The sequence below is a fragment of the Lycium barbarum genome, chromosome 4, assembly GCF_019175385.1.
Source record: "Lycium barbarum isolate Lr01 chromosome 4, ASM1917538v2, whole genome shotgun sequence".
NCBI classification, from domain to species: domain Eukaryota; kingdom Viridiplantae; phylum Streptophyta; class Magnoliopsida; order Solanales; family Solanaceae; genus Lycium; species Lycium barbarum.
The window spans coordinates 2,828,788-2,900,876 of NC_083340.1; the positions used below are offsets into that span (position 1 = coordinate 2,828,788).

Sequence of the window (72,089 nt, forward strand, 5' to 3'; positions counted from 1 at the left end):
CCTGATTATTTAAATGAGCTTGAAATACGACGCTCATCAATAGCTCGTTATTTTGCTCAAACACAAGAAAACATTGCTTCAGAGTATTTCTCAGATATTTTGGTAATTCTTTCTGCTTCAGGAGTAAAGTTTCACAGTTTTACTGCTTCGGGAGTAAAGTTTCAAGTTTACCACTTCGGGAATAAAGTTTCAAGTTTTACCACTTCGGGAATAAAACATATAATATTCAGAATATTTCTTCTGAATTATTCTACCTCTTCTGGAGATGGATCATGATATTTTCACAATCAAATGCATGTTTATATTTATAGGCTTTACTACATACTATCACATTCACTTCAGAGAATGGATCTGTATTTGCAACATTTATCAAAAGTTTTCACTCTTCAGGAATAAAATATAATTATCCGAACGTGCCTTAAACATATCAAATCGTGATAGCTTATAACATCTTTTAAGATATTACTACTTCAGAAGCAAATTGAGGTATACATATTTAGTCCAACAACAAGCCCATAAAACTATTACCACTTCTGGTGGTTATAGACATAAATAAGTTTAGACACAACGAGGCATAGAAAATATTGTCACTTCTGATGACCATGTATTTCTTGCAAACTCTCATTTAGCCATTAAAGGATATGAGATTAGCATCATAATCCCTCTTAACAATATTGTTCTTCGGGAACACATTTGAGGCATAAATAGTCGAGAATTAATAAGGTTTCTCAGATTAAATAAACTCAACGAGTTGTACAACAAACTCACGATAGCCTGTATACTTCGTGTGGGACATTCTTATCATTAGCCATATATAGATCTCCATAATTATTCATTTCCACATACAATATCTTTCACTTAACAAAAGTGCTTCCCCGTTATAAGTGATTAGAAATGGTCATTCACAATATTTCAATAACCAAGATAAGTATAAAATAAATAATACCTGCAGAGTGTTGTTTAGAGGCAGATCCAAGAAGACCGCTAGCTAGGCTTCAAAACTAGCAAATATAATATTTCTAGGAAAGTTGCCAACGGTTAGATATATAGAAGTTCCGAACTATTTTGCTTCGATTTTTCTGAAGTATTTGCCCAATATGACAGAGTCTCGTGCTGATAACGTGTTATAAAATAAAAACTATGAAGTAAATACACATAAGAAATATGTAGAGAGAATATGTAGAGAGATATCAGATTATATTACTTCTGCTCTTTCAACATTGCATCAGTGCATCCTATTTATAGAAGCAACAGGACATGGGATATTTTGAGATATTTTGGGATATTTTGAGATATTTCTAACTTAATGGATATCCACTAATTTGGGATATTTATAACAGTATAGGTATTTTTGTTTCCTTATTGCTTAGTTTTGGGTCCTAAATCTACCATCTAATTGGGCCACAGGCTAGACTTTGTACATGTGGGATTAATGGACAAGCCCAAAGAGAAGGACTAAGCTAAGCTGGATTTGCAGGTGAGATAATGTAGTTTTCTTATGTAGCTTACTTTACTTGAACAATCTCTTTATAGATTTACATGCATTAATATAGTATGATATTTAGGGCTAGATAGCTTTTATTCTTCTTTTGAAAAATGGAACTAAAGGGAAATTGTGAAAAAAGTTCTGTATGATAAAACACAATATAACAAGCTTGATGAAAAAAAATTCCTAACAATAAGTTGTTAGTTACGTTTTCATAGGACCACTATAATTCGTTCAGTTTTTTTCTTATACCATTTTTAAATAAAAAAAAAGTCTATTCACGCCGAGTGCGAAAAATATTATTGACGAGTGATGACACCTCCTTCCACTGAAAAAGATTGAATAAAGGTACCTCCTCCTATGCAAACGCAAAAGAAAAAAAAGGAGGAGGAAAAAGACACTCATATTTGATTAATTAGGTTTAGCACTAAAGACGGATTTAAAATTTGAAGTTTATGAGTTCTTGTAACAACTTTGAGTTATAATATACAATAAAAACCGAGTTCACAATTAAAAATTTATAGATATTTAATAGATTTCTTGATACAAGTACCAAATTTGATTAAAAGTTATTACGTTCACGTGAATCTATTGTTTTAGTGCAAGATGAAATATGAAGTAGAGGAAAAATATGTTAAAAGAATAACAATGAATTTTTTTTTATGAAAAAGCCCAGTTTGCTCTCTATATTATAAACATGAGATTCTGGATGTAATTAAAGAGTAAATATATATATATATATATATATATATATATATATATATATATATAAATCAAGCTGAGATATACACAAAAGAAAGCAAATAAATCAACTGCAGAGAAGATCTTGGATTGCTTGGCTTGTCAAATTTAGATTCATGGTACAATTGATCACTGAAGTTTTATGCCTACTAATAATCTTCATAGCCTTAACTTTTCTCCTAAACTCGCCAAAACTTGTCAATTTCACCATTCTTGAATTTATATCACTGCTTAAATTCCCATTACTATGATTCAATTGATCATTAGCTCTGACTTGTAATGAAATTCCAATTCTCTTGGACTTTCTAGATTCCACACATTATTATCGTATAGAAAAACACTCATGCTACTATCTTGAAAATTAATTCGACCAAAGTTATCGTTGTCTGCGATGATTTCAGCTCCCATGGTCATGCTAAACGAAGACGAGTTAGTAGAATTTGTAAACACACTTTATCGTTATCGTGTAGAAAAACACTCATGGTCATTATTTCCCTGGATTCAATAGTATAATACGTAGTATATGATTCGATCAGTTTTCTCTCTCATATATATACCATTTTTTACATAAATGAAAAAAGACTATCCACGTCGAGTGCCAGAAATATCATTCAGGACTCCTGTCTCCTCCTTCCACTGAAAAAGATTGAATAAAGCTAGTACCCACTCCTATGCAAACTCAAAAGGCGACAAAGAAAAAAAAAAGTAAAAAGACACTCATGTTTGATTACTTAGGTTTAGTACTAAAGACGAATCTAGAATTTGAAGTTTATGGGTTACGTATAATAACTTTGAGTTAATATACAATATGCACTGAGTTCATAATTAAAAATTTATAGATTTGTTAATACAAGTACAAAATTTGACTAAAAGTTACTAGATTTACGTGATTCTATTGTTTTAGTGCAGGATGGAATATGAAGTTGAGGAAAAATTATTAAAAGAATTTCAATGAAAAAAATTATGAAAAAGCCTTCAGTGTGCTCTCTATATTATAAACATGAAATCCTGCAATTAAAGAGTCAGAAAAAGAAAATATAAATCAAGCTGAGATATACACAAAAGAAAGCAAATAAATCAACTGCAGAGGAGATCTTGGATTGCTTGGCTTGTCAAATTTAGATTCATGGTACAATTCATCACTGAAATTTTATGCCTACTAATAATCTTCATAGCCTTCACTTTTCCCCTAAACTCACCAAAACTTGTCAATTTCACCGTTCTTGAATTTATATCACTGCTCAAATTCCAATTACTATGATTCAATTGATCATTAGCTCTCACTTTCAATGATATTCCCATTCTCTTGGACTTCCTAGCATCGACCCGACCAACGTTAATGTTCGCAAAACCAATCGTAATATTATCGTACAAAAAAACACTCATGCTACTATCTTCAAAATTAATTCGACCAAAGTTTTCATTGTCTACGACGATTTCAGCTCCCATGATCATGCTAAACGAAGACGAATTGGTAGAATTTGTAAATCGAAGATTTTGCACGTTGATGAGGTCGAGCTCGAAAGATGGAGATTTGAAACGCAAAAATATCATCGAGAAAATTAGCATGACTATGCTTATTAAGACGATAGTAGACAGGAAGTGCACGAAACACTTGCTGCTTCTTTGATTCTTCTTGTTGTTGTAAAAATTGATAGGTTTACTGAGATTCATCTCTTGATCGCTGTTGAGATATTTTCTTGGTGGTGCAAGAGGGATGATTTTGCTATTTTCCGCCATGAATTGGCTTTGAAAAAGGCTAAGAAGAACCAAATTTAATTGTGTTTCTTTTGCTCTTGTTTAATGTGTTATGGACATATATATAAGGGAGTCTAGAGATGGAAGGTGAACAGGCGGCTGCGGCCTTTGGACAATTGGATTATTTTGGATACGGGACATGAAATTATATTTAGTGCTAAAAGCCTTTAAAAATTAAATCCATCAATTTTAAATCTTAGAATCTTCTTTAATTTATTTATGGGTTAATAGTATTTTGGTCCCTCAATTATTGGTAAATTTTAATTTTAGTTCTTGTGATATTTGACTGAGCACGTTTAATCTTTAATTACTTAAACTTTCAACTTTTGATCCCTTCACTTGTGAATATTCATAATTTTCTATAATTATTAATTGTTCCACTATTTAATTACTCATGTGTAGTGTTATACTTGGACTACTACTACTCCATATATTTGAGGGTAATAAACTACTAAAAATAATCCGAATATAATATTTTCTATTTAAAGGGAAAACAATTACATATTTTAATTAAGTGAATGTTAAATGTGTTGAGTCATATATTATAAGGATCAAAAATTATAATTTATCAATAATTGAAATCCAAAAAACTATACTCTATTATATATCAGGAGAAATGAAGATACATAAAGGCAGTTAAAAGGTAGTTAGTGGATGACTTAGCCAAGTCAAGTTGGGGTGTCTTTATATGCATTAAAAATTTGCAACTTCCAATTGAATCAATTTGAAGCCGCCATGAATATTATTCTACTCCGTGTCAATTTGGAGCATAAGAACCATCGTTTCATTGACAACAACCCTTTCTTGGACCCAAAATGTTAAGAAGAAACAAAAATAATATCGTAGCTCTTACGATTGAATTTGTCAAAACTTTTTAGAGAAAATTAACCATTTGGTTTCTTCTCTTTTCTTGGTGGACATATTCTTTATTAATGAATCGATGTGAGGCCATTTTTTTACCAAAAAACACGTAATTGAGGAAATTGGGTTCAACTGAACGCTGTGTTCTGAGAGCCACTAAATTGTGACTTATTCTACTACTATTTGGCTGTTTCTTAAGGACATCAAGATTTAGAGGTGACAAATGACTTTTTTTTTGTTGCGCGGATGGTCCTTCTTTTGGGGTGGTCTTTAATTTTTGCCCTTTGCCTAATACTCTGAGGTGCTGGGCTCGAACCCCAGCTCAACAAAAGAAAAAAAAAAGAAATTTCGCAAGGCAGAGGTTTGAATTCGCAAGGCCAAATTTTTCCTTCAAAGCTCTACCTTAAGGTAGAGTTTGCTAAGGCATAGTTCGCATGCAAAATTCTACCTTAAGGCATAGTTTGCAGGCAAACTCTGCCTCATCAGGCATAATTTGCTGCAAACTCTGTCGTAAGGTAGAGTTTTGCAGGCAAACTATGCCCGATGGGACAGAGTATGTAGGAAACATCTGCCTAGCGATTTTTTTTTTTAATTTTCACCTGAGCAGAGATTTTAGGCGAAATGCAAAAGTTAAATACTTTCATTTTGATGGGCAAAAATTAAAAACCAACCCAGAATAAGGGAATTACTGTGAATTGCCCGACAAATGACCCGCCTAATTCGTCTATGGGCGAGTTAACAATCTTTCATTTATTAATTAAGTCCATTTTAACTTAGTTAATTCAATCAATTAAAAGTTTAGCTAATATGGGCTAAATATGTAGTCCAAATACCCATATTTTTTTTATATTTGATATCATATATGGCCAGAATAAAGAAACAATATTATAGTACATTACACTAACGTAATACCGAAGGACCTTCATGCATATGTCATGTTCTCTTAACGTAATACTGAAGGACCTTCATGCATATGTCTATGTTCTCTTACTTTAATCTTCTGTCCATTGGTGCAATAGGATCCACGATATTCATAGTCTGTTTGGCCAAACTTCTAAAAATAGTTTATTTTAAAAAATACTTTTAGCTAAAAACAGTTTGTGTTTGGCTAATTAATTTAAAAAGTAATTTTGAGCAACAATTAGTGTTTGACTAAGTTTTTAAAAAGTATTTCTATGTGCATTTTTCTCAAAAGTACTTTTCAAAAAAGTGCTTTTGGGCAAAAGTTTTTTTTTTTTTTTAACTCTTGAAAAACTGTTTTTGCTAGTCCCTCAAAGCACTTATTTTCTCTCAAAAGTTTGGCCAAATACCTCACTTTTTAAAAAAATAAGTACTTTTTGAGGGAAAAATAAACTTGGCCAAACAGACTAGAAGCGAAGGGAAATTAATAGGGACGCCCAATCTGTTATAAATTTATATTTGATGACACAAATCATAACTATTTAATGCTGTTAGCCATGTTTTCATTGGCTCAAAGAAAGGATATGATTTTTTTTTTAAATCTAACATTTTTTAAAAAATTAAATTATGCCCATACGGGCTTTTATTAAAAAAAAAAATAGGAATTTGGAAGAAGACCAGGTGACAGACCATTTAACTGATGCGAGGACTAGGAGTCACGATCCAGATATGAATCTGAAGGAGCTGTCCAGTATAGATCCAGATCTGAATCTGAAGATTGGGTAAGATGGCCAATCCGGCCGGTGGGCAGCCCCCTCCTGGGTTTGCTCCACTTGCATCATCACCACAAATTTCAATAACCCCCTTTTTCAATCACTTTAACACCAATCTACCCTCATCTTCTACAAAATCTGGTACCAACCCTATTTTGCATACAACCACAACAACTATTAAACAAGTAGTACCACCAAAACCTGTCGTATCTATCAATGGGGAGCCACATGTTTCGTGGAAATCATCAGAGGTAAAACAATTGATACTTCAAGAAGAGTTACAATATGCAGTTATAGGTAAGTTCTCTTATGACATTATTGACATCAAGGAGTTGAGAACTGCTATCCCAGAGCAATGTTCAATTAAGGGTAAAAATACAATTGGCTTACTTGAGGATAGACATATACTGATTAGGCTATCCTTATTTGAGGACTATGTTAAAATACTATCTACTCCTGCATACTACATCAAAGTACAATCAAGATACTGTCAGATGAGGCCTCTCATTTGGAATCCTTGGTTTAAGCCTGATGAAGAAACATCCATTGCCGTAGCCTGGATCAGTTTCCCATAATTACCTCCCAATTTCTTTGCTAAGGAAGCGGTTTTCTCTTTAGCATCAGCAGTTGGCAAACCCTTGACACTGGATATGGCAACTGCTAACAGAACTAGGCCTAGCTGCGCAAAAGTAAAAGTGGAGATAGATTTAGAAGGTGAACATCCAAAGAGGATTCACATATCAGAAGAGGATGAAGTCACTGGGCAAGTACAATCTAAATGGATTACTATCCAATATGATTACTTACCAAAGTATTGCAAACATTGCAAGTTTCAAGGCCATGCTGAAGTAGAATGTAGAGCTTTACACCCTGAATTGGATAAGCAATATAGAGAGGAACTTAGAAAGATCAATGAAGAAGAAAGGAATGCAAATCAAAGAGCAGATGCCAATCAGAGAAATCAGTTTAACAATGGCAGAAGTGGAAAAAATATCCAAGGGAGACAAGAATGGATGCAAAGAAGAAGAAATAAGTACATAAAAGATAAAAGTGGAATTATTCTGGGAGAGTTTGGGGAAAATAATCAGCAAAAAGATAACGAAGTGAAGACCCAAAATGCTTTTGCAATACTGGAGAGTGATGAAAATGCTAGAATGCAGACCGAGGTAAATGAACCACATGATACAAACAAAAAAGAAAGTCATGCTAATGCTGTTCAAAGCATTAATGATAAGCAGATAACACAAGTAAGGGAGGCAGCAAGTAGTAATGTGAACAAGGATGAACAAACAGAGGCAAATACAGCAAAGAGCCAAAATATGATCAATGAGAAGGGCAGCAGCAAACCAGCAGATGAAAACATAAGCATCAAAGTTAAAAATAACAATCTGGCAGTGTTTCAAGAAGCATCACCATACAGTCCAATAAAAGAAAGGGAGAACAGCCCAAGTAGGGGACAGCCATGTGAGAACAGTTCAAGCAAAAGCAATAGTCCAAGCACACAAGTGGAGGGCAGTGATTCAAGTAATATTGCGAAACCAGCTGTTATATCCCGTATTTTTTAACGTCAGATTATTTGCTGAAGTGGGGCCCATACATCGAGATTTTTTTGGGACATCTGAAAAGTCATATGAATCATATATGTGAAGTTAAACACAACTCAAGAAGGACCCTTGGGCCAAATCAAAGTGGAAGTCTTCCAAACGAATATTTTTAAGAAAACGTTTTCGGGTGATCTGACTTTTAGGGGCAAAAACGGTATTATAAGTTTGGAATTTGAAAAACTACCAAGAAATAGAAGTTGTAGATAATTGAATTAGCTTTCCAACCATAGGTCGTGGGTTCCCAGGTGATATCGGTACAAGGAGATATGGACGGTTTAAGGTCGAAAGGTCAGTGGGCTAGGCCCAACTCGGGATCAACCGAGTTGGCCCAAAAAAATAAAAACGAATTAAGGCCCAAAGGAGATGGGGTGGCCGGCCAACAATGGCCCAAGCCCATGGAATTTCAATTAATTCCCATGTGATAATTAGCATATAAAGCCTAGAAGATTCAAGAAAATAACACAAGTTGGAAAACAAGAACAAAACAAAGAAACAAGAGCAAAAGAACTAAAGGCCATACGGCCATGGAGAAAAAAAATTGACCCTTTGAAATCTTATCCTAAAAATTATTTTCTTGTGGTATTTCTACTAATTTAAGGGTCCTTTACAACTTGGTGTAATTATTTTGGAAGAAAGAGCACTTGTTTCTTCAAGTTGACAACTTGGTCAAGTGAAGAAGATTGTAGAAAAAGGTAAGAATTAATCCCTTTTTATTATGTTATGAAGGTTGGTTTATGTTGTAGTATGTAGAAATGAGTAGAATTTATGGAATTATGGAAGTTTACAAAGTGGGTGTGCATATATGTAAGTGGACATATATGTATATTGTTGTATAAATAATATAAGTTAAATTTTATGTTGTATTCTAGTTGTGGTTATGGTGAAATTTATATTGGAAATAAAAGTTGAATAAATTTGGTGGAAGTTGAAACTATGGAATGTAGAAGATTATGTCACTTTGGAATGATTTTGTGATATTATGGAAATGAAGTTGTTAAGATGTGAATTATGATTATGGTTGATGAAATTGGAAGATGGAAATATGTTATGAATATGTAGATTGAAGATTAGAAGTTTTGGATGGATTATGGTTTTGGTGGAAAGTTTGTATATTTTGTGAATATTTGGTAGAAATGATATGAAATGCTTCCGAATTATATTGTAATGATCTTTATTAGTAATGAATGTAAAAACATTGAGATTGGTTTGGAAATGTGAAGTTGGAATGAAAGCTATTGCATTATGTTGGAAAGAAGACTAGTTGTGTTATATTGTGTTTTGTAGTCATGGTTGTTGTCATTGTGTTGATAGTTTGGCCGGGTTGAATTCCCGGATTGATATTGATTAAAAATTGGCTAAGTTGAATTTTGGGGATGGTGTATTTATAGGGGAGATGCTGCCCAAATTTTTGTAGACAAGTATTGGTTAAGATTGAAATCTTAAAGCCTTACAATTAACATTTGGTAATTGTGACCAAATTGTAGATTTTGGCAAATTTGAAACTTGATTTTGGAGACGTGTATGAAGCGGAAAAGGTATGTAAGGCTTCACCCTTCCTTCTTTGGCATGTCTTAGGCATAATAGGGTGGATACGAGCCTCGGTGACAATCCTATTCCTAGAAATCCGAGTTTAAAGTTGACCCTTTTTCATTCAGTAGAATTGAATTAAATATTGTATGAAATGTTAAAAAATTGCCTAAACATCTAGAACTTGCACAAATAGGACCCGACTACCTTAAAACTCTCACAAGTGACGTCATGAAATGTAACGTATGTAAATCGTGTACGCCACCTCATTTGACCCGAGGTGGGCCCATTATTCCCGAATTTTCTTAATTGTTTCGTTTATCGAACGATAAGTATTGTAACTATTCTAATGAGAATATTTTTGTGATGATTATGATGAACATGATTTTTCCTTGGGTTCTCCGGCATGCTTATATGATATATGTATATGATATGTATATGTACATGGGGGGAGGGAGGGAGATATGAGGGAAAGGGATATATGTTGCGCTATAGACGCGTTGCCACCTGGTCAGCTGGCGTTATATCATCCCGGACGCGGGATATACGGGCGAGCCGACGTATTTCGGCGCTATGTGGGCGAGCCGGCGTTGTTCGGCGCTATGATATGATATGATATGACATGATATGACACGATATGACACGATATGATATGACATGATATGACATGACAGGATATGAGTTCTATTTTCTATGTCTATGAAAAAGAAATGTTTTTTTTAAAACAAAAGAAAATTTAGAGAGGGAAAAGTCAAGTATGCATGGTATCTGGCCAAAAAGGCATTCCTATGTACAGGTTACTTTCTTACCTCCTCACACGTTCTATGAGCCCATGATGTAGTTATTTATATTTAATGTTGCTTTGTATGCTGTTTCTATGCCTTACGTACTCGGTACATTATTCGTACTGACGTCCCTTCTTGCGGACGCTGCGTTTCATGCCGCGCAGGTCAACAGACAGACGGGTTTAATCCCTAGGAGCTTCACCAGCTGTTCCTTGAGAGTGCTCCAGTTGATCCGGAGCTTCAGCCTATTGGTACTACTTTTGTGTATATAATCGGGCACGGCAGAACCCGACCCTTCCTATGTATATATGCACTTTGTTTAGAGGCTCGTAGACAGATATGTACAGTTAGATGTTTTGTACTTTGGATTGTCCTCGTCGCTGTATAACGTGCTACCAAAGTTTATTAGCCTATGTTTATAAATAGCTACTAATGTTAATGTTCAGTAACAAAAAATAATATGGTATAGTTCATACGGCCCACTAAGGAATAGAGGTAAAATGATAGATACGGGGTGCTCGGTACAAGTATCGGGTACTCGTCACGGCCCCTAGTTGGGTCGTGACAAAAGTAGTATCAGAGCAGTTCGGTCCTAGGGGTTTGTCTACGAGCCGTGTCCAGTAGAGTCTTGTTTATGGGTGTGTAGCGCGCCACACTTATAGACAGGAGGCTACAGGGCATTTAGGAAAAATGAACGTCTTTCATCTTAAGAAATCGTGCGATAGAGCCAAGTTAAGGATGCAACTATCTAATCTTTTCTGTTTAATTTTCAGCAATGCCTTTGAGAAAGAAGAAGAAAGTCAGCACAATACTAGGTGCTGCGGAAGAAGGCACCAGCCGAGAGCCCCCGGTTGAACCAGGACATAGTGAGTCTCAGAGTGCCACTCCCTCACATGCTACCTCTATCCCTCCAGTAGCAGAAGAGCATGAAGAGGTCTCCATTCCAGCTCCAGTGCATCCAGTCCCTCCACCGGTTGCTTCGGGTCAACAAGTGACCGAGGCCATCCATTTACTGACACAATTGGTTGCCGCCCAGGAACAGCGGCAGAATGTGAGTTCAAGTGATCAGTCAGCTAGTACCAGAGCTCGTGATTTTATTGCCCTAAAACCTCCAGAGTTCTATGGGTCGAAACCGGAGGAAGATCCCCAGAGTTTCATAGATGAGATGTTGAGGCCCCTGAGGGTAATACATGCTTCAGATACAGAGTCCGTAGAGTTGGCTTCATACAGGTTGCGGGATGTCGCGGTTCAGTGGTATGACAACTGGATATTATCAAGGGGAGCAAATGCGCCTCCCCCGGTTTGGCGGGAGTTCACTGAGGCATTTCTGCGACATTATTTACCACCAGAGATTCGACGGGCTCGAGCTGATATGTTTTTCAAGCTTGAACAGGGGAATATGAGCGTCAGAGAATATAGTCTTCGCTTTAACTCGTTAGCCAGGTATTCCCCAACCATGGTAGCTGATATGGGAGATCATGTACATCGGTTTGTGAGTGGGTTGGGGCCACATTTAATTAAGGAGTGTCTGACAGCTTCACTCCAGGATGGGATGACTATTACTCGTATTCAGGCCCATGCCCGAAACCTGGAGGAACAGTATCAGTTACGGAGAGATGAGCGCTATTCGGATAAGGGTTCCAGAAAAAGGGGCAGATCTTTCGGGACTAGAAGAGAGTATAGAGGGGGACATACACAGGAGCGATCCGGGTATTCAGGCCAATCAGCGGCCAGTGCACCTCCTCGATTTGCGGATAGGGGATTTGACCGTTCTACCTATTCAGGACCAGATCAGAGTGCCAGAGCTTCAGGGTCCCAGTATAGAGCTGATTATAGCAGGACAGGGCAACCCCCACTACGGTGTGCTCGGTGTGGCAGGCCACACTCTGGACAGTGTTACCGGGATACAGGCGCATGTTTTTCCTGCGGTCAGACCGATCATTTGATGCGTGATTGCCCGATAAGGAACGAGGGAAGCAAAGCTCAGCCCGCCGGGTCGGCAGTTGGTTCATCATCATCCGTGCGCCCTCCTGGACAGGCTTCCCAGGTTCCAGCAGGTCATGGTCGAGGCAGGGGAGGGGCACCCGGTTCAGCCGGTCCTCCGCACCGCCTATATGCATTGACAGGACGGCAGGACCCTGAACCTTCCGCAAACGCGGCCACAGGTACACTTTTGGCATTTTCTATGATATATGTGTGTTAATTGATCTGGAATTTACTTTATCATACACCGTCCCTTGTGTTGCTGAAAATTTCACAAATGTAGGAATAAGAGACGAATGTAAAAAAAAAAAAATATATCAGGCAATCTAAGTCCCTAAAATGGATATGTTAAGCGACGTGTGAGATAATTACAAAGGAGACCTCCCTGAAGTATTATAATACACTATGAGGCCAGTTTAACATTCGAGGACGAATGTTCTAAAGGAGGGGAGGATGTTATATCCCGTATTTTTGAACGTCAGATTATTTGCTGAAGTGGGGCCCACACATCGAGATTTTTTTTGGGACATCTGAAAAGTCATATGAATCACATATGTGAAGTTAAACACAACTCAAGAAGGACCCTTGGGCCAAATCAAAGTGGAAGTCTTCCAAACGAATATTTTTAAGAAAACGTTTTCGGGTGATCTGACTTTTAGGGGCAAAAACGGTATTATAAGTTTGGAATTTGGAAAAATACGAAGAAATAGAAGTTGTAGATAATTGAATTAGATTTCCAACCATAGGTCGTGGGTTCCCAGGTGATATCGGTACAAGGAGATATAGACGTTTTAAGGTCGAAAGGTCAGTGGGCTAGGCCCAACTCGGGATCAACCGAGTTGGCCCAAAAAAATAAAAACGAATTAAGGCCCAAAGGAGATGGGGTGGCCGGCCAACAATGGCCCAAGCCCATGGAATTTCAATTAATTCCCATGTGATAATTAGCATATAAAGCCTAGAAGATTCAAGAAAATAACACAAGTTGGAAAACAAGAACAAAACAAAGAAACAAGAGCAAAAGAACTAAAGGCCATACGGCCATGGAGAAAAAAAATTGACCCTTTGAAATCTTATCCTAAAAATTATTTTCTTGTGGTATTTCTACTAATTCAAGGGTCCTTTACAACTTGGTGTAATTATTTTGGAAGAAAGAGCACTTGTTTCTTCAAGTTGACAACTTGGTCAAGTGAAGAAGATTGTAGAAAAAGGTAAGAATTAATCCCTTTTTATTATGTTATGAAGGTTGGTTTATGTTGTAGTATGTAGAAATGAGTAGAATTTATGGAATTATGGAAGTTTACAAAGTGGGTGTGCATATATGTAAGTGGACATATATGTATATTGTTGTATAAATAATATGAGTTGAATTTTATGTTGTATTCTAGTTGTGGTTATGGTGAAATTTATATTGGAAATAAAAGTTGAATAAATTTGGTGGAAGTTGGAAATATGGAATGTAGAAGATTATGTCACTTTGGAATGATTTTGTGATATTATGGAAATGAAGTTGTTAAGATGTGAATTATGATTATGGTTGATGAAATTGGAAGATGGAAATATGTTATGAATATGTAGATTGAAGATTAGAAGTTTTGGATGGATTATGGTTTTGGTGGAAAGTTTGTATAGTTTGTATATCTTGTGAATATTTAGTAGAAATGATATGAAATGCTTCCGAATTATATTGTAATGATCTTGATTAGTAATGAATGTAAAAACATTGAGATTGGTTTGGAAATGTGAAGTTGGAATGAAAGCTATTGCATTATGTTGGAAAGAAGACTAGTTGTGTTATATTGTGTTTTGTAGTCATGGTTGTTGTCATTGTGTTGATAGTTTGGCCGGGTTGAATTCCCGGATTGATATTGATTAAAAATTGGCTAAGTTGAATTTTGGGGATGGTGTATTTATAGGGGAGATGCTGCCCAAATTTTTGTAGACAAGTATTGGTTAAGATTGAAATCTTAAAGCCTTACAATTAACATTTGGTAATTGTGACCAAATTGTAGATTTTGGCAAATTTGAAACTTGATTTTGGAGACGTGTATGAAGCGGAAAAGGTATGTAAGGCTTCACCCTTCCTTCTTTGGCATGTCTTAGGCATAATAGGGTGGATACGAGCCTCGGTGACAATCCTATTCCTAGAAATCCGAGTTTAAAGTTGACCCTTTTTTCATTCAGTAGAATTGAATTAAATATTGTATGAAATGTTGAAAAATTGCCTAAACATCTAGAACTTGCACAAATAGGACCCGACTACCTTAAAACTCTCACAAGTGACGTCATGAAATGTAACGTATGTAAATCGTGTACGCCACCTCATTTGACCCGAGGTGGGCCCATTATTCTCGAATTTTCTTAATTGTTTCGTTTATCGAACAATAAGTATTGTAACTATTCTAATGAGAATATTTTTGTGATGATTATGATGAACATGATTTTTCCTTGGGCTCTCCGGCATGCTTATATGATATATGTATATGATATGTATATGTACATGGGGGTAGGGAGGGAGATATGAGGGGAAGGGATATATGTTGCGCTATAGACGCGTTGCCACCTGGTCAGCTGGCGTTATATCATCCCGGACGGGGGATATACGGGCGAGCCGACGTATTTCGGCGCTATGTGGGCGAGCCGGCGTTGCTCGGCGCTATGATATGATATGATATGACATGATATGACACGATATGACACGATATGATATGACATGATATGACATGACATGATACGAGTTCTATTTTCTATGTCTATGTAAAAGAAATGTTTTTTTTAAAACAAAAGAAAATTTAGAGGGGGAAAAGTCAAGCATGCATGGTATCTGGCCAAAAAGGCATTCCTATGTACAGGTTACTTTCTTACCTCCTCACACGTTCTATGAGCCCATGATGTTGTTATTTATATTTAATGTTGCTTAGTATGCTGTTTCTATGCCTTACGTACTCGGTACATTATTCGTACTGACGTCCCTTCTTGCGGACGCTGCGTTTCATGCCGCGCAGGTCAACAGACAGACGGGTTTAATCCCTAGGAGCTTCACTAGCTGTTCCTTGAGAGTGCTCCAGTTGATCCGGAGCTTCAGCCTATTGGTACTACTTTTGTGTATATAATCGGGCACGGCAGAACCCGGCCCTTCCTATGTATATATGCACTTTGTTTAGAGGCTCGTAGACAGATATGTACAGTTAGATGTTTTGTACTTTGGATTGTCCTCGTCGCTGTATAACGTGCTAACAAAGTTTATTAGCCTATGTTTATAAATAGCTACTAATGTTACTGTTCAGTAACAAAAAAATATATGGTATAGTTCATACGGCCCACTAAGGAATAGAGGTAAAATGATAGATACGGGGTGCTCGGTACAAGTATCGGGTACTCGTCACGGCCCCTAGTTGGGTCGTGACAACAACAAAGCAGGTAATTCTGAACACATCATCAGATCCACTAGGTGAAGATAAAATGACTGTAGCAGAAACTTTTCAACAAGCTGACAATCTAGAAGAAGCTGATGGAGCAGTAAGGCAACAAGAAGAAATCATATCAAATGAAGGAAGCTTAACAAACAATGGGGAGGAAGTATTAGTTTACCAATCTCAAGAAATGAGCAGTCAACAGGAGAAACAGGACATGACTGAAGCTATTAGCAAAGACAAGGGACAGGTAACTTTTGTTGGGGAATACAAAGCCAACATCAATCTGAAGAGTGGAGCTAAAGACCTGGATGTGCATTCAATTGATCAAAGCATAAAAACAGTTAGTAGAGCTGGTGATCTCTCACCTAAGATGATTGAAAAAGGTGGGGGAAAAGCAAAGAAGAAAACAGTCAGAGACACAAGTGCACCACCTAGTAGTGGTGTTCATACTAGAAGGCAGGTTAGCAGGATTAGTAATCCATGATGAACGCAATCATATGGAATATTAGATCAGTTAATACAATGGAGTCGTTTACAAGAGTAATCAAAATGCATCAGAAGTATCAGTTTGGTTTCATAGGCCTAATGGAACCTTTTCAAACATCTGACAAATTAGAGGAATACAGGAGGAGAATTGGACTGCAGCATGCTGTAGTAAACAATTCAGGGAAAATTTGGTCTTTTGTGGATGAAATGTTTGATTGTCAAGTGTTAGTGGATCACTCACAACATTTGGCAATTAAATTATCCTTCAGAGGAAATCAGGAAGAGATGGTGATTTCTTTAGTATATGCAAAATGTTCACAGGCTGAAAGAATGGAACTTTGGGATTCTTTAGAGAATGTATCTGAAAACATGGATGTGCCATGGTTGATAGGGGGAGATTTCAATACTATCACTGATGAGGAGGAAAAATATGGTGGATTACCTGTCACCATCAATGAAATTCAAGATTTTAGAGGTTGTATTCAGAATTGTGGAGTTACAGATTTGGGCTTTAATGGCAGTAAATACACTTGGTGGAATGGTCAAAGTGGAGCAGACTGTATTTTCAAAAGGATGGATAGATGCTTGGGTAATCAGGTTTTACAGACTAATTTCAATGGCATAAAAATTACTCATCTGATCAGAAATGGGTCTGATCTTGCTCCATTATTAATTTCATATACTGGTGAAGTTATCCCTATCAAGAAGCCTTTTAAATTCCTAACTTTTTGGGTTAAGCATGAGAGTTTTATGGAGACAGTTAAGGAGCATTTGTCAGCTGACTTCATGGCAAATCCTTTCATACCTTTTCATCATAAATTGAAAAAGGTGAAGGCTGCTTTGGTTCAGTGGAGTAAAAGCACTTTTGGCAATATTTTTCAAGAAATAGAAGCCTTGGAGGAAGTGGTTAAGGTTCATGAAACACTGTTTGAAACACAACCTTCACCTTCAAATAGGGAAAGGTTACATAAGGTGCAAGCTGATTTGAACAGGTACCTACATTTGGAAGAGGAATTTTGGAAGCAGAAAGCGGGAATGCGATGGTTTATGGATGGGGATAGAAATACTAGGTTTTTTCATGCCTATGTACAAGGGAGAAGAAAGAGGTTGAAACTATATAGAATTCAGGGGCCTGATGGGAACTGAATAGAAGATTCTGATGGAATTGCTAATGAAGCCATTAGATTCTATATGGATCAATTCAATAAAGATGAGGACCCCACTGATTTTGATATACTAACACACCAGCCAAGACTGATTTCTGAGGAAGATAACAGGTGGATTGAAGCAATGCCAACTAGTGAGGAAGTTAAAGAAGTGGTGTTTAAACTAAATGGAGAGAGTGCAGGGGGACTTGATGGTTTTACTGGATTATTTTATCAAACATGCTGGGAAATTATTGGTGATGATGTTACTAATATGCTAAAATCTTTCTTTTGTGGAGCTGATTTGCCTAAATTTGTTACTCACACTAATTTGGTCTTATTACCAAAGAAGGATGTCATAAATACCTTCTCTGATATGAGACCTATTAGTTTGAGAAATTTTGTGAATAAATTTTTTTCAAGATTGATTCATGAGAGATTGGTGGATAAGCTAGAAGATATAATTTCTTTGAATCAGGCTGGTTTTGTCAAGGGCAGGAGTATTGTAGAAAATGTTCTCTTAACCCAAAAGATTATTTCAGACATCAGATTGAGATCTAAGGAGGCAAATGTGATAATGAAGCTGGATATGGCTAAGGCATATGATAGGGTTTCTTGGTTGTTTTTAACCAAAGTCCTCAGAAAGTTGGGTTTTTCAGAGTTATTAGTAGATATGGTCTTTAGGATCATAAGCAATAACTGGTATTCTATTTTGGTCAATGGTCAACAACATGGTTTCTTCCAATCATCCAGGGGAGTAAAACAAGGGGATCCTCTATCCCCTACTCTTTTTATCCTAACAGTAGAGGTTCTTTCTAGGAACCTAAATGTTTTGCATCAGAAACCTCAGTTTAAAGGTTTTTGAATGCCCAAGTAGAGTCCTAAGGTGAATCATCTTGCATATGCTGATGATATGATCATTTTTACATCAGCAGATGTCATTTCTCTATAGCTGATAATGGAGATTTTGAAGAAATATGAAAAAACTTCTGGTCAGAAGATAAATATGGAGAAAAGCTCAGTTTATATGCATAAAAATGTTCTAAGGGACATTAGCAATACTGTGGAGATAGTAACTGGTATCAATAGGAAAGAATTTCCTTTTGTATATCTGGGATGTCCTATTTATCATTGCAGAAGAAAGAAAGAATTCTTCAATGTTTTGCTAATCAAGATTATGAACAGGCTGCAGGGATGGAAGGGTAAAATGTTATCCTTTGGTGGAAGGGCAATTCTTATAAAACATGTTCTTCAGAGTATGCCAGTGCATCTGCTTTCTGCAGTTAATCCACCAATTGGGGTGATTAAACAAATGCACAAGATGTTTGCACAATTTTTCTGGAGTAATACTATTGGTGGTAGAAACAGACATTGGGTTTCATGGAACCAATTGTGTATACCTACTTCAGAAGGGGGTCTGGGATTTAGATCACTTCATGATGTGTCACTTGCTCTATTCTGTAAATTATGGTGGAATTTAAGAACTAAACCTTCTCTTTGGAGTGCTTTCATAACTAATAAGTACTGTCGAAAAGAAAATGTTGTGATTGTGCAATGGAAGTATGGAACTCAAACTTGGAAAAAGATTTTGGAGGCCAGGGAACTAATAGAGCATCAGATTTGGTGGCAGGTTCAGATGGGGGACTCTCAGTTTTGGTTTGATAATTGGACAGGTTTAGGGGCTCTGTATTATGTGATCTCGGAAGACAGATATAATGATAGAATTCAAAATGTTCATGAATTTGTAACTTAGGGTAATTGGAATATTGCAAGGCTGAATGAAGTTTTGACTGAGGAGGTGGTAAAGCATATAACAACTAAAATCAGACCACCTAGGGAGCCAAGGGGAACTGATAAACCATGGTGGTTGTTGGATAAAAAGGGAGGTTTTTCTGTAAAAACAGCCTGGGAGTTTATCAGATTAAGGGGACAAGAATTGGACACATATAAATGCATGTGGGTGAGAGGTCTACCTTTCAAAATATCTTTCTTTTTGTGGAGATGCTGGAAGTACAAATTACCTTTGGATGATGTATTGAAGAAAATGAATTTTAATATCGTATCTAGATGCTGGTGTTGTTCAAACCCTAAAGAAGAAACAATACACCATCTTTTTCTTTCATATGTTACTGCTAAAGAGACATGGTCCTATTTTTGTCTGAGGGCTGGCATTAATATGGAAGGTTTACATCTACAACAATTAATACTGAAGTGGTGGCAAGCACCAGTAACTGATAGGCTGAAGCAGATATATCAAGCAGTTCCATCAATTATTCTATGGGAATTATGGAAGAGAAGGAATGGAATCAAACATAGGCAAAGAAGTATTGGATGCAAAGTCATATATCAGGTGTATTCGACCATTCAAAGGTTAGTTCAAATGAGAAATCCCTCATTTAGGGATTTACCTACCAAATGGAGTGACCTGATTCATATGATGGAATCTGGAAGAGCTAAGCTAAAGGTTACTAAAGTGATTTGGCAACTACCACCACTAGGGTGGTGTGTTTGTAATACTGATGGGGCATCTAGGGGTAACCCTGGAAGAAGTGCATATGGTTTCTGTCTAAGGGATTCTGAAGGTAACCTAATACATGCACAAGCTGAGGACATTGGTTTTGCTACTAATACAGAAGCTGAGATTGTTGCAATTCAAGAAGCCTTGAAATATACCAAAAGCAAAGATTTTCAGAATATAATCATTCAAACTGATTCAGAGATGGTGCAGAAAATCTTGGCTAATGGTTGGAAACCACCATGGAACATTGCAGGATGGGTGGAAGAGGTCACAGAACTGAGCAGGGATATGAATGTACTGTTTACTCACACTTTGAGGGAGGCAAACAAATTGGTTGATGCACTAGCAAATTATGCTTTAGATCATGGGTCTTTTCAATGTCAAAATTTTCAGGATTTAGAAATACACATGAGAAGAATTTTGAATAGCGACAAGAGTCAGATACCGTATTTGAGAATTAGGAGGTGCTAACGATGGGAGGGTCACAGGAAGAGCATACCGGAGGAGTTTTCTACATCGAAACACTCTGGGAAGAGGATATGAAGGTGTTTATTCTAACTGTTTGTTCTTTTTTACAGGTACAATTTTACGTATCAGGAATCATAAGTAAAAGTACAGTAAAAAAAAAAGGCAGCAATCGAATTTGCAACCAGCAAAGAAGAAAGGGAAACTTCACAGAGACCATATGTGTACTTTCTTAAGGTTAACTTTGATCAAGTAAGGCGGGTTGAAAGTCTATTTGTGGTATTAACATCGTATGATGCTCATTCAAATAGACAAAGATCAACTTTATTTGTTTTAAAGTTAACAAAGAGGGTAACGTATACATACAACCAAACCACCAGTAGAAAAGAACAATTCACAACAGCAAGGCAACGGAAGAGCTACAGGAACAATAGAAAAAATCTGGGAGTTCAAGAACATATTTTCAATGCATCATCCACAAACATCAATTCAGAGAGGAAAAAAAAAAACTAGACAAGATGGATGTTTGATTGGTGGTATTAGCATCTATGAATGCTCAGCCCAATGGACAGAAATAAAATCTACAAGTTTTGTTCTATGAGAAGGAATATGGGAAAGGGGGTCAGTCGGGCAAAGATAAAACAAGATTTTGGAAAAGAAGAGAATACCTGAAGAAGCACAAATCGAAAGGATATGTTCGAAAAAGCCAAAAAGATAAAAATATCCAATGCTTCTCTCAAATCAATGACATCATCTATTTGTACAGTAGCAATCACTAGTGGCGGAGCCAGGATTTTCATCCGGGGTTCAAAAATTCTAAAAAGGTAAATATACGAAGAAGTCAGGGGGTTCAATATCTATTATATATACATAATAAAATAATTTTAACTTTGAAAATACACTGTAATTTTTCGCCGAGAACCCCCTGGACATATGCTGGCTCCGCCCCTGGCAATCACACATTAGAAAGAACTTTAAAAGAAATATCGTTATGAGCTTTCCAAGATTTTATTAGCAACCCGTTTGGATGGACTTATAACTTTTGATGTGTAAGCTAAAAGTCAGAAGTTAGGAATTCTGGTTTATGACTTTTCGGTTATATTTGTTATTTTAGCTCAGAAACAGATGCTTAAGAGTATTTTTTAAAATTTTATTCAAACACTATAAAAGTACTTAAAAACTATTTTGGCTTAAAAACACTTAAAATAAGTCAATCGAAACAGGCTCTAGGAAACAAAACAAGTTTGATTTGTAGAGAACTTTTTGTGACTATTAACCACTTTAACCTTGATATTTCTCTTTATTTATAGTAGCCGTTTTAGTTGTATCGGTAGTCATTTGTTCACTGTAAAACAGATTCTCCTCACGTTATTAGTTAGGCTAAGAAGTGTCAAATTAACCCAATGTAAGTGCTAAACACGACAACCTGCCCAATTAGAGCAAGTTTGGGCTGGGAATAAACTTTGATGGGCCAATCTGGACAGAATCCAAATTGGGAAAACTATATATATATATATATTAAGGAGAAATATTTACGAAACGTGACGATACTTTTCCTTATTCACAAAACATAATGATATATTACGAAACATGACGGATTTTCATATATTTTTTGTTTTTTTTTTATTTTCTAGAAAATATATATATTTAAAAAAAAAATAAAAAAATTAATTTTTTTAAAAACAATATTTTATATATATATATATATATATATATATTTGCTCAAAGGCTTAAAAAATTACCTCAATTTTTTGTGTATCAAACATCTATGAAATGTGTATATGTGAGCGAAATATTTAATATAATTTTCATACACAAAATTGTGAGCGAAAACTTTAAGCCTTGAATATTGTATGAAAGTTGTTACAATGTTGTTGTAGTTGTATTAATTTTCCAGAAACCTAATATGAACTTTGTATACGAAAAATGTGAATGAAATTCTAAGTCTTGAGTGAGATATACACATTTCATACGATTCTCATGCATAAAATTTTGAGCATAATGTTTAAGCCTTGATCGAGATATACACATTTCATACGTTCTTCATACATAAAATTTGAGCGAACTTTTTAAGCCTTGAGCAAGATATATACATTTCATACACAAAAATTTGAGCGATTATTTTAAGTCTTGAATGTTGTATTAAAGTTGTATATAATGTTGTTGTAGTTGTATTAATTTTAAAAAAATCTAACATGAACTTTATATATGAAAATATGGGCGAAATTTTAAGACTTGAGTGAGATACAAATTTCATACTGTTTTCATACACATAATTTTGAACGGATTTTTTAAGCCTTGAACGAGATATACACATTTCATACATTTTTCATACCGTTTTCATATACTAAATTTTGAGCGAACTTTTTAAGCCTTGAGCGAGATATACACATATCATACATAAATTTTTGAGCGAAAAAAAAATTTAAAAAATATTTTTTAAAAAAAATATTTTTTTAAAAAATAAAAAAATAATTTATAGGGTTTGTAATGTTATGTTTTGTAAATATAAAACTATCATCACGTTTCGTAAATATTTCTCTTTAAGATATATATATATATATATAGTTGACCCATCCAAATTAACTCATTCAAATTTCAACTCGAGCTTATGTTCTTCATGTAGCATTTAGACCGAAGGACTATATGCAATTACATCAATACTTTCATATATTATAGATATCGTCGAAGACATCTCTTCATTCCATGACTTAATGTAATTAGGGCTGGGCACAAAATACCGAAAATTGAATTACCGTACCGAATTGGGGATTTCGATTTTCGGGAATAAATTAAAAAAATAAGGTTGTATACGGTGGAAACCGAGGTAAATGTCGCGGCTATCCGGTACGAGGTCGAAGTAGAACGAGATCATTAGCCTCTGATAAGATCAAAGGGGTTGAGAACCGAGGAGTTGTGACCTTCTCCAAGTAAACGTCAGAAACTGAAGGAATGCTAATGAGCGGAAAGACTCCAAGCCCGAGGGAAAAATACTCGACACAGGTTCGAAGGATCTGTTACAAGCCAGGACACACCCTGTCACTCGCGCCAAATCTCTGACGTTCGTACGGAGCGCCGTTTTGTGGATTTCTAGGGTTTTCTTAAAGGGCTTTTTTAGATTTGTACAAAGGCCAATCTACTGTTTACTATAAATAGGGGTGAACCTCCACATTTGAGGGCTAGTCTTTCATACTCACTCATACTTGTAACCTGAAAATTATACATTGAAGCTTTATATTGGTTCGGCTTGGGACAGAGGCTTTTCTTTCAAAATCAGACCAAATTCACAGAGATGAATATCTTGATTTCTAAGGCTACTTTCTTCCTTATTCACTAATATATTGCTTATTACCACATATTGTTTTACATAAATTACTAATCAAACCATCTATCGTATAAACCAAGTATAAATTTAATTATTACCATTTAATTGGAAAACAACGGTATTCGGTTTGAGATAAAAATATATACCGTTCTCTGTATTTTCTAAATATACGTCAGATTATAAGAAAAGATTTCTAGTGCTAAGTTAATACTATTACAGAGAGAGATGAAGGTGCAGATATATCTTCTAGTTATGCTGCATCCATAAACAAATGTTACGGAAATTATTGTTTTGAGTGCAAAAATCTACACTACATATTGAGCCTAACTTGATAAACTGTCCATCTTGTCAAAGATTGGTGGCTGCTGGCAATTTCCTTTGTTTTCAAAACCACATGATTCCTCTGCCCACATCCCATATACGAAAGAGGCTACATAAAATGTCTTCACTAGAGTTTTGCCTAGAGGATTTGATGGAGGACTCGTTATTTAAATTGAGCGACAATGCGACATAGAAAGCAAGAATTCATATAATCTATTGCTCAAACTTACTTAGAATTAAGACATAGTTATTTCCCACAACTGGCAGTGTTAATTAAGGACACTCTCAGCTATCATCCCTAAATTGAACATCCGTGTTTTAGTTGATTTAATGTGATCATTGCAAACTGGATGCTGGTTTTAATTTCAAATCTTTTACCTTTGCACTTGGAGTGTTAGATATATATATAGATATATATATATGAGAAGAGGTCGGGATTGTTTCTTACGTGATTATGTTATTGGAAACATTTATCCTATCAAGCTCACTAACGGAAGACGTTATATATCTGGGCGAATGAGCTTGGCCAGTGATGATCTTTGACTTTAATATGATTTTACCAAATACCGTACCGAATCGAAGTTTGATTTACCTATTACCAAATTACCGAACCGAAGTTTCAAAGTTCGGTATTTGGTATCTACTTTCAAGTACCGATTACCGAATTACCGAATCGAACTTTGAAAACACCAAACCGAATACGGAATGCCCACCCCTAAATGAAATATCTTAAATTTTATATTGAATTGCTAGAAGTATGTTCTGGTGGGATCAATTCATAACAAAGAAAAGGGATTCTCTGCCCTACGGTGATGGAGCAACATAAGTTTTTTGAGTCCGGCGCCAAAATAGCTTCTTTTTGGAGCTAATAGACAAAAATAGGATGCCTTTTTTTTTTTTTACCAAAGTGAGTATTTCGTGGGTTATCCAACGAAATACCCAAAAAAAATACTGTTCCGGTCCGAAAAATAAAATTAACTGATCGTCGCATTTCGCCACAAGTCGAGCGAAATGTAACAATTTTTTTTTGTATTTCGCTGGAATATGAACGAAAAACTTATTATTATTTTTTTCTTTTACCGTTTTTCTGCTCTCCACTTTTACCTAAATTATTTTACCTTATCACAGCCGCACCTCTCCATTCTTCCTCGTCTTTCGTTCTCCATGCTTTTTCTTTTTCTACTAATCCTATCACAAGGATTCCTCAACTTTTGCTCCATAATCTTCTTCAAATTGAGGTAATTTATTAATTTTATAACTTTTTACATTTATTTTTTTATTTAGTCATTATAAATTAGTTCATATTTATTTTTTTGATTTATTTATATCTTGTACTTAGTGTAGTAGATTATAATAAAGAAAATAAAAGTTACAAGTTTAATTAATCAATAGTTGGTAATTTCAGTTGTTGCTTCAGTTAAAAAAAGCTTTAAACAATGTTAGTACAGTTTATTGGTCAACGAACTGCAATTAAAATACTAAAAAGATCATTGAAGCTACTGTTTAAAAAGGTATAAATTAATATTATAAAATGTTCTTTTAGTTAATTATTTTCATAGAACACCAGTTAAAAAAAAGATGAAGAAATTGTGAAGAAAGTAAGATTGCTAAATATAACATAAAGATATTTGTATCATTTGCTAGGTCATTTTCTATGTTCAAATTGTGACTAGTCGTTGGAGATTATTTTCTGTTGATAAGCATGGAGAATTTTACTTTTCAAATTAAAAGTATTAGATCAAGAAACTGTGAGGAACTTGGACTTGTTTTTGAAGCTAATAGACAAAAATAGCATGTCTTTTTTTTTTTTAATACCAAAATGGGTACTTCGTTGGATAACCAACGAAATACTCAAAAAGTTATTGTTCTGGTCCGGTAAAAAAAAAATTAACTATCCTTGCATCCCCTCTCCAGTCATATGGTTTGTTTTAAATAGAAATGAAGTAGTTATATATAAGATGAATACTATTATGACAATTAATTATGAGCTTAACGAAAAGTTTAATTACATTTCGTTGACCACATAGCGAACTGCAATTAGTTTTTGACAGTTGTACTCTTATTAATTGTTTTTTTCTTTTCTCACGTGATAATATATCTTATAGTTTGACCTTTGTTGACTTTCCTATTGAATATATAGTAAACAATTGTGTAATTTGTTGTCAATTATTCTATGGCTTGGTGTTGCAATGTTATAGGTATGGATCGTCCCAAAGTCACTGTACATCCAGGTCCAGAAAACTATGATTTATTAATACTCCAGCAACAACATTGATCCCAGGCTTTGTGGGATGGAAACTTGACTGGACAGAACGCGTGTTTAACTATACGTCGTGCGAATCATGAATTCTGGAATCACGTGAGGCAACACCCTTTACATAATCGCATCCTTAATTACTTTGAGAGGTGTGGATTTGGAGGAGTTTTAGCAGTAGGTGATGAGTAGTATGATGAAGGAATCATCACTGCACTTATTGAGAGATGGCGTCCAGAGACGCATACATTTCATATGCGGACTGGCGAATGTGCCATCACACTGCAGGATATCGAGGTCTTATATGGCATTCCCGTGGATGGCCACCCATTGGTGCAGAGAAATGTTAGAAAAATAACTAAATCAAGGTGGCGGGAATTGATGTACGATCTTACTGGTTGGTTGCTCGGAGAAGCAGCAATTAAAGGTAGTAGCTTGTTGGTAATAACACAATTATTTAATTATTTGGAAACCTTGATTGCCACGAATGATATTATTGATGAACACACTGATGAGTCTGAGGTGCAAAAGAGGGTCAGGTTGTACCTGCTTTGGTTGATTGGTGGTACGATATTCCCTGATAATACTGGTTCATTGCTTAGTTTACACTTTTTGCTTAACATAATAAACCTTGATGCAATGGGCGGGAAAGCTTGGGGCGCAGCAGCATTATCATACTTGTACAATTGTCTATGTCGTGCTTCGATGGGCAATAGCCATGATGTTTGTGGATTTATTGCTTTATTACAGGTACGTGAATTTTAATATTATATTGCTCTACTTCAGCAGAAATAAGAGATCAAGCAGCATTCTTATAACCACCATTACCCAAATTTTGAAAAATGAAAATAGGAAGCGAAAGTTGAGCTTTATTATAAACACTAAATGTACCACTATATATAATGCAATCTGGATTATTAATATTTGTGTATATATCTAAATGTCAGCTAATCATATTTCCTTGAGTTATCACGCTAACAATTTAAAAGTATTGCTTGATACACGTTTAAATAGTCAACTTCTCTGTTGTCTTTTAAATAATATTTTAGATTTCCTAGTGTTATAATTTGTATTATAAATCATTAAAAATTATAATATTATCGCATGGCTTGCACGACAATATTAGCGCATTATCGGAACCCAGCCATAACAACACAATTTTCATGTGTATTTTCGGGTTATTTTATTTAATTCAAAAAATATTTATATATTTAAATTTACTTATACAGGTTTGGGCTTGGGAGCGAATAATCCCGATGCAGCCATTACTTCGTCCTCTAAGAGTAAACGAACGAGATATTGTATTTGTGCAGAAGTGGACTCGTCGTGGAGTTCGTGAAAGCGAGGCACGAGCTGTGCTAGTAGTTTGTAGGGATGTTTCAGACAACCTAACTGATGATCAGGTATTTTTCCTTTTATATTTTTTTGATAAGAAATGTGAAAAATATAACAACAATAGAGTTTTTGTAGATTTGTTCATTTTTTGCTAACTCGTACTGTGATAATGGGTTGATTTTGTTTTAATTTGTTATAGTTAATTTGCTACAACTTGCTACTGGTTGTGATATTCTTTTGAGCTTTTCTTCTTTTAGCACAATTAGTATTTTGTCTATGTTTGTTTTAATGGCTAGAAGGTTACTAAACTATTTTGTTTTGTTTTTATTTCCATCAAAATCCATTATGGAATTTTCAAGTTAGTCTGTTCTTGTTATGCTTTGAAAATGAACAAAAAAGAAGTGCTCCTAGCAAGGATTTGATCATGATACGCTTTCTACTATTGATTATTTTTTATTCTTCATTTGCACTGTTTGGAAATGATGAAATTGTGTATTTAGAAGGAAGGAAATTGCTTGAATGTTCTAATCTTTACTTAACTACCCCTATTTTGTGAAAATGCATAATGGATGTTTGTTGTAATGAGAAAATGTATAATTTGTATTATAAATTATGAATGACTGTATAAGCTTCTGACAAGATTCTTAACAAAAAAATGGATTTGACTTGTCCCTATAAAAAAAAAATGGAATCCGTTTCCTAGTAAAAAAAAAAATGAAAACTACTGACAAGATTCATAAAAAAACAATTGGATTTGACTTATCCATGTAAAAAGAAAAGGAATCCGTTTCTAAGTAAAAAAAAAAAAATTGAAAGCTATTGACAAGCTTCTGACAATTTTTTAGCTTTGCATTTTGCAAGGTCAGCAACAAAATATAAAAGCTTAGATTTGACAAGTCCATGACGAAAAGCTATTTATAAACTTGGATTACTCCAATTTTTTATTTTACATTTCGGTGCATATGCAACGAAATGCAACAAAATTTACATTATAAAGAATTCTAACCGGTCATTGTTATCTTAGAGTGAGCGTTTACAAGCAAGAGCCAATTTTTTTTTTTGTTTTGCATTTCGCAAATTATCCAAAAGCTTCGTCTGAGCATTTACTATCCAAAAAATGTCGAAGAATAAAGAAAACACTCCTGGAAGCTCTTCCTCACCCTTTGCTTGGGCATTCCCGGAAAACATAAATGATAGCTCAAGTTCAGAGTCACCCAACAGCGACTGGGGAACATGGGATCCATATGATTTTGAGATGGACATGTACAACCCGCACATGCTTGACGAACGAGAAGATGATTTTCGGATGCTGAAAAAATCAGATCCATGTGAGTACTACTGCAGATTACGCTGTGAATGGGAGCATAGGTACCATGAGTCCAATAGGCTCATGAATGAGCTTGAGCAACTGGAGCACCCAAGCCACGTCGATTCTCTGTGTGGATGGAACGCAGGGATATGGTAGAATATGAGGTAGCTGTGAAACAAATTCGAAAGGATAATAATAGGATGTTGGTGAGACGTTGTAGGTACTATATCCTTAAGCTCGCTGAAGAACAAGCTGCAGCAACAAATCACACGCTAATAGAACATGAAAGAGCAAGTGTTTTAGCACACAAACTTTACAAATCGGATGGTGACATGCCTAACGAACGCCCTTAGACCAACTATGTGTTATGTGTTTTAATTTTTAATTATAATGTAATTTTATGTTCATTCAATAAAGTGCTGTGTAAGTTTTATCAAACAATAACTGTTAAATTAAAGACAAAATTAAACTCCACAATACAAACCGTTTATATTTTAAAATAAGGACGACAACATATTATTGAAGATTACATAAGATAACAAAGATTACATAAGATAACAACAACATAGAACTCATGAAAAAACTTAACAACAAACAAGCAACAACAACTACTGAGTACGATTGAGGCAACGATTCTTGTTATGACCGGTTTGCCTGTAAGTTCCGCACCTCCTAGCCATGCGAGCAGGAGCAATATCCATTTCATTCCTCCTTCTAGTTGTTCTCTGGGTCCAGAAGTTCGCTCGTATGCAGTGTTTGCAATTAAACGGAAGGGACTTGCAGGCCAATATGCCTTATCACCCAAGGGAGAAAACTTTCCACTGTATGTTTGCTTGTAATACCTACAACTGTAGTACTTGCTAACATAGTCCTTAGGCTGAATTTTACGGATCCGACAAAATTTAATTGCATGGGAACATGGCATGTGGTAGTTTTTCCACTTCCCACACGAATACTTTTTTCTATTGTCAAAGACTTTATGGACATTTCCGCCCTTACCTTCGCGTGCAAATGTTAGAATCTCGAAGACCCCAGTCACAGTGTTGTAGTTCATCACATCAGTGTGCATGGTGGCCCTATCCCAATATTTATGGAACTTCTCATCAACACCGAGCGGTCAAGTCTTCTTATTTACCATTAGCAAAGAAGCAAGGGCGCTTCTTTTAACAAAATGATCAACAAGATTTTTAAAGGTCAAGAGAACCATGGTAGTAACAGGCAATCCACGGACTTTCTTGAATAAACCGTTGTACGATTCAGAGACATTTGTCGTCATAGCCCTCCCCCCCCACACCTATAACCACCGTCCTTATACAATGTCCATTTTTCCTTCGGAAGCTCGCTTAACCACATATGCGCTACAGGTGACAAAATTTTGATTTGTTGCATCCTCATTTGGTATTTCTTCTTCTGGTGCTCTGTAGCAGCCAACCACATTAGCTTCTCAAGATCAGAGTTAAGCAACTTTTTATTAAAGTTGATTTTTAAATGTCGAACACAAAATCTATGATGTGTGGTGGATGGTTGTAACCATTCATGTGTTATTACACATTGCAAGATCCCTTGATGACGGTCATAAATTAGTCCAATTCCTTTTTTATCACAAACAACATGTCTCGAATAAACTGAGAAACCAAGTTCATGACTCATAGCTCTCACGTGCAACTATAGCATATGCAGGTGGAAAAAAATTTCCATTTGCATCAATGCCAACAACAATCAACAATTTCATCTCATACTTACCATAAACATGGGTGCCATCTATTGAGATGACTGGCCTGCAACTTTTGAATCTATCGATACTTGGTTTAAAGGCCCAGAAAAGATACTTGAAGATGTGTTCACCTTGCATTGTAGTTGACTCGCGTGTCCACTCAACAATAGTGCCCGGATTGAAATGTTCTAGGGTAGCCATGTATCGAGGCCATGCCCTAAAAGAACTTTCGAAATCACCATACACCATCTCAAAAGCCTTCTTATGCCCTTTTTGCGCTTTTCTATAATTAGGAGTATAGTGATGGATCCCTTTTATAGTTTCCTGAACAAACTTAATACTGATTTGTGCATTGGTCATAACAAATGGTATCAACGAAGTAGCAATCATGTTGCTATTCAAATTGAAATGATCCTCTGTATAATCATTCGTGTCACAATTGTGTAGCTCAATCACTTTTCCTGCTTTCCACATACCACTGCCGATCAACGAAAAACGGATCATCCAACTACAACCTTTCTCATGCCGCTTGCAAATAACCTTCCAAAATGTACCTTTGGCTTGATCCATTTTAAATTCTTTTTTGTGGGCTATATTATAGAGTCTCACTGCACCTTTCATTTGCTTCTTGCTGTGAAATATAACATACCTATTTGCATGTACAAGAAAAAATATCAACTCTTAATTACACTAATTAAAATCACAAAATTCAAAAATAATGTATTATTAATAAAATTAGTCACACCAAACTAGCCTGATTTGATAACTTTAGGATTACTGGAATTCCAAAGTGCAGCCCGAACAAACTCGTTATCTCTCATGTATGCAAAATCTTCCGGTTCTACTTCTTCTGTATTATCCAAATATGAGGATCACATTTGAATGATAATTAACACTAAAATCACTGGGGGCCGCAACACCTTCATCAGAATCGTCACCGTCGGTAGACGATTGATCATCGTCCGTCCTTTCATGATCTAATGGACTATCGCTATCCGACTCATTTATTATATCATTAGCTAAATCGTTATTGCTCACAATTTGTGTGAGCTGAGTCAATGTGGGGTTATCTTCAAAATCATTATGCCTATAAATAAGAAAAATTCATAGAATTTACAAGTCAAACACAATTATACGATCCATGAATAAAGTGAATAAAATATGATTATATTTACCTATCACTGTCCAATTCACTTGGACCTGGATGTGAAGGGTGCCGTACATTACAATTCAAATTATGCAACTGCGTAGTAGCATTACTTGGTCCACCCGTCTCACGATTCTGGCCACTCCAATCAAAGTTATGATAGTACGTTGAAGCCACACCATCATATTGTGTACCATAATTAGTTGTATCATTTGACTAACTACCAAATCTTACAATTGTTCGTTGTTGAACTACACCCCTTGGAAAATCAATATTCAAACTTGGGAAATAGGTAGTACCTCCAAAATCGAACTCATTGTCGATCAGTACTTTAACCTGCGTAGAGCGTTGAACTGTAGCATACATGTCAAGCGCCGCTATGCATATGTGATTTTTAAAAATCTCAGGACAACGAAGAAATGACGATAAAGATTCATCGTCCGTAATTGACATCTCACCATAAATTGGTGAACCATCAGCTGTAAATGAACTTGGACATCGTCCAGTTATAACCACCGAAAGTTCATGATCATTTACTAACATTTTACTCCTTAAGACGCGTTGCAGACGATCATATTTTAGGGAAATTGGAAACCTTTGCCTTATTTTAGGACCACAGCTGTATCTAACCGAACCTGCTTCATACACAACTTCACCATCCCAAAATAAATACACTTTAACATGAGTTTCCGTCATCTTTTATGAAATATATGAGAGAAAAAATAAAAGTTGAAGGATATGAAACAGATAATAGAAAAACATTATATGAAAGACATGAGATGGATAAAAGAAAATTGAAAGACGAAAGATATACCATAGGTAAAGATAGGACAATATTTACAAACGGAGAAAAGTAAAAAATTTCGCAAATTAAGTCACGAAATGTAAAAGATATTATTTTGACAACTATTCAATGCTCGCCTGAAACTGATTAAACCAACAGAAATGTACAAAAAAATAAAATTAAAACCACAGCGATGTGGAGAGCATGAAAACGGTAAAAAAAAAAGAAAAAAAAGAAGGGGTTTTTCGTTCATATTCCAGCGAAATGGAACAGAATAAATTTTGTCCCATTTCGTTGGTATATGAACGAAATACAAAAAAAAAAAAAATTTGTTACATTTCGTTAAAAGTGTAGCGAAATGCAACGATCAGTTAATTTTATTTTCCGCACCGGAATAGTATTTTTTTGGGTATTTCGTTGGATAACCCATGAAATACCCATTTTGGTATAAAAAAAAAAGCATCCTATTTTTGTCTATTAGATCCAAAAAGAAGCCATTTTGGTGCCGGACTCTAAGTTTTTTTTGATAATCCAAGAGGTCACGAAACATGGCATGACTCAAGCTGGTCCAAGTTTGCTGTAGAAGAACCTTGACCCAATCACCTTTTCTTCTTCTTTTTTTTTTTAATTGTTTTCTTAAAAATTAGAAAATGAAAGCTAATATATTTTCTTAATTAAGTAGTATTTTAGGATCTTTGAGAATTAAGTTCCAAATCTCCACATATGACTTTGTAATTAGTTTGAGTTTAATTAGCTTTTATTTGACCCTTATGCTCTAATGGTTTTGATGGATCATTCTGGGTTTAATTCGTCCAGTCAAGTCAACAAGTGAATTATCATCCAATTCATTTAAATTTTGATGGATTGAGCGAATTAATAAAAAATAGGTTGATTTAGTCACCTCTAAATTTAGCTGCTGGCAAGTCCTCCAACTTTTAAGTTTTAACTGATTAAGAAGATATAGAAGAACATGCACAAAAACATGTTTTTATAATCTTCAAAATGATCATATCTTTACAATGGGGTGGTCAGATGATCTTGAATAAGTTTAAAGAATGTACTATAAAACAAAACCCTCAAAGAGAATTACAACCTTACTATAAATTAACAAAAGAAAATTAAAGATGCATAACTGACAGAGGGCGGACGTAGTGTTTTAGTCATGTATACGGATTCATCTGAACTCAGTACGTTTAGCTCAAACACCATATATATGTTAAAAGATTAACTAAATAAGTACGAATAACATAATTCAAACCCAATAAATCGAATAAACTATAGAAGAATTCTGAACTTGAATTCATAATATTCAAATCATGAATGTGCTTCCGATAACTGGAGCTTTTTTAAAACAAAAATCCTATCAAATATTGTCACTAGCAATCAAGATCCTGAATTGCACTTATAGGCAAATTTAGAGACATAGTACAACTCAAATCTGCAGATTTCTTCCTTTTAAACACCCTAAACACTTTCACTTTCCCTCTTATTTTAGCCTGGCTAGTCACTGGTAAAATCCCAGTAGTATTAAGTCTTGAAGGCAATATAATATTAGCCATAACATAAAGTTTTTTCGTCGAACGACGTCGTGCTTCTCCTTCTGGAATAACAAATTGCCCAATAGTCTCACCCCCTGCAGAATTAATAGCACCTATAGTACTATCAAAATCGTAACGCCAAAAATTCCTATTTCTCATAAAAAGTTGCGCGGAAAAAATAATTCTGCCATCACCATCGTTCGATATTCTGATGTTTTCGAGCCTTAATTTAGGCGATTTAAATCGAACAAATATGAAAGAAAATACAAGAATAATCCCAGTGAGGAAAATTGTGAAGAGAACAATACTTCTGATTCTGTTTTTCCTTCTGAGATTATTTGAATATTGGAAATTATTGGTAGCTGATTCTGCATCACTTCTTGGCATAATACTTGATGGTGCTAGTGGATATGATTGTGGGTATTTTTCATCCGTTGCCATTGTTACAAATTACAATTGAGAAATTTTGGTCAGAAATTTTGTGTGTTGTGAATTGAAGTTATAAGGGATTATATATTTATATACTATGTTTGGATGGAGACACTTTCGTGGAAAATGCTAACAGCCACATATATACGTTTAAGTCTTTGTTTCTAAGTTTTCTTAATTTTCTATGGCTAGACGTGTTGATTTGGAAAAATAGACTTCTAAAGAGCCTCTTAGACTTCAACGATATTGTAATTTTCATTTGACATGGATAATTTCAGCGTAGATAAATATTTTTGGCTTATCCACTCGTTTGATAAATACTCAAAGTAATCAAAATAAACCAAACTTATGACTTTTCGGCTTATAAACTACTTTTGAGTTTGAGCACAAATATCACCATTTTATCCTTGATATATTTTCTCTAATTCTCAAAGTTCTTTCCCAAAACAAAACTGCTAATTTCCTCTCCATTTGCATCCGTCGTTCCTCCTTTTCCTTACAAAGATAATTTTAAGTTAATAAAAGAAAATTGTAAAAAGTTCAGGATATATAATCATTTACCAAAAAGATAAATTATCAACATTTTTTAGTAAACATTAATGCATGCAACAAGTGCATTAAGTACTCTAATTGTGCCAACTTTACCCTCACACCTGATAAATGACATGCATCGTCATTTTATATAGTTCTCAATTTTATATTTTGGATATAATAAAATAGAAAAGTTGCACAACGTTCTACTTGTCACAAAGCATTGACCAGTATTTAATTAAAGCTAATTAACAAAGTTGAAAGCTCCTCATAACTAATTTCAACATTTATATATGTTGGATAGCACGTAGTAGACTGTTGGAAGTTTTCACAACGTAATGTTTAATTTCTCTTTTCTCTTGATTAAAATTTACGTCGACCTGCATCTCAGAAGAGAGTATATAAATATGAGTTTCATAATGAAACTATAGACTTGACCTCCACCTTAATTTTCTTTTCCACTCGCTTCCAATATTAGTTGCACAAAATATCATTTGCTTCAAAACTTTCAATTTTCTCCGTAACTAGTTGTGTTGATTGTTTAAAAGAAACTAATAGCAGGCCTAACTAGCTAGAGAGGCAATATAAGCTGATGAGTATGTTATCATTTGACATCCGATTATAGTCCTAGTTGGAGTTTCACTCAAAATAGTGTCACCCAACTAAATAGTTATTTATTTATTTGGGTATAAATCTCTATTATATTGGGGGATAGGGGGCGGTGAGAAATGAACAGAGACGACTTATTGTGTGGATTATAACTCTCAAATGGTACCACTAGACTAAGCCTTGGTAATAACTGAAGAGATTTAGGTGTGCTTAGTCGATGTTAAGGTTTGAAAAGTATAAATAGTACGGAACTAATTCCTAGAAGAAACATGATAGACCTAATTGCATTGTTACTCCCTCCGTTCACTTTTACTTGTCACTTTCGCTTATCGAGAGTCAGACCAACAATTTAAGATATACCTTTTCATCATATTAATATGAAAAAAATTGAAAGAAAAATATGTAAAGAATTTTAACTTATAGCATTTTTTGTATAGTTTTTGAGCATCTAAAATTTAATTTTAAAAAATTTAGTTTAATTTAACTTTAAGGATTAGTCAAATTCACTCTAAAAAAGGAAACGTGACAAATAAAAATGAACAGACGAAGTAATTATCTTCATTGCAAGACGAACACTGGATAATTACCGAAGATGACCGGGTCATTCGCACAATGTCCATTTCAGGGGTGGTTTTTTCCCCTCAAATAGCTAGTCTTTAATTTTTGCTTTTCGGCACTTTAAGTAATAAAAAAGTGATCGAAAATATTCCTCACATTCACCCATCAGAGCAAAAAAAAATTACAAGACAATATTTTCATAAAAACTATGCACATTCAGACAAAATTATGCCTTAAGGCGTAGGTCTGTAGTATGCCTTTTCCGGCATAGTTTTGTAGTATAACTTAATTTCTACAAAACTATACCGGACAATGCATAGTTCTATGAAACTACATGGAAAGTATGCGTTGTCCGGCATAGTTCGGTAGAAATTAAGTTATATAGGAACTATGCCTTGTTTGACATAGTTTTGTATAAATTAAGTTTTCCTACATAACTATGCCTTAAGATATACAAGTTTCTACATAGAAACTTTGCCTTGTTCGGCATAGTCCTGCAGGATACTACAGAACTATGCCTTAAGGCATAACTTTGCCTCGAATAGGCATAATTTCTAAGAAAACCTTATCTTGGGATTTCTTTTTCTTGAACTCTGCTAGGGTTCGAACCCAGAATCTCTGATTTCATAGACCAACGAATAAGGATAATTTGGTCCATAAATTTTCATTAAATAAGATGTAGGGGGAAATTAAAGACCAGCAATTTGAGGGCAAAATTAAAGACCAATCTATATGAAGGACAAGCCGCGCAATTATTTTGAAGATGTCCACCTAATGCCCCACCCAACGAAACTTGTAGATCTAAATGGGCTTCAAATTTCATTTTTTTGCGCGGATTGTCCTTCTTTTGGGGTGGTCTTTAATTTTTGTCTTTCGCCTAATACCCCGAGGTTCTGGGTTCGAACCCCAGCTCAGTAAAAAGAAGAAGAAATTTCGCAAGGTAGAGTTTTGGATTCGCAAGGCAGAATTTTGCCTTCAAAACTCTACCTTAAGGTAGAGTTTGAAACTCTGCTTGAAGCATGCAAAATTTTGTCGTGCGATTTTTTTTTAAAATTTTTGACTGAGAGAGGGTTCGAACCTGAAACCAAGAGATTTTTAGCGAAGGCCAAAAATTAAAGACCACCCCCAGCGAAGGACAATCCTGCAAATTCCCTTCAAATTTCTCTGCCTAGGAATATTAGGCTTATATATATTCTGTGACTAATTTAAAGCCCTTTCATCTGAAGGCTGAAGCCCATAGACTAACATGAAGAAGCCTGGCTCCAAAGTGGGTTGAAAGCTTTCTCTGTGACAAATGTACTTTTCTACTAAACAATATGACAAAAGTTGTTTGCTTTACCATTTGAGCAATTAATTCTATTTATTATGAGTGATTATCTTTAACTATATTTAAACTCATCTGATGGCTGATGGTGTAAATATTTGGCATTATCTTTGTTAGAAGTTAAACCAAAAAAAGTAAGACGTCGTGCACTAAGAGCTTAAAAGATATTTGCTTAATCATGTCACTTATATGGTATGATAAACAATAATCGGTAACTTAATAAACTAACTTGCTATACAGTACCATGATGGCTAAATTTAATTTAAAAAAAAAAACCTTGCTATACATTAACATAACAACTACTTCCTCTGTTCCAAAAAAATTATCCTCCTTTTCTTTTTAGTTTGTCTCAAAAAGATTGTTCCCTTTCTATATTTAGAAACAATTTAATTTTATGAGATAATTTACAGTCACACAAATATCTAAAGCTTGTTTTGAACTACACATTTCAAAAGTCTTCTTTTATTTCTTAAACTTTGTGTCAAGTCAAAAGAGGACAATCTTTTTGGTACGGAGGGATTACGTCTCAACCATACAAAAATTGGAATTAACGGGAATCGACCATATGTTGCTCCATTAAACCTGCTATACATTAATCTTGTAGAAAACGTTCATTGTTGTTGTATGTAACTTAAATTCTTATGCAAATAGGAATATCAAACAAGACATTCCTTTCTGTTTTCATGATCAGTCCAAGAACATTAAGAGAAATCACCCATCTCTCCTTTTCGTTTCTTGTACATGATACTTTTTTCAATCCAAAATCCGTTTACTTTTGAGAGGACATCAACAAAAAATTAAAAGAAATCTAATGAGATTGATTAAATTTTCCCAATGATATTACCTTTTATCCAGATTGAAGAGCTGTGACAGAAAAACTTTACTAACAAGAATTGCATATACACGTATCTTCTATAAGTAGTATATTGAAATACCCCAATAAATACCCAAAAAGCAATAGAAAAAGAAGAAGAACCAGAAAAAGCAGCGCTACATGGACATCTTCTGGAAGGATTCCCTTGGCCCACCTCAAAATTATAAGTTCCACCAACAAAGCTATCAGTCCCCCACTACTCCTACTACTATTATCTTCTTCTTTCAAAATTGTATTTTTTTTCTCCCCTATCCAAGCCATATTTGTCTATCCTTTCATGCTTGCCATTTTCAGTGTTTCTTTATCAAGCAAGTCAACTTCTTATTAGCTGTTTCCCAATATTCTCATTCTTTCATGTGTTGACCATTCACTTGTCATCCTTTTTTTTTGTCTCCCACAGTATTTTGACATTCTAAGCCATCTGACCAAACAGAGTCTCCCTTTTGGAGTTCTGATTTTTGGTATATGTCAACAGATGACTGAATAAAACCTATACACATATCATATTAGTATGTATTTTCTCTTGAAATACTCTTCCTCCTATTATGTACAATTTGTCTCTGACTTATTGCTTAGTAATGTTATGTCTTCAGTAGAATCAGCAGATCATGTACCGAAGATGGATGTAGTAAATACTGGTTTACCAATGTGGTTGCAGCTGATGCAAAAATTGTTCTTCTCCATGGCCCCCTTCTAAAAATGTTCTTTGTGAAACTCGAACTTTGTTGTACCCTTTTGATTATACTCATTGCAGAGTTTGTTGAGTTCCTTCGCTAATATGGGTGCACCACAGTAGAAAACCCCTGCTCCAGAATAAAAAAATTGCAGTTAACTCTCTGTAAAATAAAAGACAATATTTCATGATTGATAGATCAAACGATAACCATACCTATTCTTGCATTTGCATGCTTGGTTAAGGTCTTGGAAAATACTTTCTTCCAATTTGGCCTAGCAAAATGTGTCCTAACCTGTTGATACGAATAAATCAGTGTGCAATTCAACTAGCTGAAACGACCATTAGGCAATGATCAGTTGTTCCATCTCTAATTATATCCTAATTTTGTGCTACTGGGTAAGTTCTAATGGAAAGATCTTATTGCCTTAAAACTGAAGTGGTTGAATGACCAGATATAATTCCAAGAAACGAAGAGGCTTACCCTGGTGCCCGATACTATATCAACTCCATTCTTAGCATGGTTAAGCGCCTGGACCATGGTAATGAGAGCTGAGCGTGCATCCCCTTCCTCATAAACACTCGTCAAGTAGTTATGCATCTCGATGACCCCCTGAAATATCATGGGGAATATCGATAAGTATTGAGGTAGGCAGAAAATAAGTTGGAATTCCGGACATTTTGCATTACCCTTTGATCAAGTTCAGCCACTTCGTTCATAACACCTTTGAACCAATCAAATGATCCTTGTTCCCGGGTCACCCAATAAAAATATGCATTTGTGGTCCTTAGAGTACTCTTTCTCTTTTTTGGAGAAATCTTGTTGAGAGCTGGTTGTTCACTTGTTGCAGTGCTCATTTCTGAGTTCCCACTAAAATCTGATACTAAATCCTGAGAGCAGAAAAATGAACATTAGACCTCCTGTTCATCACGCTAACCCGAGAAGACAGCAAAAAGAAGAATAGGACTGAAAATGCAATGCGACATGATAAATGAAAATTGCACTACTTGAGCAGCATTATATTAAATGTAACACCAAGAAATTTTAGATACTCACTGCTTGCTCCTCCATTTGGATGATGTTTTTGAGCAAGTCTTTAAGGATGCTTATAAATGGTGTTGCTCCAATGCCAAGTCCAACAAGCAGTAAGACATCATACTTCCTGTAATCTTGTGCTGGAGCTCCATAAGGCCCATCTATTAATAGCTTTGGCAAACTGAGATTTAGAAGCAACTTTGTGCATCAATAATAATAATACCTCCAAGAATACTCATAGACTTACCACAAAGCGTTTCTTTCTTAAATATACCCAAAAACTAATATCCATTTAAGTTTGAGTCCTTGTAGAATTATACCTTGTTTTGGTGTTTTCATCAGCTCTGAGCAGGCCACTCTTTCCCGCCTCTGCCGGCTCGCAAGCCTCAGAAAACACCCGCTTGAGTTCTTGAGTCCAGTCACCAAGTTGTCGGATGTGAATGCTTAAGTAGTCATCCCCAGGAGCTGAAGTAATGGAAAATGGGTGCCTGGATATTCAGCATGTAGAATCTCAGCAGATAAGCATACTAAGTGTCATCAATTGTTTAAGACAAGATTGAAGATGATTTAGATTTGCATCCCCCTTCCCCTCCCTCCCTTTCTGAACAGTTCACATATTTATCACCATCCTACGCTTTCATCAAACCGCTAGTTTCACTACTCAAGAGAGACAACAAAAGTAAGCTAATGACTCTGAATTGGTGCAAATGAGAAACTCTGGTGGTCATGTAATCTAGTAAAACTGTAACTTTGTTCTGCAGGGTAATGAATCTCATTAAAATCAAAAATGCTTCGAGTCGCTTACCACTCGAATGGAGAAACAGCTGGACACTGGACAAACATATATTGTCCACTCTTGTATCGAAATTGCGGAGGCTTAGACATTTGCAGAGTAAGGACATTTCCAGGATATATTGCTACCTGAAAGAAATTGTTAAAGTTTAAACATAAGAGAATAGTATGGGAGAACAAAACGTTTGATTCAGCATTTGCATTAAGGGGAATTCTATTCGTGAAATTTCGCGAAAATAGCATCAGTCTACTATCTATGATTTGAAGTATGTTGAATTTAGCTACTAAATGTTTTCTAGTTTACACTTTCTTATTTATAACTCTGGTTGTGTTACGTGTGAGCTCGCGCATGTGGCCGGTTTCATGTCCAGATAAAGGAGTAGAGGTGCAGTAAGATGACATTCAGCATGATATTAGTCAGAGTAATTCATGATGAATCTGCATCCTCCAAACTAGCTCAGGTTTGAGGTGTAGTTGTTGTTATTGTTGTTTATTCTTTTTTCCATTTTTGAATGTGTAATTGATTTTCACCATGTGGATTGACTAATGATGTCCAGCATTGAAAACTGACCATATAAAGAACATCCTGATTCCTGCAACCTAGTGCAAGTTATACAAAATGCCAATTTCAGAAGCTTACTTTTAGAAGCTGGACAGGGTACAAGCCTGACCGGAGGAATCTAAGAGTTCTTTCCCCTGCATAGAGAAGTACAGGAACTGCTAGATACATCCATGTCTGGAAACAAATACCATGTTAATAGCATGAAAACAATAGAATGAGAGCCATTTTATTGAAAAAAAGAGCGAAAGAAATCAGAAACCATACCGTCTTAGCGTACCATTTATGCACAAGGAAGAGGAATGTGCCATGGATGATCAGTAGAATATAGACAATGACAAGAAGGTGGTGCGAATACCAGAATGCATTGAAGCCAGTAAGTCTATCAAAAGGTTTGGGTAACTTAATCAGGCTCCGCCTAAACCATCGTGTTGCAAGAGTGAAAGCAATGGCCATGAGGATTACCATTATTATGCCGGTAACACCCTCAACTCCTTTAACAAGATCTATGTACCGAGGCTTTCTTGGGCCAAAATCATTCACCAAATAGCTCTGATAATCTGTACTATTTGCATGTATAAGCCTTGGGAAATCGCATGCAAGGTGGTTACCGCCATGGAGTATCACACCAATAACAATGGCTGCAGCGACAGTCTGCCCACACCAAGTTAGAATATTAGAGTAAATATAAACTTCACCTTTTGCAACTTAAAGATAAATTAACCCTTCATTAAGACATTTTACTATTGTGCCACGTTTGCATTAACTATAAGGGAAGTCAAGCACTACTACTATACTTTGTCCTAGTAGTCCAAACTCTCTCATTCTTTCTGGAAAAAATGTAGGGACTATCACTTATGCGCGCGGTACACATATTTTGTGATTATTATCATTCTTACATGTATAATTAGGCAAATTCTAAGAGAGTAACATAGATATGTTCCATTTTTTGTACTGTCAAAGTATAGAGTTACTTCTGCTCTTCTGCACAGGACCAACCACTTACTAGATAGACACAGTGAAGGCTGTGAGATGATAATGGTGAATGTACCAACAATTTGTCACATTCTTTTGTTAGTTTATTGTTTATCCAGTGAAGCAGTAATGCAGTGCAAGAAATTTTTGATGAACTGTGTTTAGTCCCTACAACATTAAGTTATATTTATATCAGACTTCAATCCTTGCCAAGAAAAGAAAAGCAAACTTTGAGAGAAAGAAGTCAATCTTTGCTGCTTCAACAGCACATCAACGTCAATATTTCAGTTTATATTTTCCTGCTTAGGACACGCCGTCGTTACCATTCCGCGTATATTGGCATACTAAAAAATTAGTAACATATTTAATTTGGTTTTAAAAAATGTTAAGATTGATCAACTTATGACACAATAATCTTCCTAACGCCATTTACATGGTTCTGGTTAGATGCAAATTCAGCATATATGTGGATTGGTGCACATGCATTTATATATACGATTTATAAAAAAATATCAGTAATACATATGTATATTAGAAGGTACACCGACTCACTGATGAGTTGATTTTGTAGTATATTACATATGCTATTTAGTTATATGACCCGTTTCACAGTAACATAACACAGGTACATAACAGAGGAGACCTTTATAGGGTCATTTCTCTTATTTAAACGGTAAGTGGACGTCAAATTTTAAGTGAACATAAGAGATCATTTCCTTGCATTCCCCCCCCCCCCCCCCCCCCCCCCCTTTTCTAACATATGGAAACAAGAAAATGACAAGGGGCAGCATACCTTGTGAAAGTTGATATTGTCATCAAAGGGTACAAAAGAGCTCAACTTGGTGGACCTGAGGCATGTAATGGTGTTTCTGCATACTGGTAATAATATAAGAGCCATGTTGAACTTAAGAGTCTCAGCAGCACCTTTAGCTGTGAGAAGGCAATAACCCATGACATGGAATGCACTCTTGTTTTTGTACTGATAGAACTTCCAAAGAAAAAGCCCAATCATTATCAAAATCCACAAGACCAGAACCCAAATTCTCTTCCAGTTTTCTTGCAATGAATATATAAGTTTACTGCTCATTCTCCTTATTGGGCTTCTATTCCTTAACCCATGCAGATTTTGGCTCAAAGCTTGGCTTGTGTAACTTAGTGCTTGACTGTAGTTGAGGTAAGTGTCCTTTTGGAGGAGAAGTGTTTCCAGCTGCCATAGCTGCATTATCATCATGATAAAACAGAACATGCAAGGAACATGATCAGCAAGTTATGTCATGGCATCATGCTCAATAACTTAGGGAAAATGTTACAAAATGCTTATTCATCCATAAAAGAGTTTGAATTAAAAAAAATTACACTATTACTGTAATTTATCTTATTACAAGTTATCTAACTTATTTTATAATTATTGTCTATTCCACTAATTACAACAACATACCTAATGAAATCACACAAAGTGGGGTCTGATAGTGTCCGAACCAACTTGTTCGGACCTCAAACATTTGTTGCTACCTTACACGAGCATAATAATTGGGTAGCTATACGGGGCACTTTGCACGGTTGCTCTTATTCAGGGGCGCGGGGGAGGGGGGTGGATTGGTCTTTAATTTTTGTCCTTCGCTTAATATCCCAAAGTTCTAGGTTCGATTCCTGGCTCAGTAAAAAAAATAAAAACTGCAAGACAGAATTTCGTAGCAAAATTAAGCCTATTCGAGCAAAATTTAGTTCTTACAGCAAACTTTTGCCCAAAATTAAGCCTTAAAGCAAACCTCCACCTTAAGGCCTAACTTTGCCCAAAATTAGGCCTTAAGGCAAACCTATGTCTTAAGGCCTAACTTTTGCCCGAATAGGTCTAATTTTGCGCAAATATTAGGTCTTAAGGTAGAGGTTTCACAAAAGTCTTGTCTTGCAATTTTTTTTTTTTTAACTGAGCGGGGGGTTCGAACCAGAACCTCGAGATATTTTTGATCACTTTTTTAAACGAAGGGAAAAAATTAAATACCAGCGCCTTTGAAGGGAATCCACGCAAAAAAAATGAGCTATGTATGTGCTAATACTTCCACATATTGCATTGCTTTAATCCACGGAGAATAGCATTACCTAATATTTTTTGTTCCACTTAATTACATAAGTGAACCAATAATATATTCCTACAATTATTTTGCTATACAAGTAGAAAAATTAAGCTCTTGTTACATTGCGTTGGCGAAATACATCTGCTTGTTGTACACGTGTTTGAGTGCTCAAAACGCGCATTAGATGACAAAGGGGAAGGTCCACATGGGATGTCAGGACTGCCAAAAATGGTTCTAATGATGGAACCAAAGACTTTCTAATGATAACCAGGAACTACTGCAACTACGTTCTTGGGACTTTTATATGGACTTAAAATTCAAGTTCATTGTAGATAATTTCCTCGGGTAAATACCAATTTAGTAGAAAATTACTTTCAATTTAAATTTGAAAAAAGGAAACCTATGTAATAAAGAGAGAAAAAGTAGCTTCATTATTGAAAATACTACCTGTTCCAATTTAAGAGATGTTTATTCCAATTGGCCAATTGTGACTAATACTTCACTTGACATTTTCAAAGTTTTGACGATGTTAGTGGGCATGTTTAGGTTACTAAATCTATTTAAGAGATAGAAATTACAATTTAAAATGAATAGGTTAAGTTCTGCTTTCAATAAACTAAAGAGTCCACAACTAATTTGAAAATGATGATGAATTTCTTCCAAGAAAATTATAAATATTCAATGCGACAATCGTATTGCGTAAACTTAATTAGTTACTAGTGACCTTTCACCTCAACTACTTTTTCATATTAAAAGTAATCTTAAAGATACATAAAACATAAAAGTTCTTGCACTATGTCTTACTCTCGGTAAATCGCTGAATTTACAAGCTAAAGTGAGAAAAGTATATAAAAGAAGTGCACGCAATTCTCAGTAATTCCACTCTTTGATGAGTCTCACAAAGCAACCTTATTTAATTATTTATGTTTTTTTTTAATAATTATAGTGTTCGAATCAGCTAATACACACTTCAACTAATTTTATCGGGCAGATGAAAAGAAAGCAGCTAATTTTTTTTTGCCTCCAATAAAAGTTGAATCTGAAATTATATAATTGTCAATTCACTTCATTAATCACTGAGTAGAGCCTTGGTTACAAATTAGAATAGTAATCTTATTATGCAGAGCCACCACTAAATTGACATGTTTGCTAGTGAATATTTAAATACATTTGATCTTCCAAGCCATGCTAATTGGTCTGGTTTCTTCGTTACAAATGACAAGTGGTAAAAATTAAACTCGAAGTTTTTCACCAAGGATGGGACAGCATTTTTTTCAGTTCCTAAAATATTTTAAACCAATCTTGACTGCTTACGGTAAGCTCAACCAACCAAAATTAGGTAGCGTATTTCTTTGAAGTTTGAATAGATCACCTCCATATCACTTTAGTTACCTAATTCTTTTCATATTTCATTCACCTTCACTTGTTTTTTTTTTTTTTTTTTTTTTCTCTTCATTTATTTCCTGACCTAGCAGAAAATAGGAAAGAGAAGAAGAGAGGAACTGTTGAACGACCAAAATCTGACCGTGCTCTAGAAAATTAAGTACCCAGTTAAAACCCCAGAATAAAATAGTACCTACTAGTATGGAAAAATAAAAATTGTTGAACAACACGGTATCACTCCTTTTGTCGTCTAACAACTTGGCCTTTAAAAATCCTTTAAGTCTAATGCAATAAATTAGTTGCAACCATTTTGCATAAGTCAATAACCAATTAACTGATAGTAATTTACTTATATGAAGAGTTAGTCATAATAAGACGAATTATCGTGCAAGCAACAGAAATAAAAAAAATTGTGTTACTTTGTTGCAGTCCCTTAAGAGGGGGAAAAAAATAGGGTACTACATACCTCAATGTAGCCGAGTCTTTCAGGATCTAATTCTTCCATGATCAAAGCTGCATACTCCTCTGCTTGTTCTTTTAATCTTGATAACTTGTTTGCAGAGGCACTTAGCATGATGATCTACATAGATCACATAGTATAATAAGAGGTTATATATTTTCTGTAATTTGTCGTTTTCAATAGAAAAGTAAAGTTTAATTTAGCCTTGTTGGTATCCGTAGCGTAAACATTCTATGAATTTGCAAATTCGAAATTCATTCATGACAATTTTTTCCAATAACTTACGCCAAGAATTATGGTAAAACATATCTAAGATTCTTTTAGTTTTATTTAGACGTCTTGGGTGTGAGCCCTGAATCCGTTTAACTGAGTCTTACATGACATGAATAGAAATTAGTCGGGATGAGTACTAAACATCATCGGGAAACAAAAAAAAAAGGCATTAAAGTAATGTCTAGGAGGCAAAATTGTGCTAGCTCCAATAAAGTTTTATCTCCTCAGACTATCAACTATGCCGATTGAAATTTAGATAGGAGAGTTGACTTGGAAGGGAAAAAAATAGATTGCCAAATAATATTGTAAGAATTTATATCACAAAGCAATAATAATTTTAAGAAATTAGAGGGTTGTAGCAGGCATGTGCAATTCTAACTTTGTCCAACACCACATAAATATCAAAATCTAATTTCATCAAATGTCTTTCCTTTAATTTTTCAGGAACCAAAAGAAATTTAAAAGGAAAAAAGGAAGAATAAATAATTTTAGAAACACAAGGTATTTAAATTAGAAAAAGCTTCGACAAGATACAAATAATATATGTGAACTTGACAAAAACGCCCCCACCAACTCCCATGAAAATGATGTTTTAAGTTAGTGAAAAGATAAAACAAAAATGTTGGGACTATTTGCACATTGAGCTTATATACATTAAAGTTCCACTATTTGGGCCAGACAAAAAAGTTTCTACAGAACATGGGTAGCGTCAGAAAGCAAGACTACAGAGATTATGCAATGAATTATTTTTTTAAAAAAAAACATTATAAGTATTTTTGGAGTCGTTGATTCTTGAAATTTTCTTATCTGGCCACCTAATCATCACGCCGAACACATTATTTTATCCCATCAGAAGAGATAAAAACAAGGAAAAATAAGGTCACAAAGCTTAATCCTAACCACTTCGTAGTATCGTTTTTAGAATGCATGTGTTTGTATATGCACAATGAATTGTTTATTTAAGTCATTAAGCATTCTTTAAGGCAAAGTCAGCGAGACATTTTAATGAAACCACAACCTGACAGACTGTTCTCCTATGAAATTATTTTTAAAGGCTAAATTAATTAAACTTTATTTTTTTGAAACTCTCTTTCTTAAAGAAAATAGTAACTATTTAATGAGTCATAAAATTTCTTTAACCATTAAAAAAATTAACACTGAAATTTAGATAAATTGATTCTCGTAATCTGAACTCAATTATTCTTTTTGGCACAAAAGTAGTATAAAAGGTGTCTGTATTTAGCTTTTATACGTAATTCTGTAATAAAAAGTTAAGAAATTAATATGCATTCTTTTTTAAAATATTACTAGTATATTCCTCGAAGCTCATTATACTTTATTAGGATTTGGAAAATGATTTGAAATAGTAATTAATTGGTGTATTATTTTATTGAATTTGGAAAATGATTTGAAATAGTAATTAATGCTAAGGGTAAAATAGAAAAAATAAATTATTTTTCTCTTAATATGCGAAAGTGGACAGGTAAAAGTGAAAATCTATTTTTGAAATAGTGGACAGATAAAAGTGAACTGAGAGAGTACTAAATTACCTTATTAATTACTATACTTTGTTTTAACAATCTAAGTTTGACTACTCTTAATTTACTAAAATAGACAAATAAGAAAGAAAATCTATTTTTAATAGAAGGGTCAAAGTAAAATGGAACGAATGAAGTAATATGTTTACCTCTTTTACTTCCTCTTCAGTAATTCGACCATCTTCATTCTTGTCCACCCTGTGCAACAAATGAAAACCACAAAGATTGTTACGTGCTGTAAAATCAAAGTATTACTATTAGCACTTTGCAGAAGTTATGAGTATATTTTAATTATTCTGCAAGATAATGACGTGCCACTTAAATATTTCGAATATTTCTTTGTCAGTTGTCATGCAGTAGTGGAAGAGTGTTCCACATGGAAAGCAAACAGTAAATTTCTCTATCCACGATTATTTGTTTACTAGAAACTACTTATCTCTAATTTTACTTATGATGATTAATTCTTATTTTACTACTATTAAATAATCAAAGTTAATGGTGCGTACATGTCGAAGAAGATTTGAAGCCGTGAATCGAAACTCTGATCGGTGATTTGAGACCAGTATTCGTACAGTTCTTCCTTGCTAATTTTATCAACCTTCAATCTTCTTCTTCTACTCAAAGCATCAAACAATTCCATTGCAAATTCCTTCGAATCCTTCATACCTTCAATCAAATAATTAACCAAAATTAGTGTATGTAATCAATAATTCAACAAGATAATGGTAAAAAAACACATGAACTATCGCTTTTTTCGCAAGTTTCGCACCACAACTATCAGTTGTTCCTGTTGTACTTGAACTATCTATGTATTAAAACACGCTTAATTGAGTAGATTCTGATAGGAAAAGAAACCGCTAACAGTCCGACATAATTAGCTTTAAATGCGTTTTAATAACGCATTTAAATACATAAATGGTTATAGTTTTGGTGGGAAAAAAACAATTGAAAGTCTCAAATATGTTTTTTATCATTAACTCTACTGACCTATGCATTGTGCGAAATCGGAGCGATAAAGGTTTCCGTCTTTAGCGAGCTTAGCGAAATTGTTCTCAACTTCACTCCATCCATTAGTTTTATTATTACTAATGAACTTGAGTCCACGAAGAGCTTTTTGGGCGCTAGAACGAGTACGATCAAGCTGAGCGCGCTGCCTGCGCAATGCTCGAGCCGCTAAAGCCGAATCTACACCGTTTCCGGCTCCGAAAAACGACGTCGGCGAAAAAGCACGAGACGCATGTCCATGACTCCATGAAAATCTGCGTAACTCCGCTTTTAACTCTTGCGAAAACTGCCTCGCTTTCGCTACAGCTTCAGCTTTCAATTCCTGTGAAAACTGACGGAATTTATACGATGTGCTCCGGCGCATCGTCGGCGATCGAGCTTCCGATGTCGATGCCGCTGATGCAGCCGGAGTTTCAATCGACATTCCACCGGCAGTACTAGTAGGATCAGGACTGTCAATGTTGATAACAGTAGCTGGTTCAACGCTTCGTAGAATAATTGTATCGTCATCTTGAAGATCAAGTATGACTTCAACAAACTCCTCACCGGAATTGTCCCCGGAATCTATTCCCGGTGATGATTCACCACTAAAATCCTTGCCGGAAGATACTGTATCCGATGTCCACCGGCGTTCATGCCCAGGTAACCCCCTCATTTGACCCAAAATCACAATACTGAAACAAATAAATAAATATATATGTAGAAAATATATTTAAAAAATGGAAAATGCTGTTTTGTGGGTGTGAGTGGTGAGAAAGATGATGAATATTATATAGCTAAGAAATGCAGAGAATAAAGCAGAAAGGAGAAAGAGACAATGAAGTTTTCTGCAGAAGACTGAAAGTTTTGGCTGTCTCCTTTTGGTTATTTTATATGCTCTCTGTATAGTCTATAGTTTTATTTTTGCTATACAGAGAGAAATAGAGAGAGATGGATTTGGCTTTGTCAGAAGGGTTTTTTAGAGCTTTCTTAAAAATGGTGAGGGTCCGTATTCTGAATTTTGATAGAATAGGTAGCGTTTATATGAATAAATAAATAAGTAGGAACCATGCATTTCAAATTATTTTTTCTATTGTGGGTTTGCTTGTTGCAGTGACGCGTATACAGTGAATAGATGTTTGTATAGTGTAATAAAAGTGGCATCCGTTAGGGTCCTCTAATTTACAGTCAAACTTATGTCATAAATCATACTAATACAGTGATTAATTGTTACAACTTTACGAGGTTAGTAGTAACAGATTCAATGGGATGAGTAATAAGATTATATAAATTATAATACTACAAGAATAGTAGTAATAATTAAGTTTCAATCTCAATCTAATCATGGGCAGTTAAATGAATTATGAGAAACTATATTATTTTTCGGTCATATCTTTAAAAAATAATTATTGTTCAAGAGTCTGAATGAAATTTTAGGACGTTATCTTAAATTTCATTTGTGAAATTTGAAATGTCTCCATAACAATAACTATTTTTCACTTACAAGAGCTGAAAAGTTCCTACTTATTAAACTTCCCAATCTATATTGCATAAGAGTAATTAGGAGATAAGTTGAGCGAGAAAATGACTATTTGATCTGTCCAAGTTTAATCGAGGTATATTATACTTAACTCGTTTATGTATTTGACCTAACGGGTTAAATTCAAAATGACTAATCAAATTATTGGGTTAAATGAGTCAATAGTAGAACCCAATGGGCCAAAAAGGCAGTCCAAACATACAAACACAAGATTGTTGCTTGCAAATGGTCCTAAGTCGACTATTAAATTTTGGTGGTCGATCGAAAGAGGACCGCTTTATTATTACTCCCGCTGTCCTAATTTACATAGCACAGTTAGAAATTTGAGATTCAAATTTCTGAATGTTAAATTTAAATTCGGCCACAGAACCTTTAAGTTTTTTGAAATAAAATTTATATATTTGAAAACTACGTAAAAAATATTATAAATCATAATAATTAATAATTTAGAATATTATATAAGGAATACCGATAAACAAAAAACTTAATTGACTTTCAAAATTTCAGTTGTGCCACATAAATTGTGACAGAAGGGAGTACTGTTAGTAGAACTTGACAGAAGACTTTCAAAGAAGTCTGAACCAAATCGAAACTACTAGCACAATAAAATGAAATTATCTCAAAGGTGGAAAGCTCTAATACGTGCCGGCCAACTTTTCTTGGACTGAAAGAAACTATGAGCCCGTTTGGATTGGCTTATAAGCTGTTTTCAGCTTTTTTTAGTGTTTGGCTGACCAACTTAAAGTCATTTTGTGCTTAAAATAAGCTCAAAAAAATAATTGAGTCAGTTTGACTTAGCTTATCTAAAGCAGCTTATAAGCTGAAAACAGCTTATAAGCTGTTTGCAGCTTATAAGCTGCTTAAAATAAGTCTATCCAAACAGGCTCTATATACGTCATGTTTACCTACCACTGCGAGGTGGATACAAGATTTTAATTCGTGGGTTCTAAATGGTAGGACAGTCATTTTAAGTACTAATAATAATTGAGTTCTTGTTTAATTTTTATATATATTTAATAAATTTTTTAACACATATATAAGGTTATGGGCGCCAAAAAGTCTATTGGATTCTTTAAAACTAAAAAGTGAAGCCAACATTCATTCCGTGTGTGGTTGGATGGTTGATGTTCTTTGATTCTAAAACCGAAGGTCTTGGGTTCATATTATGAGAAGAGTTAATGGTAAAAAACACACAACTAACATTTTTTTGCCAGTTTCACATTCTGACTATCAGTTGTTCTCTTTTACTACCTAAACTATCGCCTTCTATGTGTTAATACACACCTCAATCATCAATTGTTTCTCCCACCTGAACGCCTTGTTCTCTTAATGAGTTTATTAGTCGTGAATCTGAATTTATTGGGTTTGTGGCTGGGCTCTGAATACCGGAGGATAAGGGATGGTTAAATCGACATAATTAAATAGAAAAAAGCTGAAGTGGTGAAAACACCCCTAAAATTGGCACGGATTCGTATTTTAGTCCCTAAACTATTGCCACACTTAAAAACACCCCTAATCTTGGCTAACTAAATTTTAATTCACCCCCGAATTGACACATGGCACAACAAGTGTGCCCAAACTCCTACAAGTGCGTGACAAGCTTCCACATCTGTTTTTTTTTTTTTTTAAGCAAGAAGAATCAATTTTTTTTACATTTGCCTTTAATTTTTTTTCCTATTCCAACATCTAAATCATCCCCTTCCTCCATTAAAAAGTGGGTTTTTTTTAAAATCAGGAAAAACTATTTTTTTCAAATGTGAAAAACCCCGTTTTTAAAAATGCGCAAAACCCTTTTATTTTTAAAAAAATGGATAATTGATTTTTTTTTATTAAAAAACCTGGACTTTTTTAAAATCTGGAACATTGATTTTTTTTTTAATAATATAGTGGAAAACTGATAATTTTTTCTAGATTTAAAAAATAATCCAATTTACCGGGATTATTATATTTTAAAAAAATGGGTTTTCCACATTTTTTTAAAAAATCAGTTTTTCCATATGTGTATAAAACTCTAGTTTTATCCACTGTTTTCCAGTTCTTTTTTAAAGAAGTGTCCTAAAAGAATTATGAAAATCTGATTTTTTTAGGACACTTTTTAAAAAAATATCAAGGTTTCATTTTTTATTTTTTTTTTAGAAAAATCCATTTTTAAGGATATTTTAATTAAAAATCTAGTTTCAAATTTTCCAGATTTTAAAAAAAAAATCCATTGTTTCAGAATTTTTTATTAAAAAAAATCAGTTTTACCATTTTTTTTTAAAACAATTTATCTACGTGGAGGACACATAGGACGGAAATGCCAAGTTGACAACGAGTGCATTCCACTTCCTGTGGCATGTCAATTCTGGGGTGAATTAAAATTCAGTTAGCCAAGATTAGGGGTGTTTTTAAGGGTGGTAATAGTTCAGAGACTAAGCTCCGAATCCACGCCAAATTTAGGGGTGTTTTCACTATTTCAACCGTGAAAGATAATTTCAATTGCGTATGTGGAATTTTTTTTTATACCAAAGGAATATATAGAGTACTGAACTCCTTGAAGTTGTTGGCAACACCAAATTATCACTTGACTATGTCAACTCCAAAGAAAAGATACAGTTTATTTTGTATATATTCTTCATGTCTTATAATTATGGACTTACAATAGATTCACAGTATTTGCTTTTACAATCTAACTAGGGTCTCATAAGATGAATTCAAAATTAATTGGTGTGTTTAATGTCAGTGTGGCTCAGTGGTTATGCAAAATGTCAATCCACAATCTACTTTGTATATATTGATTGATAATTTATAAAGCAAAAGAATATATAGTGATCACATGTGCAAAGAAAATAGTTTGTAGTAGGAGTATATAAGTAATTTTTTAACATGTTCTGATGTTGCCTGTCTGAAAAATATATGCCTAGGGAGGAAAAATAAATTTCTAGTCTTATTCTATGTAACAAATAAAATTTATGTTGAGGCCTTGCTATATTCGCAAGGCTAATGTAATAAATTTTTGAGGTCCTTAATTGGTTCTAATATATCTTGCAGTAGGATAATGTCTATACAAATAAAGAAGGATAACTTCTATTTATATTTTTCTCCTATTCTATTTGCAATTAATATAGTAGAATGTCCCAATAACTCACCAGATTAATTGGCATAAGAAAATAAATTCACGCTATAGATGGTAAGACATTGCTATATGTAACGCAACCAAATACTGGTTCATATTTAGAAGACATCATATACATATATATATAGGCAAACAAGAACTTAATTGTTCTTGTTTCCCCCGACATGCATTTACTTAGCTTGTTATTTGAATATCTTCATGACCATTTGAAGAACGAACTTACTACTGAATATGACAAATGTTTATATTGTACTCTAATTTTTTTATTTTTATTTTGACACGGTCCTTTTGGGTCTAGTGGGAACATTTTGCATTTATGAGCATCAATATATAGCACATTCCATTTATCTCTTTGATTTGGACAATCTAGATTTCAGATTTTAAGTATAATCTCACTAGCATGAGGAGAAGCTATGTTAAATCAATGAATATGCAAATATTGTCACATCTAGCTAGCTAGTTGATTTTGAAAAATTATTTACTAATAACTCAGGTTTATTTCATATAGGGATCATTCAACTTTTATGTTGTTGCACTAAAATCACTTAATTTATTTCTTAACAATAAAATTACTTTACTTTACCTAAGTATCACAAAAGTTATAACCAAAAAAGCATTCAACTTTACTATAATTAGAACATTTTATACATTGGTCGTTAACCTATTACATCTCTTCCTTTATGTGACGAATTTGTAATTTGGTTTTGCTCTGCAACATAATGGTGGAGTTTTTCTTGAATATCTAATTAACTTTAATTCCAAAGATAAACTAATGTGGTTATTACTTTCTAGAATTGATTATATTTTCAGCAAGAGAAAATAAACAAATAAATGAGGAAATGTGGAATAATAATAGTGACTGTCTCTACCAATAAAATGAAGACAAAAATGCAACATCATGAGGGTCTAAAAGTAGAATATGGGCTCTAATTTTAATTTGGAGCACTCTGCTTTTTTCAGTCAATCTTTTTCATTTGTAACATTAGGGTAAAAGAACATGACTATTTGATTCTCTTCTTTGAATTAAATCATAAAAACGCGTAAGAATTTTATGAGGTTGAGTTTCTTGCTCAATCCTAACGAACTATCTACGTCCTCCACCAAGTCATTGAGACACTGACATCCACTTTTGAATACAATGGAAATCATACAAGCACTTAGATCAACCTTTGGAATCACTATCCAAAATAATATAGTTATAAAATTCGTCGCTAGTCTATTGCAAGATTGCACTTAGCAAATAATGATAGGAATCTTTGACACGTTGACAATCTGTTGTTAAATAGGATTAGCTACAAATTTTATTGTTTAGCGATCGATTTATCCATCACTAGTTTCTGTTTTTTCTGGTAGTGGTACTCTAGCTTTATACAATGACATTTACTAGTGGTAGAAATAGTTAAGTAATCGATGTATTACATACAAAATTATGGCTCAATTTCAAATAAGTCGATCGGAAACGGCTATTTGATGCATTGTATCCACTTGTTGTATTGTGATGATTGATCATAAATTGACTATTTTACCTCAGTTGTTAACTTTCAAGGCTACAACGATCCTCCTCATTTATCTAGACTTGTGATCAGCAATGCGGGCAAGCTCACACAGACAGTTGTGCGTGCAAATATGAAGGGAAAAAAAACATTTTGATGCATTTTTAGTTTTGTATGTATATCGTCAAAAGAGAGGCACAAATATATAGCAATATTGATTTCTTTGCGAAGTGGGATCAAGAGCTACTACCATATATCGAAGGTTATACTAACAAAAGAAATTAGCTACGAAGTTGTCGCTAATTTGTTGCTAAATAGGCCGTTATCTAACATATTTTTTTGATAATCTATCATTAAACAAAATTAACAACAACTTGTTGTTAGCGACATAAGGTATTCATTTTCCTGATATTTTTGTTCTATATGTTTAAGAGTAATTGCCATGTAAATTGTTTGAAGATGTTCAAAAAGCTATATAAAAAAAAAAAAAAAAAAGTACGGGTATAATTAACCCTTTGCTTCAATTATAGGGTCCTCTTTGAGCTGCACTTCGTCAAAGTAGTAATATTTGTCATACCAAGATAAGAATATTCGTTAGAAAAATTATAGTACTACTATAGACTTTTGATAGCTAGGTTTATAAACTTGTACATCCTCATCCCCACTTTCCCTTGACCAGCTAAAATACAATTCACTGATATAGTGTCAATATATAGTATAGGCCTACTTTACTAAACCTTACCCAACCAATAATAATTCATGTGCATGCACGTCTCTGTGAATGTGGAATTTTACTATTTTTTTTTATACCATAAGGTCATAATCTTATACGGCCAACTGGCTTATGCTATCCTCTTCTTTTTCATCCACTGGGCAATTTTCTCAAGTGCCTAAAATGTATAGAAGTTTATGGATTAGGCAATCTTTTTTCTGCATCAGACATTTTCTCATTTTAGCTTGCACACCTTAATTTGGTGAAGGGGCGGCTTAAGTAAACGTGAAATATTTCTGACCTCTATGTTGTTTTGCAGAAAAATATTCTTGTAGGAGATAAGATTATTACAGACATTTGATCTTCTAAAACCTAATTGAAATAAGAGTCCATCCAAAAAGGATGCTTTAAAAGTCTATTAGAAAAAATATAGTAATTTTAGTAATTATTAATAACCTTAGTTTCTCCTGTATAAATATAATTATATATACTTGCAATATGTGGTTAAAATATGCTGAGATAGAACTCCCGTCCGACGTTTTTTCTACCACATAGATCTAGGGTTTAGACAATGACATAGGTAAGTTGCAAATACGTAACGTTGTAATTGTTGTCATGGATCGGTGACACCAATTGACAGTCGCTATTTGTTCCAGTAATCCAGTCATCGAAAATTACTACATGAAGAATCTGTAAATTCTCTATTTATGATATATTTTATTGTCCTTGTTTTGGCCGATTCTATTCCTTAACTAATAATTGACTAACTAATAATTGACACCATGGACACCAAAGTAGCATGTTTTTGACTAATTGGATGTGTATATACATTTGGTAGATTACCTTACAAATAACATTGTTAAACGAACTTCAAAGTAAAACTGATTAATCATAATGCACAAGACAATCTTCTTACCTAGTTCACCACGAATATATCAATTGACCCTTGTTTTCTTTACCATCACTTATTAAAACTGTTCTTTTTACGTGTTTGACCCATGAAAGCATGTGAGCACATAATATATTAACTACATAAAAATGTGTCCTCTCCAATAACATAATTTCTAGATCAAATGGTTACACCAGTCAATATCTGATTCCATGTATAATAGCAAAATATCGTTGAAATGATTCGCGGAGTCATAAAAAAGAATGGTTCGATAACATAAAGCTGTGCTAAAAAGGTCCTGTAAAAGAAAATTGGAACACCATGTAGCCTCAGTTACATTTGAGGTTCTTATGAAAAGGCAAAGTGAGTGGTTTCTATAAGTTGCTAAAAATACAAAAAGTGCACTCAAAATGTCTTGTCATGCAAAAAATATCAATCACAAAAGGAAGAAAACAACCTAAATTTTCATTCGCGCTCAATATTTACTACTGTCATAACCATTTAACCTTAATAGAATACAAGTTAAAGTGAAAATATGTAACATAATATGTCTACATAATAAATATGCATATTAAGCATAACATTTTACATTTATTTATATATAATATGAATATTGAATGCGAATAATTGTTTACATCTTTCTCTTAACATCTACATTGATTTGGAAGTTCTGATCATGAGTAGGTGGGCTTCTAGAACCCCAAAGCCCACGATTTTCTGTGGGCCCATTATGGAAGCTTCAAAATTCCTTTTTTGAGTGTCAAACTGTCAATCGTCCACCAACTCCTGATCTTCAATTTCTTTGTGATTATAATTAATAGCTATTAGGTGCTTATCTTAGCTCAACAAATGTCATTGACGATAAGATATATTCACATTTCCTTTTTGTATACTCTTTGGTTTGTTAGAACTTAATGAAGGTTGACAAATTTGTACAAAAGGCATGAAATGACGAGAAAATGTAGACATTTGTAGTATGTAAACTTTAATATGTTTTGTTTATTTCATAATTTCTTCCAAAACTTTTCGTCGAATCTTATAGCAGTATTTGACAGAATACATAATTAGAGGGTTATTTAACTTATATAAGATACTAATTATAGTAATAGAAGATATTAAATTAACAGTTAGACAGTTATAACTTTAATAGACAAATTATAGTGAAATTTTTATTTTTTTTGGAACGCCAGGAACCCCGCAATCACTATCCTTTGAGTGCACACTGGACAACGCTCAATGTGTAACAGCTCGCAAAGAACACAAGAGATGTTAATCACACTAGGCAAGCCCGGCGACGCTCTGACTAAGAAGACTGCTGGTGAGGGAAATCGATCTCAGGTCTCCCGTGTGGGAAACCACTCACCCAACCTTTTCAGGTAAATTTTAAATTCTTGATGTTGTTAAAGTCTTCAATATAATCATATTAGTAGATAGAATAATATATGTCGAAGTTTTGAAATATTTTAAAATGAACAGAGAGTCTTAAAATTTGTTATACAAGAAAATACATAATTCTCAAGATTCTCATTTCGAGCATACCGGAAGAGTCTATGTTCGTCCTAGTATATAATGGAAAAAGAAAACGAAGAAGAGGAGGAATTATTTTTGGGATTTATCCCTTCACGCATTATACGTTCTCTATTCTATTTTTCATTTTAATTTTATATAAACATAGACCTTCTTCCCTGACATAAGTTAGTGAACTGTGGGCCTCTAGTAGTTCCTATATGGCTCTCTGGAAATAAAAAGTGTCAAAGTTAAAAAGGTAACACTTCGATTGCACCATTGCCATACAAAAATAATAATGAAGACAAGTCTATATTGAAATCTTCCAATTGTCGTCACACGGTTTTAAAACAAAAAGAAGAATCTACGTTCTGATTTATTTTCTAGAAATTATTTTTGACCAAAAAAAAAAAAAAGTTGTGTGCTTGAATTAGTTTATAAGAAAATGTTACTTTGGAGAGCATTTGAATTGTTTTTTTTTTTTTTGAAAGATCCGAATAACAACAAGCCGAGGTGTATCTGCTATATACATGCAAAAGAAAATATTTTCCATGAACAACGTTCTTTTTTTATTATTATTATTTTCCACCCGATGTTCAATATATGCATTGGAGCCTGACTAAATTCGAATTATGCATTGCAGGGTCCATTTATTGTGAATAAGGTTACATTTGTAGATTATTTATCAATCATTTTAGTGTTTAGTTGAACATATATATAAATGTTGGTATAGGTGAGAAAATCCATTCAGCATGTAAATCCATTACTATATTATTTAATTAATGAGAGGCAGTTGACATACAACAATCACCTCCTTTTATTTTGAGAACCAATGACCTTGTTGGTCAAGGTTGGCACACTTCTTTCATCCAAGCCAACCACTTCTGGCACTTTAAACGGTTGGCTACGACACCCTCTCGGGTCCAAGCCATATCACTCTGAGTCGTGGCCGCACAATGTTGATTGATCTGCTCTAGCTTGTACTAATTGTTATAGACTAAAATAGGAAAAAACAACCCCAAAAATTAATCTATTAGATGAGAGAGTCTATTCCGCTTATAAACTCATTACTATTTCTCTTTATAACCATCAATGAGGATAATTGACAAACGACACACTAACATATGTAAATCATACAGTAAGCAAAATATATAAAGTTAAGAAATAGTGTTTTGACGGATCTATTTTTTCCACCATTATAGGTTTGTAACAAAGAAATTTTGAAAGAAAAAGAAAAATACATGTTCACTTGTTATTTTTTCTTTATTGCTTTTTTCTTTGTGGTTATGGGAGTCAACGTACTTGAGTCTTTAGAGTTTCTGACGTATAAATTTGTGATGCTTGGGAACCATTAATTTCTTTTTGGCCTATCTGGAAATTAAAGTTGAGTGAAGGCGAATAAATTCAATGGAATAATCACTTTTACCCCACAATTGGAACCAAAATTTTCTTAACTTGTATTTTACGTTAAACCAATGATCTTTTCCTCGTATGTTATTGACACATGACAGTTTACCAAATTAGTCGCAACTTTATCGTGCATGGCATTGTAACTTTGAATCTATATGTCATGTGCGAAATATTTTTATTTAAAAAGAAATTAGAGTAAGACCACTCTTAGTCGAAAAAATATATTGTACTGTATGTACAAGTACTTTAAAATTATCTTTTATGTTCTTTGACTTTTTCGTATATGTATTTATTTATATTTAGAATCACCTTATAGTAAAATTTTGGCTAGCTCCACCACTAATAGCTTAAATGTTTAGTAAGAAGTAATTTTGAATATGAATAATTTGCCTGCTATATCATGATTCAAGTTGTTGCCTAGTTCATGTTGTTCCAAAATCTTATAATCACTTAAAAAATTAGATTTAGATATTATATATTAACTTTTTCGCTTAAACGTCAAAGATTATCTACAGTGCTTTTAGGTAGTAACATGCACAAATAAATAAAATCGTTTGAAAGCTACTAACTAAAAGGAGAGAACTGAAAGAAGAGATAATTAATAATACCTCTCAATTTTTTGTCCGATTTTCAACGTGAAGCTAAGGAAGTTGATCTAACAGAGAAAAGAATGACACTTGAAAGTTATATACCCCAATTACAGCTTATAGTTACCATTATTGGTTGGTAAGGTTAAAAAATTTATAAAGAAAAAGAAAAACCCTAGTAATTATAGATAGATGGAAAAATTAAAAGTGTTCAAGATTTAATATGTATTTTTTAAAAAAATGATTTTTGACGTATAGACACAATATATTTTTCTATATAAACAGTATGATTTTTCGTTGAAGGGTGTTCAACTGGCCACTCTTCACTCTATGTAGCTACACTACACCATATTGATTATAGACTCCATGAAGCTTACCAAGAAATGAATTTCATGAAGAACCACAAGATTCCAGTAGGAGTAACAAATATTTTCCTAACTAAAAATAATTTTAAATTGCAGCTTGATCAAGTTATTTAGTAGGTATAGACTTTGAAAAGTCTGAAAGAAAGCCAAAAAGGAAAACCAAGTCTGAAAGAAACCCCAACTTGGGAAGGTCGTGCTTTATAACTTTCCATATTAGGATGGTAGTAAGTAAAGACTTGATGGAATTTATTGGAATATTGCTGGATCAAAAGTTAGCCCTGGTATACATTGAGATGAATGAGCTATGATTGGTTTAATTGTAGGTTCTTAACTTGCATCAAACAGATATTGTCCTAGTTTCAATCAAAAACGATGCTGATCAGGCTAAGGATCGACATATGTTGTTTAAGGACTCTTCTGGCACCTTACAAGAAAAAAAGTATTTGGGTTTCAAAAGAATGGTCTCAAGGCGGAAATTTAAAGAAATTCGCAAAATATATTACACTTTTGAAAACTATATGGGTTCAAAATTTAGTACTTCTTGAAATTTTAGTAATTTTTCTCTCTCATACACATATGCTTCATATTGAAAAATATTGAGTTCAATTGTACCCGTTCGTTATATGATACATCCGCTACTAGAAACAGGAGGGCATCGCGAGTTGGTTTGACTAGGGGCAGATCTATATGGTTCAAAGAAGATTAAATTGAATCCACTTCGTCATAAAATTATTATATATATTGCTCTGCAAATAAGGTAAAAACAAGTTTTTTGGTTATATATAATAAAATTGATGAATTTTCTTGACATAAAGGAAGCCTATAGTGTTGCGGCAATTTGTGACATCTTTGAATTTTGGATGACTCATTTGCTATTTCTTTGCTCAGTTCCTATAAAACTAGTTTACTTCTAGGAACTTGGTTTATTAAATAGTCCTTTTCTAAAAATCTAGCAATTGTATTAACAATTACCTTATTTTCTTTTAGGACAGTAAATAAACCTCCTTTCGTTCCCTTTGGATATCTACTAAACATGCGTACATCCGTTCTTGATTCCCACTTATCTGTTTTCCCTTTGAACACGTGTGCTAGACAACCTCATATCCGAACATTTTGTAGATTTGGCTTACATCCAATCCACTGTTCTATGGGTGTCAAAGGTAATAACTTAGAAGGAACTAAATTAAGAATGTAACTCGCAGTTTCTAAGACATATCCCAAAATGAAAAAGCAAATATAAATAAGTCAATCATTAATCTTACCACCTTTAAAAGAGTCATATTTCTTTTCTCTTCCACAGCAATCTATTGTAGAATACTTGATGTAGACAATTGAAAATGCAATCCCTCTATATCTAATAAGTAACTAGTGAACTCTACAAAGAGGTACTCGCCACTACGATCAAGTCGCAGTGACTTAATATATTTTCCCTGACGCTTTTTATTTTTGCTTTAAATGCCTTGAAATTTTCAAAACAGTCGGGCCTATAGAGCATCAAATAAATATATTCATATCATGAGTAATCTTCTATGAATGTCATAGAATACTCAAAATCATCTCTTGCCTTGAAGTTCATTATACCACACAAATCAAAATGGATTAGCTTAACTTATCATTAACTTTATTTCCTTTTAAGAGAAAAGGTCTCTTAGTCATTTTTCCTTCTAAATAAGACTCACAAGTTGGTAGTGCCTCCACTTTCAATGAACCTCAAAAGTTCATCATTTGACCAACTTCGAAATTCTATTCAGATTAAAATGTCCTAGACACAAGTGCCACAGATAAGTTCATTCAATTCACGAAAGAAAAATAAATTCTCTTATGGGACAGATTAACATTATTCAGTTCAGAAGAGTTATTAATTTAAAGTGTCCATGCATCAATGTCCCACAACAGATAAAATGTTTATCAAACTCAATAACACAAGAGTTACAAAAAAAAAAACTAACTATCCATCTCTTGTTTGGTTAGAAACTGAAAATAAATTCTTTCTAACAAAAGTTACATATAATGCATTCTTTAATTAATGTCTTATCTCTATCAGAAGAAATTTCTGACTAGTAGCAAGTGGGCTGGATAATGTCTATTGAGAATTTGAGATATAATCATTAAATAGATCATTAGAAATGTAGTAAGAATAATAAAATTCAATACACACATCACACATATAACCATGCATACTGCATAGCTAGATTCGATAGGGAAACTTAACTATTCATGCAAACTATATGAGTCATGCCAGACAATTCACCCCATAAATTAAAACAGGACCAACTCAGATGGAGAGTAAACTGCTAATTTAAGTTAGGTAAATATCACTTTTAATAAACCCTAGTTCCATTGAACCAATGCGTAACTCAGTTGGAGAGTCAAGATAAGCTATCAATTAACTAGGGACTGAAGCACAGTAATTTACCATAATGAATCTATCCGATAGGGAAGAAGACCTATGTCAACATATAACTCATTATATCACGGTTATATACAATGGAGACCATAGATAATGAACCCTACCACCACTGTTTGAAGAAATAAAAATTTTATTTAACAAAAAATTTCCAGAAAATAAAAAAATGACCAAAAACCCATCTAAACGACCCCGGATAGCCTAAAAAGAGCCCAATTCACAAGCAAATCGTGAGTATTGCTCAGTGGGTTGTTTCCGATGAACCTACCAAATTTCGAGTCAATCGGAGTTCGTCAAAAATCAGAATTCCGAAACCATGATCAATTCGGATTAAAAAAATACTTTTCTTTTTCCAGCCAAATAGAATTTAAAAAACATATACATTTGTTCATTAGTTCTTATCACATATCATCATTAGCGGACTAATATACATGAATCAAGAACAACAAACAAAATTTTAAAATATGTTTACATAATCTCAGTGTTGCTTTCTGGAAATTAGCATTTTTATGTAATCATTGAATATAAATTCAAAACATACCACATAGATATCCATACATCTTGAACAAAAAATTTCAATATAAAAGAACAATTCATGCAACATATATATGTCATGCCAGATATTCACTCTATAAATTTAAAACCAGAGCTAACTCGGATGAAGAGTATGCTGCCAATTTAAGCCAAGTGAATATCATTATGATTATCTCTAGTTCCATTGACCCAACATGTAACTCAGATGGAGAGTTAATACAAGTTATCAATAACTAATGATTATACCTAGTGACAACCCATAATAAATCTATCCGATGGGGAGGAAAAATCTCTATCACCATTAGATCATAGCCAAGTATTTTTTACCTAAAAAATTAATTTTTCAAAAAATGAAAATTGCACAAAACACCATCTAAACAACCCTGAATCAACGAAATACAACATGATTAACTGCAAAGCAGTGAGTGTTGCTTACTGGGTTGTTTCCGATGAACCTACCGAATTTCAGAGCAATCAGAGTTCGTAATATTCTCAATCTCTGAATCTGTGACCAAATTCGATAAATAACTTATTCAGGCGATTCAAAAAAAAAAAAAAAACTGATCTATATCGTTATCATATATCAATTCATATTAAATCATCATGTGTAATCATGTTCCAGATCTAACATAAATAAAACTGACATAAATAGTAGTTTTTCATACTTAAAACATGTTTTAATTCGAAAGAACAACCTAAAACTCATCTAAACAGCTTCAAAGATTATTTCTTACTAGGCGTTTCCAATGAACACACCAAATTTCTGGTCAATAAGAGTTCGTGAAATTCTTGATCTCCACAACTAACCAAATTCGTCAAAATAACCAAATTAGACATAGCTAAGGATTAAATAATCTGATTCGGGTTTCATTATCCTTTTATAATTATCTCACGAGCTCAAGATATACACTGTGTCCCTTCTTCTGGGTAAGACACACAGCACCCAATTGCAACAAATTGTCCTCACAATTAGTACACTTGAGAATCAAGATATTACATTTCTCTCTTTCGAATGAAAAACTCGATATCTCTTCTCATGAATTAATTAAGTGTTGCTAGTAACTAAAAGATAACTTTTCTAGCAGCAAATCAAACACCATCACTAGTACACACGTATTCAAGGACAATTTTCACAATACATTGAGAATATTTCAATGACTCAAATAAATAAACCATATTAGTAGATTCTAATTGTTAATCATAACTCTTAATACATGTATTGTATCATTTTACATTATAAATTAGTGACTCCAAATAAATAAACCAATCTCATAATGTCTATTTATTAGTCATTAATTATTGTCTATACATTGTAGTATACTGTGAGAAAAAGAAAGCCAATGTCCATAAAATTATAACCGTTTAAGGGCATACTGAATATAAAATCTTATTGATCAAACACAACAAACCCAAAAAAAACTTAAGAAAAGATGGGGATATTTCAATCCCTTGCACATGCTGCCGCCAGCAACCTTCTTTTCCATTTTATTTTTATTTTTAAGGTTATTACTTGCCAATCACAAAGTGGCCTTGTGACACCACTTTGTTTCTCAGCCCTAGCCCCTAAGCCGCTATCCAAGCCGATGAGGGTTAAACTGACCACCTTCTTTTTCATTATTTGTTTAACTAAACCTTTTGTTATGGACCAATCAATAGACCCAGGGGTGTTCGATTTGAAAACAATTTTCGTTGCTACAATCAAAGCCCATAACCAAGGTTTAATGAAGAAAGACAAAAAATCGGTCTCACATATAATGTTGCCGCCGCCGCCTTGACTAATTGAACACATCAAGCAATTTGTACTTCTTAATTAAATCAAGAATAGGGCACAATCCATTAGATTGACACGTACCGGCCAAAATTGTTTCTCATGTCGTCGACGGCTTTCAATGACCAAACAATATATTACTGTATATAACAACACATATATACAAACATATTTCAAGTTATCTATGTAGATTCAAGTGGACTCTTGATCTCAATTGATGGAAATCAGGTATACGCAGCGGAAGTAAATTACCAGGATCAAATTTGCATGTAATATAGACAACACATAATCAAACATAAAATTGATACTTATCTCTTGAAGCGTGACCGCGATCAAGAATCGAATCTTCAACCACGAACACACACCATCCACGAGATCGTCATCCTTCAGTTCCACAGTCTTCTGCTGTGTAACCCAAATAATACCAGAATTTGCGAAATTCGTGTGGGCGAATTTCTATGAAAGAAACTTCTAAAACCCTTAGCCTCCTTATGGAATAATACCCCTATTTTATAACTACAGGTTTAGGGTTTTTACCCTTTTCCAAAACCTGTTCGGTCTTTATTTTCCACCAAGAAATAATATTCCATTTAATTCTTTATTATTCGGGCACAGCAGGGACCACAAAATTTAATTAACGAGGCTTCCTATTATGGAATTAATTCAAAAAATCTGAATTAATCTTACCATAATAAATTACGAATTATTCCAATAAAAAATCGTAACTGCACTCCTCAGTTCAATTTCGAAATCATACATTAAAACTTATTTAACTCCCCATGTTAAGATTACGGATACCAATCAATTAAATTAAATTAAACAATTTAATTCATTGACTAATTGAATTCTTTATATTTCTGTTTAACTTACATCATGTGACGGATACAAAATTCATCTGCAGGGTTTTCACATGAGACTTATAAGCATCCATAAAGGGTATCATCAATCTCAAAGTAGAGACATAGATTCTATCAACTAATTATTATTTCACGAATGTAATTTGCCATTATCCAATTTACCAGGAATACATAGACCCGCAATTGAGTCGTACCTTTTAATAAATCAAAATAATGAACAAATCACATTTATCATAATAATTATATCAAGATTAAGAGTATAAGTAAACTAGAGAATTTATTTTATATATTCAGTACAAAAATACTTATCTCTACTTGGTCCGTTCAATACATACAAAATGTACTAGCACAAGAAGATGGAACTATACCGCTCCCATAATGAAGATACATTATATTAATCTTGTGCTACAATCATACCGATGGCTTTGTCCAATTTCCGTCTTAGATTGTGAACATAAATTTTATGCTTATAAGAACCGATGATTTAATCTTCCGTGTATAAGCTAAACTCTATACACTAAATCATCTACTATATAAGTAAATGACACACATACTAGTACATGATCTATTTAACTCTTCATTAAAACAATGAATAAATAATTGTTCTATAATAAATACTATATCCAAACACATGGTTAATAGTATATATCCCAACAATCTCCCACTTAGACTTTTAACCATGACAATTGTTAGAATATACCATATCTAAACGCATGATTAATGGTATATACCCCAACAATAGTTCCATTGAATTAATAGAGTTTACGTGGGAAAGGAGTTTGAGGTATTCGTTCTTTAATGTAACGCTTTTTCATATGGATAGTTTTGTATATATTCAAATGGTACGTGGATTTGTTGGCTAGCGTCCACTATACATCGAGCAATGACATGAATCTCCTTTTTGAACGCCCCAAGTCAAGTAAATAGGAGTGGTGTTTCCCCGATTCATTTATCATATTATTACAACATGGAATTTAATTTCAGCCATTTGAACATCTTAAGTTTGTGAATTTGATTAGGCCAGGTGTGTAAACAAACTGGAAATTCAAGATTTTAAGTCGACATATGTATTTGCTACATTAACTAATGAAATGGCAGTGATCTCTTCGGAGATCTTTTTTTATATGTATAATAATCGGGATACCTGGTAATTTTGTTCACCAATATTTAGACAGTTGAAAAAAAAATCACTTAGAATTTTTTGTCTCTTCTGTTGTGATATGAACCTGAAATTTCATAATTCTCAACCTACTTTGTTAACCACCAAATCGCAATCTTGGGCATATGATCTTTTGAAAATCTTATTATGGGTCAATTAACCAAGGTTCATGTTTCCACTTATTGTTTTGGAAAAAAAAAAAGAATTACTTGTATTAATGTGTGAATGTCGTAGCAAGAGCAGGATGTCAAGACGCCTGCCGATATAGACTTCTTTTAAGGATTTCCATTTGAATAAATCAATTAATAGTCTCTATTTTGTTGTAACAATTATCATATATTTTGTTAGTAATCAGACAACAATACATATTAACGGACGGACAAAGGTTGTCGTCATCTTATAGCAACATTTGAACGAGATATTTTTAACGATTGAACGGAAAACATGAGGAAAATATGTTGAAAATAAATGCATGCTACAAATCTACATTATCACAAGGTAGGATATATTACTAGTAATCCTCGCAAAACTGTTGTTATCTGATAACAATTGACAAGATAATTTAATCGATTAATTATAAAAACGAGGAAAGATTTTGAAATTAAATTCTATTTTTAGTTTAAACAACTAAGTAATTCAATTTCAATCAGAGATGAAAGCAATGGTTGCAATGAAGACAAGACGAAATTATCAATGTGCATCTTTTGCTAGCGCATTTCAGCCACCTCCGAAACTGCGCATTATTAAACAAAATAAAAAAAAATAAAAAAACTGCACATTACTTTAAGTCAAAGTTGTGTCCATACGTTTATGTGATAATATTTTTAACTTCCTAAACAAGGTGAACTTTTCATTTGATTATATGCTAACACGAAATTAAAGTATCATATAGTTTAATTATATATTTGTTTATCAAATCATCTCAGCAAATCAATTTTGGAAAAGCATACCACTTTGTCGCTTAAACAATAATTGCATTACGTATTTAATCTACTATTGTTGTTTATGAGTTTTAAGTTGTGCCAATATTACGTATATAGACTAGATTCTTCAATTTGACAACGTATATAGACTAGATTCTTCAATTTGACATTTAATGAATGCATGCTATGAATTCTGTCGCCAACGACTGAAAGGAAAAAGTTACCTAACCAGAAGAATTCTTGAAAATAATAACCAACTTGTGAAGGTAGAGTGCATGTCAAGGATTAATTAGAATTCAATCTCATGATTATGACTTTTTTATAAACGGATTTAAAATTTATATTTGATGAATTTAATATTTATTTTTGTTCAGAATTTATCTTGACAAAGCTGTAGCAATTCAAAATTGGTGAAAAGGCGATCCAGTCTTTCCAAAATAAGAAAGCTGGTTAGTTTTATTTTTTCCATGTAAAAATGTGATCCAAAAATCTTAAATCGGACATGACAAGTTGATGTATACAGTATAAAATAACGAGTATTCTTTTATTATTGAAAAAAACATTACATATTTTAAGTCATCTTGCTCGAAAGGAAAAAATATAGAATAAAAAATCGAGTACTCTATTATTATTGAAAAACGCTACATATTTCTAAATCATAATATTTTAAGTCAGCTTGCTCAATTTTTTTTTTTTTTTAAAAAGGGGAAAAAGATGTGAATATGAACTCCATGAGAAAGATTATGATATAAAGGTCTAATTAAACATTTTAGAAGTTAATTTTTTAATCATACGCACGAAATATCAGAAGGCCAAAAATCTAGCAAACCTCTATCATAGCACAATGAGTGTGTCGTTCGTTGAAAAGAAAAAAAGATTGTTGTTCTTGAGATCGCCAGAGAGCCTCTCTACCGGAGCTCCGAAACGTGCTCGGTAGCTCAATGTTCCATTCGTAAGCTCAGTGCTCTTTTTATATTACGATTGTGGTTTCTATTATAAAAAAAAATAAAAAAATCTGTAATATTTCGATCATTTTTTCTTAAAAATTGATAATGATAAGAAAAAAAGAAAAAAAAAGGTATGTAGTCGTTGTGATGTTGTTGCTTTCTATATTTTCTTTTTATTTTTTCTTGCATGTGTGTTTTCTCTTTATAATGACTTAATGAAATATTATTGCAAGATACAGTAGTGTGTAATCTTTAAGTTATTCACAATTTGTCAAAAACGTCAATCCAATTGAATATTAAATACTTGATGAGCTTAATGGCCAACTCCACATACTGATGTCTCCTAAAATGTTGATTAATTTAGCTATTTACACATGCCCCTTTATTTTCTTAGGCAAATAATTTAGAGATTTTGTGTAAACCAAAAAGGAAAAAATATAGCGGGGAACCAGAGACATTCGACATGTGCGTGGTGCTTTGCCGTATAATAATTAATAATGGCAGACAACTAATCAGGTATCTTTTCTTTGTGGTTTATTAGTAGCTGCATCAATTTGCCACCAAAAACCAATTAGGCTTTGCTTTTTTCTTTTGATAGTCGATTCTTTTCTTTATGAGAAAAATAATCTTCTATGCCCTCTTACAGTTTGAATAGAACAAAATAAAATTACAAAAATCTCCTATGTTATTATTCACTGTAAAATAACATTTGGAATGAATTACAAAACTCAAATTTCTTAATTGTCCTAATATTAAAATCACCAACTAGCAAATAGACCCTTTTCTAATGTTCCATTGATAATAAACTTTAGTTTATCATTTCAGTTGTGGTTTCACTAGGCCTGTTAGTGACAACAATCCAAAAAATAGCAAGCTAAACATGGATCAGCCTCGTCAGGCCCAACGCAACATTACTTTGGACTATATACATGTGGGCCGATTCAACTGATTTCGGAAAATTACAGTCCAATATTTTTGAGTAATCTAGTTTACAAAATAGCCAGCAAATGTATAGATTATGCATATATTATACATATAAATATACTATAAGTATAATATACATATCAGTATATAGATTTTGTAACTATGACTACTTCTGGTTATTAAGTTTTCTGAAGGTGCATATGCGTAAGTTTCCCAATTGATTTTAAGTTTCTAAACATGGTTTTGGTGTCAATTGAATCGGTCCACATGTGTATAGTCCAACAGGAAGTTGTTGTGGGCCTACTAAGCCCATTACTACTGAAAACCAAATTTCTACTACTTAGAAGAGGGAGTTTGGTCGTCCCTCTTCGTCGTCCGTTGATGGGCCCCATTAAAAAAACAAATTGGGTCTTATATTAAACAGGCCCTAAAAAAAAATATTATAAAAAAAAAATTGTGGATCCCTTATATATTAAACAACAACTAATATTTAAACAAAATTGTGAGCCCCATATTAAATATCAACCAGTATTATAAAAAAAAAGTGAATCCCATATTCAAAAAACAAACAATGTTAAAAAAAAAAAAAGTGGGCCCCATATTAAACACCATGCGTATTCGTAGCAAACACTAATATAATAAATTTTTAGATACGGAGCATAATTACAATGTTATATCAATCGTGTTTTGAACATAGTACGTATAAAAAAAAAATGTGGGCCCCATATTGTTAAACAACAACTAATATTAAAAAAATGTGAGTCTCATATTAAACACCATCCAGTATTAAAAAAAAGGTGGAACCCACCACATCCAAACTCACGGGAAAAAAAAATTGAACCCCATATTAACAAAATCAAGTAATATTAAAAAAAAAAAGTGAATCCCATATTAAAAAAATAAAAAATGTTAAAAAAAAATTGTGGGCCCCATATTAAATACCGTGCGTATTCGTAGCAAACACTAATATAATAAAGTTTTAAATACGGAGCACAAATTACAATGTTATATTAATCGTGTTTTGAACATACTATCCCATATTGACAAAATCAAGCAATATGTATAAAAAAAAAAATGAATCCCATATTAAAAAAATAAACAATGTCAAAAAAAAAAAAGTGCAGACTTTGTATTCTTAGCAAACACTAATATAATAAAGTTTTAGATACGGAGCACAAATTACAATGTTATATCAATCGTGTTTTGAACATAGTATATATAAAAAAAAAAAAATTGGGCCCCATATTAAACAGGTCCATTAAAAAAAATTGTAAAAAAAAATTGTAGGCCCTATATATATTAAACAACAACTAATATTTAAAAAAATGTGGGCCCCATATTAAACGCCATCCAGTATTAAAAAAAAAAAAGTGGAACCCACCACATCCAAACTCAAGGGGAAAAAAAAGTGAACCTCATATTAACAAAATCAAGCAATATTAAAAAAAAGAAATTGTGAGCCCCATATTAAACACCGTGCGTATTCGTAGCAAACACTAATATAATAAAGTTTTAAATACAGAGCACAAATTACAATGTTATATTAATCGTGTTTTGAACATAGTATCCCACATTGACAAAATCAAGCAATATATATAAAAAAAAAAAAAAAAAAAATCCCACATTGTGGGCCCCATATTAAACACCATCCAGTATTAAAAAAAAAAAAGTGGAACCCACCACATCCACACTCACGGGAAAAAAAAAT

General features: G+C 33.7%; 4 protein-coding genes across 5 annotated transcripts; all 4 read right to left on the reverse strand.

Annotated features, from left to right (window-relative positions):
• Positions 1-2,873: 2,873 nt before the first annotated feature.
• On the reverse strand, positions 2,874-4,089 carry LOC132638064 (late embryogenesis abundant protein At1g64065). Its single transcript, XM_060355051.1, has one exon. It carries the CDS (start codon positions 3,965-3,967, stop codon positions 3,305-3,307), a length of 663 nt encoding a protein of 220 aa, XP_060211034.1. The 5' UTR covers positions 3,968-4,089; the 3' UTR covers positions 2,874-3,304.
• Positions 4,090-30,628: 26,539 nt separating this feature from the next.
• On the reverse strand, positions 30,629-32,393 carry LOC132637072 (uncharacterized). Its single transcript, XM_060354220.1, has 3 exons — positions 32,085-32,393; positions 31,879-31,985; positions 30,629-31,352 (listed from the first exon to the last, which is right to left on the reverse strand). Exons 1-3 carry the CDS (start codon positions 32,391-32,393, stop codon positions 30,629-30,631), a joined length of 1,140 nt encoding a protein of 379 aa, XP_060210203.1.
• Positions 32,394-33,896: 1,503 nt separating this feature from the next.
• On the reverse strand, positions 33,897-34,656 carry LOC132638065 (uncharacterized). The gene has a single exon (XM_060355052.1). The coding sequence runs from the start codon at positions 34,611-34,613 to the stop codon at positions 34,011-34,013; it is 603 nt and encodes a 200-aa protein (XP_060211035.1). The 5' UTR covers positions 34,614-34,656; the 3' UTR covers positions 33,897-34,010.
• Positions 34,657-38,420: 3,764 nt separating this feature from the next.
• Positions 38,421-50,262, reverse strand: LOC132634840 (respiratory burst oxidase homolog protein A). Of its 2 annotated transcripts, XM_060350949.1 has the most exons (15): positions 50,083-50,262; positions 49,249-49,940; positions 48,768-48,927; positions 48,411-48,459; positions 46,457-46,570; positions 43,326-43,748; positions 41,825-42,211; positions 41,639-41,734; positions 41,012-41,127; positions 40,527-40,694; positions 40,228-40,387; positions 39,861-40,061; positions 39,655-39,783; positions 39,387-39,465; positions 38,421-39,300 (listed from the first exon to the last, which is right to left on the reverse strand). In XM_060350949.1, exons 2-15 carry the CDS (start codon positions 49,919-49,921, stop codon positions 39,191-39,193), a joined length of 2,865 nt encoding a protein of 954 aa, XP_060206932.1. In that variant the 5' UTR covers positions 49,922-49,940; positions 50,083-50,262; the 3' UTR covers positions 38,421-39,190. The 2 variants fall into 2 exon arrangements, with proteins under 2 accessions (XP_060206932.1, XP_060206931.1); XM_060350948.1 differs by having other exon boundaries at positions 49,249-50,262.
• Positions 50,263-72,089: the final 21,827 nt, after the last annotated feature.

Excerpts from the sequence above, each read along its gene's own strand:
- LOC132638064 (XM_060355051.1), bottom strand. The coding sequence starts at position 3,967 with ATGGCGGAAAATAGCAAAATCATCCCTCTTGCACCACCAAGAAAATAT.
- LOC132637072 (XM_060354220.1), bottom strand. The coding sequence starts at position 32,393 with ATGTTAGTAAATGATCATGAACTTTCGGTGGTTATAACTGGACGATGT. Across the intron at positions 31,986-32,084 it reads TAGTTCAACAACGAACAATT|AATCGTGAGACGGGTGGACC; the intron begins GTAAGATTTGGT and ends TGGAGTGGCCAG. Across the intron at positions 31,353-31,878 it reads AGTGAATTGGACAGTGATAG|GTATGTTATATTTCACAGCA; the intron begins GTAAATATAATC and ends ACATGCAAATAG.
- LOC132638065 (XM_060355052.1), bottom strand. The coding sequence starts at position 34,613 with ATGGCAACGGATGAAAAATACCCACAATCATATCCACTAGCACCATCA.
- LOC132634840 (XM_060350949.1), bottom strand. The coding sequence starts at position 49,921 with ATGAGGGGGTTACCTGGGCATGAACGCCGGTGGACATCGGATACAGTA. Across the intron at positions 39,784-39,860 it reads TGGCTGAACTTGATCAAAGG|GGGGTCATCGAGATGCATAA; the intron begins GTAATGCAAAAT and ends ATGATATTTCAG. Across the intron at positions 39,466-39,654 it reads ATATAGTATCGGGCACCAGG|GTTAGGACACATTTTGCTAG; the intron begins GTAAGCCTCTTC and ends TCGTATCAACAG.